The sequence below is a fragment of the Hyaena hyaena genome, unplaced genomic scaffold, assembly GCF_003009895.1.
Source record: "Hyaena hyaena isolate Hyena2069 unplaced genomic scaffold, ASM300989v1 scaffold_735, whole genome shotgun sequence".
Classification (NCBI taxonomy): domain Eukaryota; kingdom Metazoa; phylum Chordata; class Mammalia; order Carnivora; family Hyaenidae; genus Hyaena; species Hyaena hyaena.
Window position 1 is genome coordinate 611,684 of NW_024081369.1, and position 72,089 is coordinate 683,772.

At 39.4% G+C, this 72,089-nt stretch overlaps 1 protein-coding gene across 4 annotated transcripts; it reads right to left on the reverse strand.

Annotated features, from left to right (window-relative positions):
- Positions 1–12,841: 12,841 nt before the first annotated feature.
- BTBD3 (BTB domain containing 3) lies at positions 12,842–49,015 on the reverse strand. Of its 4 annotated transcripts, none has more exons than XM_039218143.1 (5): positions 48,877–49,015; positions 21,191–21,473; positions 20,604–20,694; positions 19,912–20,030; positions 12,842–16,889 (listed from the first exon to the last, which is right to left on the reverse strand). In XM_039218143.1, exons 2-5 carry the CDS (start codon positions 21,331–21,333, stop codon positions 15,857–15,859), a joined length of 1,386 nt encoding a protein of 461 aa, XP_039074074.1. In that variant the 5' UTR covers positions 21,334–21,473; positions 48,877–49,015; the 3' UTR covers positions 12,842–15,856. The 4 variants fall into 4 exon arrangements, with proteins under 4 accessions (XP_039074074.1, XP_039074072.1, XP_039074071.1 ...); XM_039218141.1 differs by lacking the exon at positions 48,877–49,015 and adding an exon at positions 21,797–21,937; XM_039218140.1 differs by lacking the exon at positions 48,877–49,015 and having other exon boundaries at positions 21,191–21,937.
- Between the last annotated feature and the right edge of the window lie 23,074 nt (positions 49,016–72,089).

The window sequence follows — 72,089 nt, forward strand, 5'->3', positions numbered from 1 at the left end:
ATGAGATTATTTCAGGTGTATTGGACCTTTAGTTTACAGGCTTATTTTAATGGAGATCTTCCCCAAGTACACACCTCTTTCCTTCTGTGTGTCTCTCTCATTGTTTAATCCTATTACAGTTACCTCTACCTGGACCTCCACTCCCACTAGTCTGAACTAGATCTCAGATGGCAGTGCAGAGCCAGTGGTGGCTTGTCTCAGCTCTTGGTCTCAAGGATGTGTCTGTGTCATCCACCTTCCAGGCCGTTACTTGGCAGGAGCTATAATCAGAGGCAGTAGTGGGGTGGTCCTTTTCCACATCATTTTATGACTCTGAAGACCATCCCCAGCCTATACTTCAAGCAGGGGTCCCCTCAGAAGAAATATCTCATGGAGCACATATGCCATTCCAGGACCTACTGCTTGCTTTGACTGCAAGTCTGGAGTTGCCATCCTATTCACTTTGTGTATGTGCATGTGGTGAGTGTGTGCTGCATTTCATTTTCTTTCCCTGGACTTGTGTATTCTGTAGTTAATCCCAGTTTTGCTGTTCAATTTTTCACATGTAATATATAATGTTCATTACTATTTATTTAGAGATTTGGGCACTGGAGAGAGGGTGATGGTTGGGGAACACTGAAGTCTTCACTCACTGCACCATCCTGGCCTGGAAATCCTGATTTATGTTTTTGAAAGAACTTCCTGGTTGCTGTTTGAGAAACATTCTAGAGTGGCTAGGTTTGGAGAAGTTGTTTCATGGGAGAGACAATGATGATTGGGGCGAGCATATAGGCAACAGAGTTGAGGGAAAATAGATGAGAGATCTAGTTTCAATGTCAAAAAAGTAGGATTTCTTAACAGATTAGATGTGGAAAATGATGGAAAAAAGAATCTAAGATGACTGTGTCTTAAGTATTTAGATCGGAGGTCATGACTTTTACTAAGATTGGGAAGATATATGAGTTTGTTTGTTTGTTGCTGGGAGGCAGTGGTGACTATCAAGACTTTCATTTTGGAAGTGGACATTTTCAAATGCTCACTTAGAAATCCCAGTGCAATTATGAGAAGGCAGATTGAACACACAAACCTGGAACTCAGGTCTGGGCTGGGGACATACATTTAGAAGTCACTGTATTGTTTTGATCCAAATCATAGAGGAGTGAACAAAAACCACTTTATTCTGCTCACAGATATTGTGGATTAATACTGGAAAATGTACAGTGAAGACAGAATCTCCCTGTTCCCTAATGTCCGGGGCCTCAGGTGGGAGTGACATAAATGACTGAGGCTGTAACAGCTGGACATGGAGGATCCATTTCCAAGGTAGCTTCCCACTCCTGTCTCGTGCCTGGGCTAAAGGACTCACTCAGCTGGGACTGTCAATCAGAATACCAACATGTGACCTCTCCAGCATGGTGGTCTATTTCTTATGTGACCATGCAGAGCTCCAGGAGTGAGCATTTCCAGTGACCAATGTCATGGCCTTGGATGACCTATCCTTGGAAGTCACACAGCATCCCTTCCATTAGGCTTTATGGACCACCCAAGTTCAAGAGATTAGACTTTGAGTCTACCCTGTATGGAATACCAAAGAATTTAGGGTCCTGGTTAAAATGGCCACATCTTCCATATCGTCAGTTTACTCATGAGAAAATGAGCTCTGTGACATAGGTTTTTGTCTTCTGTTTTGTATTCTAAAGTATCCCCACTACCTAGAAATATGAATATTTGTTGGATGAATAGATGAGGAATATAAAGCCATGGAACCAGATTATACCACTCAAGAATAAAGTATGAGAGGAAAGATTACAGAGCCAACATTTAGGACATGGTGGAGGAGAAGCAAACAAAGTTCTTTCCTATGGATTTCATTAACCCTTTGCAAATCAATCAAGGGGACATACTTACCTAAAATCCATGCCTCAATCTCTGCATCATGCAGTACCTGGGATCCTAGAATTCTCTCTCCTCATGGCCTCAAAGCCACTTCCTCATAAGGACAGATATGCCACAAGTATGTGTATCCTTAGCCCCCAGAGAGGGCTCTTTGCAATTGAATTGGGATGAGCAACATTGAATGTATGGGCTGAGAAGACATAAAGTCAAGGTTTATAAGAGAAAAGATATAAACTATGGGAAGGGACCCATAAGCTAGAGACCTCTTAATAACCACATTTCCCAGTACAGAACCCTGTGGGGCCAAGAATTTAAAATTTGAACCTGGCCTTCCAGGTGGCTATGAAGTCATATTTGTGAAGATAGAATGCTAGAACACATTTTATTTAGCATGTGTTAGCTTGATACATAACTTTTAATATTTAGACATATAATATATAGGCCGCTTTGTATCAATTGCCCTGGGCCCTATAACTGTTAGGGTCAGGCATGGCCAAATGAAGGACCTGAGGTGGAGGGGACAGTGGTGCTACTTCCAGAAGCTAGAATATCTCAGACTCTACTCCAATCAACATAAACCCTTTCTGCACTTGCAATTAAAATTTGCTAAAATTAGATTATGTTGCCACCAGGGGAACTGTAAGAATGCCCTAATTAAATCATGATCTAAACTTCCAGGCTTCTTCCAGATATGATTAACAAAGATCAAGAATTTAGAATGCCTTTCCCATTTAATTAGTAATCTTATGAAGTAGGAGTCTTCATTTAAGCAACTAAACATAACTGTCAATCCCTGCATCTAAGAAGATGCATAATTTAAGTTTTAAAATTCAGACGGCCAGCATTTGTGAAAACCTTAGTCTGTTTATATGAATCCAGAGGTGAGCTGATCACAGAGAAGCCTTTGTCCATGTGTATGTCTAAAACAAACTAAGTTGACTTTCAAACATGCTTTCAGCTATAAGTTATTGGAATGGGTCCCACTAGCATTGCAAATCTAAATGTAGGGGGAAAGGGGCCTCTCTGCCTAGGACATACATGAGTGACATGTATGAGCTCATTGATCCATTCCTACCCGAATTAAAATAATTTTTTACTGTGGGAATTTTCAAACATACACAAATGTAGACTGTACAATGAAAGCCATGTATTCCTCACCTCATTCAATGATAATCAACATTCTCTTTAATTTTTTGTTTGGTGGTTAATTCTACAATAGCCTCAAATTGAATCCTTTCCTTTGACTGAAGGCAATGGGTTTCTTCTTGGTTTGGACTTGCTTTTCATTTTACTTCTTTATTTTTCTTTCCTTATCTTACTACCTGAATGAGATTCATCCTTCTTTGTGTCATCCGGAATGATGGGATGCACAGATAAATAAATGCATTCATCCCACCAAGGGGTTTTCACAGCATTCGTGTTTGGCCACTTTTCTCCCTTGATTATTGCACAAATGTTTCTATTGTTAACCAGAAAGGAAAATGCTTCTGGGAAGAAATTGGAAAGATGACATCAATTTAACACTGCCTTTTGGGGTTAGCAAAGAATGACAGGACAGCAGGAAGCAGTTAAAAAGCTTCCCCTGACAAGAGACAGAAACTAAATGATTCTGAGAGCTGCTCCCAATCAGGCATGGTATTGACAAGAGACTCGCTCTGATAATGACCTATGAAAGACTGCATTCTGGACGCATGCAGTAATTTGTTTTTCTAACCAGGACATCTTAGTGGGAGTTTGGGAAGACCGCACAGCCCTTGTGTAAATGGCAGTCACATGGCAAAGCCTGACAACTGGCACATGTAGGCTATAAGAAGCCACTCATCTTTTCTTGTCTATGGGTCAGGGATTAGGCGTCTGGGGACATTCACCTCTTTGTTCCTACCTATCTTCATTACTGTGACAACATGGCGCCTTTGGGCTCTTCCACCTGTTTCATCCCTACCTATTCTCCTGCCTCCTGTTAAGTGGCCTTTTAGCTGTGAGGGGTGAACACAGTTCTGGGAGCAAAGAGCTCCCTTGCCTTAAACATCTTCATGGATGAATGTGAGGATAGTGGGCAGGAAATTAGATGGATTGTTCAAGTTCAAAAACTATAGGTGGAGGCCAGTGAGCAGTAGAGGAATGATGCCATTGAGGCAAGAAGGGTAGAAAAGGAAGGATGAATGCATGCAAGTCAAGAGGACCTCTGGCTCCCCATGCAGGGCAGACTGCACCCAGCCTGAGAGGTAGGCACAGCAGAGCAGTAAGGAAACTTCAACACCATCTTCTTGACTCCAGGTATGTCTGAAGTTGCCATGAACCAGACGTGGCTGTTCCTGGTGAAGGACAACGCTTGTACATCTTTTCAGCTGCTACAACGCCTACGGGCAATTCCTCTACCCTGAATGGCTGGTGAGTCTGGCCTGTACTCTGGGCTCTATTTAGAGGCCCAGAAGCTACGAAGCCTCTCAGAAACAGACCTGAGAAAGTCATCCTTGGGGCTCTCACAGAAAGCCTGGCAAACCTACAAAGCCTCCTTACAGAGTGCGGTGGCAGACCAGGGAGGTCTAACAGAGCCACCTCCTCTCCCTCTGGCCACCTCTCACTGGACATCACTTACTCACTCCATTCAAAGAACTCCTTTGCTTCTTCATCCAAAGGCTTTGCATCTCAGAGGAAATGGGGAGGCACTGGTGTACTTTCTCTCACTCATTCTGGCCCTGTACTATCCTGTTTCTAGTCTCATTCATGCTCATTTCTGAAGCTTTCTTGGAGGCCAAGGTGACTTGCATATATGGAGGATTTGGTCTTATCAACCCAATAACTGTATACCTGAAAAGGTAGGTAGGTATTTCTTTGCCATTGTAACTAAGAACTTAGTTAATTTCCCACTTGACTTCTCAACTCTGAATAAATGAAACATTAACAAATGGCAATAAAACCCTCTATGAACATCTACAAAACATCCCCAAACAGAGTGTTCTTGCACACCAAGTCAGTCCGTGCACTGTAATCTTCCTGGAAGTAGTTCAATATGCTTGACTTTACTCTCTTGGGAGGTTACGTTCTTCCTGAATGCAGTTGAGGAGGGAGGCAAGGGGGATGAGAAACTTTAACATGAAGAAGTTTGTCCCAAGAGGTGCTCACATTCAGCCAATTTTGTGAGTGGGGCAATGATGGAGTCAGTCTCTGGGAAGCCACCATGTGACATGATTTCCACTCATGCTGCTTTTATCCTGAACCCAAACTATGCCTATAGTCATGGAATTTTTATAAGGGTGAATGTGAAAATATTTAAAGCCTATCACAATTGTTCTATTTTTGCAATTCTTTCTTTAAGGCAAATAAATGTTGGAAGGCTAAACAACTGGAATGGCATGAGGTTTCTGATAAACTTATCTGACAAGTAAATCTGAAATTTGGGGAAGGAGTGGACTGACTTAGCAATTCTTTCAGCAATCAAGACTGGTGACTAGCAGTAACCAAGCATGCTGTCTCTATAGTACGGAATGAAAGATCTGGGGGCACTCCAGTAGTTAAAACTTTCTGTCCTGTAGAAGAAAAATGGATACAAAGTGGCCAGGGCTTTCCTCCAAGAGCACTGATGAGGGAGGGATTCTTCAGAGAAGAAAGGAAAGGAAGCAGGATCAAGGGCATTGTCATATTCCCCCCAAAGACCAGAGAGTAAACAGCTGATTTATGAATGTTCATGTCAGATGACAGTACACTGCTCGAAAGATTATATAAGTAACCTATTCTGTCAATGAGGCCTTGGTGATAAGGTCATAATATGCAGAGAAGGTTAAGCAAGCCCTTGGCAAACAACCTGAGAGGAGTACCAGTAATATGCCCATCTTACCAGCTGTTGGATTCACCCTAAACTGTCCTTTCTGCCAAACTTCTCCAGATCAGACACTGTGTGTGGGTAGGTCCCAGGTCAGGGACTCCCAAAGAGATCAGAAATGGGAGAGAGGCTCCAGGTAGAAAACCTGTGTGAGGTTTCCTGTTCACCTGAGACCCCATCCTTGCTCATCCCTGGCTCATCCAGCCAACCCTGTCTCTCCAGTTTCTCCTGGCCTCAAGGGATGGCTCAGCTGTTCTATCAACCTATAGCTTCTTCTTTCCTTCCTGACCCTAAGGGCCTACCCAGTCTCTCTCCATCCTCCTGGACCTGGAAGAAGCCCGTGAACCATCTTAAGTTTCCTAGGTGTGTTGCTGTTAATGACAATGAAGAAACACACAAGGGAAAGGCTCCTTCCTCTCCACCTCCACAATCTTTTCTTGCTTTACGAGGGCCTGATTTTCTGAGTTAAATCATACAGCAATGCTAGTGGGGAAGTATACAAGAAGGGAAGTGATTTAGGTGACAATAGTATATCTAACAAGGTGTTTAATAGTCCAGGTGAAGGCTCCAGTTTGAGGAGCTACAGCAAGGGGGTAAGATGTGGTCTGATGAGAAAATACAGTTTTGCCTGGACAATTGAGGCCAAGAAGCAACTCATTAGCAGAACCAACTAACTATGTAGTAAGGACACTTGCCAAATGGATAGTTGGGAAGCATATGCTATGAGTATGAGAAAGATTCCACCTCCTCTCCCCTATGAAATCTTCATGTTCCCTAATGCTTTAGGGACTTATGGATTCTCTGTGGGTAACTTCAAGTGGCACTGACTCTGGGGTCCTGGTTAGAAAGGAGCACAGGGTCTACATGAAGGTACCTCCAACATTGATGGCATAAATGGCCCAATATGACACTCATCATTTTATCCATAGCCCTTGCTACATGACTTTACAGCTCTTCTCAGTAAAGAGGGAGAGTCTAATTCACCACCCCTTGCTTCTGGGTGGCCTTGTGACATCTGGTCAGCACAACGCAGAAGTGATGGTGAAGTGATGGTACACAAGTGCTGAGCCCAAGACTTAAGAGGCCAGGCATGTTCCTTTCTGTCGCAGGTGATTCTCTTGTGCCTTGGCCAGTGGCATGAAACCATGCCCAGACTAGCTTATTTGAGGAGAAAAGACAATTGGAGCAAAGCTGTCTCAGCAAAGGCAACCAATACCCACATGTGAATGAACTCAATCAAGTATGTGTAGCTGCCAAGACAACCCACAGCTGTTCTTAGGCACCAGGGCATCAATGTATTGCTGTGTGCTACTGATGTTTTTGTGTTTATTATGCAATACTTGCGCAACACAAAGCTGCCAAAAATCTATTTTAAGTATCCATTGTGGGGGTCTGGTGGAAGGTAAGAATAAAAGAACAGAGAGTGGGGGCTACAAAAGAGGCTGGCCAGTGGGCTCCACCAGGACCAGTGGCCAGGAACATCAGCCTGGAAGAGGAGACCCTGTAGGCTGAATGCACAGGCTGGCACATGTCCAAAGGAAGTGGAATGGATACAGAGACAGGGCTCAGAAGCTGGGTCCCAAACATGGGCTGATGACAAGACTATTTAATAAGGGTGATCAGAATTTAAGCAGGCGGCAGGGTCAAGTGGACTAGAGGTGGGACCAGGACATCTCTGAAATAATTGGATCTTTGGGCTTTTGAGGTGCAGATGGAGGGCTGGGGATATAGGGAGACCCATAAGAGCAAGAATAACAAGCAGAGGTCAGGGTCAAGCAGTTAGGGAGTCAGAGGCTAGGCCTTCCTATTCTCCTGGTTTATTTCATCCACTACTGCTGGCTGACTGTGTTTTGCCTGGGGCCAGTTCCAAGGTTCATGAGTTCAGGGCATATGCATGCGACTGATTTCTGAAAGTCTGTGGTGCCAGGGACCCCAGCAAGGAGCAGGGTGCTAAAGCTAGATGTCCATGTGGGTGTAAGAAAAGTTTCCAGGAGGCTTGTCTGTGCCAGCGGTTCCCAAACGTTCATGTGCATCAGGATCCCCACACACCTGCTCTGAGTTTCATATAAAAGTGACTGACCCCCAAATGAGAATCTCTGGATAGTGAGGCTCCTAAAAGCCTATTTTGCAAAAACAGAGAATCCAGCCCTAAACAAGGGACCAGAAATTAGCTGATGTCAGGGCCCTTGTCAAATGAGGTCCCAGCACCAGCTCAGGAGGTGAGCCCACAGAACGGGGAACATTAGCAGGGAAAGCAGTAGAAAGGAGGTGAAGTGCCAGCAACAGTGGGGGGGCGCAAGCAAACTCAAAGTCGTCAGTACTTCTGGCACACCTGTGTTTACCTGAATAAAGGCAATTAGCCATTCACTGGCTCCTTGTGATGTTCACATTACTCATAAGAAAGGTAAAAACTTCTTTCAACATGCAACAAATAATTTCAATGCTAAAAATGATTTTAATCCCCAAATATTTGGAGAAGGGGTGATATCCAAAATTGTCTAAGATTATAAGCCATGAATAAAGAGCTTATTTTGACTAACAGAATCAATACAGGGGAAATATATATATAAAAAATTTTTTTACCAGTAAATAGACTCCACTTGGAAAATGCTTTCAAAGGGTTTCTCGCACACTTGTTATGTACTCAGTCAGCTTTTACACAGCAGTTTAGAGAAATCCTACCTGATGTGCTAGAATCCATCCATATCATTTGTCTCTAATTAACATGACAAAGTTGAAATACTTATTAGAAATTTGGTTAGAGTAAGAGAATTTCTCAACAATATAGCTCTTTGTAGCTCTATACACTCCTTAGCTATTGACCAGTGACTTGAAAGAACAACAAAATGATTTTTTTAAGTTTATTTATTTTGAGAGAGAGAAACAGTACAAGTGGGGGAAGGGCAGAGAGAGAGGGAGACTGAGAATCCCAAGCAGGTTCTGTTAGTGTGGAACCTGATGCAGGGCTCGAACCCATGAAACCATGAGATCATGCATGACCTGAACTGAAACTGAGTCGGATGCTTAACTGACTTGAGCCACCCAGGTGCTCCCAGAATGATGCTTTTTAATTGTCTGCACTGATAACTTGTTACGTGTGTGTAAAACGAAAGTAAACTGGGCATATTTGAGGGAAATGCATAGGGCATCAGGGCATATATGAGGAAAAGGCATAGGTTTAATTTGTGGCCTTTTAGATTTTGTTTTACTCAATCAACACTACTTATATGGCATTTCCTGTTTGCCAGTTACTATTATAAGTGCTTTAGAAATTTTAATTTACTTAATCATCATAATAACCCTCTGAGGAAGGCACTATTATTAATCACTGCCATCTTTCTTGAGCAAACTGAGGTTCTGAGAGGTTAAGTGACTGGCTTGGAGTCACATGCAGCTAGAGCCCTGGTAGTCTTGCTACAGAGTGTTATTAACCAGTATACTCTGTTGACTTTTTTCCCCTTCTTCTTTTTTTTTTTTTTATGTTTATTTTATTTTTGAGAGAGAGAGAGAGAGACAGAGTGTGAACAGGGGAGGGGCAGAGAGAGGAGACACAGAATCTGAAGCAGGCCTCAGGCTCTGAGCTGTTAGCACAGAGCCCAACACGGAGACTGAACTCACGAATTGTGAGATCATAACCTGAGCTGAAGTCAGACACTTAACTGACTGAGCCACCCAGGCGCCCCTTTTTCCCTTCTTTCTAAAGAATCTTGGAATCAAGAGTGGGTATCTATAAATCAATTATCTACATAGGATGGTAGAGTAAAAACAAAAAAACTTTCCTTTTCCTTTAGAATGAATATAAGGCAAGACATTCCATCTTCACCTAGCCCTCTTTTAACTGGATGTCACAACCACCACACCCTGGGGATCACCCTTCCACGTTTCTAGAATCTTCACCATTCTCTCCAATCCCTGGCCCCCTTTGATCTTCGTATGCGTCACTCACAACCCAGCCCTGAGTACTTCTGTCTTCATTCTGACCTAGCCCATACTTCCCAGAGCCCAGAAAGATGTTTCTAAAACACAAAATTGTGTTCTGGCCTATTTCAAATGTCTTTAATGTCACTGCTTCATTCTGTGATAAAAGTCCTGTAATTTAGCCTAGCAGATGGAAGTGCTTTGTGTTCAGGTCCAGTTCATTAGCTGGCTCCATACGTAGCACTCAGTAGGTGGCCTCTTTCTCCCACATGTCCTTTTGCTTAAGCAACGTTGAGCTGTTTACCCTTCTATCTGCTCTGCTGTTTCTCTTCTAGAATTCCCTTCACCCTTCTCTCCACCTTGCATCACAGGGAGCTTCACTAGAGAATTCTAATGCACCCTTCAAAACCCAGCTCAAGCATCACCTTCTTCCAACTGATGCAGATGCCCTTTGCAGTGCTCCTGTCGTGGCCAAGGCATTTCTCTCCTGCCCTGCACAGGCCTCTCCAAGTGTGAACTGCAGACAGCAGCAGCAGCAGCATATGGAAGACTGTTGGATGTGCAACTTCTCAGACCCCACTTAAGATCTACCAAATCAGAATTTCTGGGATAAAGCCTGACAAGTCATAAATCTTCTGCATGCGAAGGGTGGAGCAGCACTGCCCTGGACCTTTTCAGAGAACACACCATGTCTCATTGGGTCTCTTACTGACCTGAATGAAGCGAAGGGCCAATAAATGACCAATGAGTGAATGACCATTGGGTTAATCCCTTGATTAATTACATCTTATGTATTTTATCTAAGAAACACTGAATAGTTCATCGGCGCCTTCAAATATTCTTAGATTTGGAATTTGTCAATAATTTCAAAATGGTTAAGGCTCAGGTGTACTGTTTGGCACTATTATACAGGATACTGAAGTAATGTAAAATTTAGAGCTGGTTAAGACAAGCATAAAAATGCATAGAATCTTTCTCAAAAGTACATTTTTATGTATTCTACTGTACAGCAGAAGGTGGTCCCCTCTGCTTCAAGCTTTAAAAGATTATTTGCAGTTTTCCTTAAATAGTCATCTTTCTTTAGACTATTTTTTAGATGTAGTTTAGGAAGGAAAATGCAAATTGTACAGCTACAGTAAAGACTGCTACATATCAAAATATCTCAGACTCCTTTGGTTTCTCACAAGTCCTTATGCTATCTGTGCTCAGAAAGCTTTACTGCAGCACTTTATGTTAAAATTAGGAAGGCCACTAGTAGGACTTACTTTTAACCGTTTTTCAGGTATAATTTCACTCCTCTAAAACAAACTGATGTAAGAGATATTCTATTAAATATTAACTGCTCGCCAACGTCATAAGCACAAAGTACCTTAATTTTGAAACAATCTTCTGTACTGTTGTTCCACAAAGTAGAAAAGGAAAGCATACCATTCTTTAAGTCTAACACAGCCCCACCCTCCTTCACAGCCTTTTGACTGGGAAATCAGTCGGAGTAAATGAACATTGAAGTTCTGGTAGTCAAATAGATAACTATAATTGTGTCCTTTATACAGAACTGTTTGAAGCACAGATTTGGCAAAGAACAGATGTTTTATTTATCTTGAGGTTAAGGACTTTATAGATAGCAGAGTATAAAACAGCATCTGCTAGTCAAACTGCTGTCCAATGGACATTTAAGTAAACAGACAAATAGAAAAACAAGGGACATAAGGACAGGTAGGGTTGGCATAGATGGGAATTACACCTCTCCCAACACTCTCCCTCCAAAAAAGGCTCAATAGAGGCAAAAGAGGGGAGATGGCCAAGTTAGAAATGTACCCAAAGGTTCTTCAGCAACTGATCTATGCTGCTGGCTAGTGTCTTCTGCTGCTTGGTATGTGACAGGGTCAAACACGTAATTTCTTTCTTCCTCACAAATACTTCCATTTCACTAACCGGACAGCATCTTGAGGTCTGCTTACCAATGCTTATATTGGTTATAGAAATACATGAGGAATTTCTTTTGAAAACTTTCCCTATTTCTGTTTTGTTAGATGATATACTTTTAAAAGTGGAGGATAAGATGAAGTGTTGAACAAAGGGAACAGTTGGTCAATAAATGTAAATGGCTCAGAAAAAATGTTGAAATGTATTAATTAGAAATCAGAGGTGTAATCAATTTCCATTGAGGCATCTTAAGGACACCTAAAGTGCTACACCTAAAGCGCTACTCTAACAAAGACTTAGGGTAACCCCACATATTCAGGGCCATTTGCTTGTTTCAGCCTTTATGTTTCATATGATTTAGTTTCTCAAGAATGCTTTCTCCCTTCCTATGTTTTCTCTTTTGTAGGCCAGCCACAGAGTCCACTGAGATGAATGTGTAATCTTAGTGACATGTTGATCCTGGTTGTCAGCAAAGGAGATCATTTCCATTGTTTTGGAATACTGAAAACAAATTAAGTTTAAATAGCAAGAGAACACAGATGACTTTCCTGGATTAGAGACCTCTGCAATTTAGGTTGTACCTGTAATTAAATCTGATTAAAAACGAATATTTCCAGTTTTTTTATTCTCTGGAAAAATTCCAAAAATCCTTTGAGCAGGTATGCTTTAGAAACTGAACCCTGAGTAGATGAAGTGATTAAGCAAATATATAGGTTTTCATAATAAACTCTAGTACAAGAGCAACAGAAAGCTAGAGAAAAAAATATATGTACATGTGTATATAATTATGTGTGAATGTGTGTGTATATATATTACGTATATAATACAACATATATATGGGCAAATATAATGGATAAATAGTTGAGCACACAAAAATTATATTCAAAATTATCCCAGACATTATTTTTTTTCATTAAGAGACTTAAGCTATACAACTAAAGCTAGATGTGACTCAGTACCAACACCCCCTTAGTATAGCCAGATCCACATACATTTGAGCAACTACAGCATCAGAATTCCAGCAAACCAGGAATTCCATATAGGGAATATAAATGCATCCATTCGCTTCCTCTCATTAACTTAACAGTCAGGCTTTGAACAATGAGATTGATTAACATATTCATTGTTCTCCTATGCTTTTGCCTCAAATTCTTACCTCTTTAGGGATCAAAGCTATCTGAATACTTAGCAAACAAATGCTCCTGCAAAACCATCTCTGCAAAATGTAGTGGCACCAAAAGTACCAGAATGGATTTTTTACTGTTTCAAGGGACCTACAAAAATGCTAAGGAAAACAAATCTATGAACCAATTTTATTTTTATTTGCATTTAACATGATTATACACATTCATGTGTCTAACAAGATCTGCACTGTTACATTAAAAATACAGTACAATAACATTCAACATGAGGTACTTCATATTTATATATTTTTCCTTCATAAATAATGCTGTAAGCTACTAAATTCAAGCACTCTGATGCACAAGTGGCTAGTGTCTTGAATTAGCCGAGCTTATTTAAACACCTTAAAAAACAAAAAAGACAGTTCAGTGCAATAATTATGTAGAAATTAGACCATTTACTTAAATACTATATTAAGATATGCTTAAAGAATGTTACATAGAACTGCTAGCCTAGTTCCCCTTTATCCCCAGCATGAACAATGACAAAGACTGCCAGATACGTTGGGAAAAGCATCTACAGAGTATTCTGTTTATTAATAAAGTTGTGTGTATACACTTGAGTTGTCTGCCTTGTGAGAACAATAAAAGCTACAAAATTTGAGATTACCAAAGAAAATAAAGTAAGCACGTTAGCTTTCATTCCATGTTGTTGAAAATGCAAAAGGGAGAATAGGATTTGAAACATAAAATTTCTTAGTCTAAACACAATTTTCAAATTTAACCCACAGCTCTTGACACCAGCCAATCAAGGTGGCGGATCTGTCTTTTCTTTTTTGGGTAATTAATATTAAGTAACATAAAATTAAGCTCTCATACCCCCAGTGTACAGGATCTCCTTCTGCTCTCTACCAGCAGTTTCCTAGTCATGTGGAGGGCATCTTGCTAACAGGAGCACTGACTGTGAGTGTTACCAAATGAGCAATCTTCACTCTGAGGTTATCACACCCACCTCAACAATCTGAGATGATGAAATTAGTGCTAAATCAAGTTTTTTTCTCCTCTGGCTTAAAAATGAGTGCCTTTGAAACAAATACATAGTCTATCAATTTGCACGGTAGCTATGAGTTACTGAAATGTTTAACCATAATTTAAAAGCAAAATCCTGTATAGAAGTATTTTTTAAATTGAAAACATACCTTAGTTTCATAGATACTTTGCCAAAACTACTATCTGTCATCTCCCTAATAAGAAATAATTGTTAGATAATTTTGGAAAGTTGTCCTGGGAGTACTCATCTATAATCACCAGTAACAGCTTTTGATCATCTATGCTAACAGGCATAGGCAATGGCAAACATGATTAAAAAACACTTCCCATAATCCAGTGTTCTCCTCCGTCAGGGAAGCTGGCCCAAAGCAACAAGCCCACATCTACAGGGGAAAAAGTGGCCCAGAAGCACAGTGAATAAGATACGGGTAGTCACTCACTGGGGCCTTTCTCAGGCCAGCAGGGGACCATCTGTGTCTCACCTCTTACTGGCCAGGAAGGGAGGAGACAATTCCTGAGTCGGCAGACACACCTGCATGCACATGGACGCACACCGACGCCCACAACGCACACACACCCACCCACCCCAGGACTAACCCCTGGCTCAGACAAGCCAGCTTGGGGCTCACAGAGCAGGAGAAGGAGGAGGCCAGGGACCACACTCTGGGTGGTGGGGGAAGCCACCTCAGGATCACACTGAGCAGAAACGCTGCTCAGAAACACATGGATACTTTAGCTGGAAGTGAACACACTGGACACTCCCAGGGTCACAGGCACTAAAACATCACAAGCCGTCACTGAAGGAGAAGTTTTGGATGAGCTTTCCCCTCCTTTGTTTACCTTAACTATGTACAAATAAGAGGGCTCGATGGGATGCTGATGCAATGAATATTAGGTACAATCAAGTATATCGCTCCAAACCTTTTTTTTAAAACCCTGCAGGCATATATTGGCACTTTAAGATGGCCAAAGGCCAAATTCTAGCAGTCTAGGAACAGGACATAATTATAATTAACTAAGAAGATAGTATGTAGTCAAAGTAGATCAGGTAAAATATATTTCAGATTTAAAAAGAAGAAAAATCAATGAATAAATCTATCTTATTACAATAACATGTAGTGCTACAAAACTAATTGTTACTCCATACATCTGAAGAATTGTTTGGTCCTCTTTTCATGGGAAAAGGGGAATAAGATTCTATACAGTGTAATTTATAAAAACAAGCAAACGGTGAAGATCAGAAGCAAAGAGGGGAGAAGACTGGCTTTTTCAAATGGTGTAGTCTACCATGCCATCAAATAAACTATTATGTAGAATGGGACTTTTGTAGGTTTCCTTTATAAGCTATTTTAGTTTAAATTAATAGGCCTGTGATTTTTTTTCCCTACTAACAAAAAAATTTGTAATTTAGTTAGTTGTAAAAGAAGTGTCTGTACTGTAATAGTCTGTCTTCTAAACTAAAAGAATAAAAAACTGTTCGTAGAAGTCATGGCCCAAGCAAACATCCAATTTCCTGTTTTCTTATTTTACACTGATGCTTTGCAGTGTAAAATTTAATAATCTTATGAATTTAGAATTTAAGAAAAAATAATGCCCAGAGTAAATTATTTAAAATGAAATAAGAGCTCAACATGACTACTGTCTACTTTCTAAATGTTACTTAGTATGAAGCAAAACTTCTTTCAGAAATTGTACACAGATTTACCTGTAATTTTTTTTTGGGGTGGGGAGGGTGTTCTCTTAAAAATAATTCTGTTCATTGTTATTTTGGACTATTTACTTCTATCTGTCAAAATAAAGCCCTAAAGGAAATTCAAGGTGACCCAAACATTTTAAGAGGGACATGACTGGGAGGTGAGTGGGGCAGTTGGAAAAGAGCACAAATTCTCCCCAGGTGTATAGACGCAACTCTAAAAACCACAAAGTCTTAATAAGAACTTGGCTCTTTTAAGCATATAGTTAAAAGCTGAATGCTGCGTTTTTGCCTGTACATAATTAAAAGGTTGAAAGAAATTAGAAACTGCCTACAGCTTCATTCATTACGAACTACCTGCGCTGATCACGTATCTGCAGATGAGCTAAGCATCAAGCAAGAAGGAACCAGATGTGCACCTCAGAGCTCACACTGCTTCGGAAGGTGTTTTCAAGCATAGAATATAAGTTCAGGGATCTGCCCTCCCTGCACCCCAGTGCCATTGGTGCTATCCGAGGAGCACTGGAACTGGACAGTCACCTTGCCACACTGAACTTCTGTCATGCCTTCTTGTCCGAAGTAGCTGAGTTCATTGCCATCCAGTATCACGCTGGCCGTGTAGAAGGTGTCTGGCTCAATCTGCACTGGGTACTCAAACCACACAGGGAAGGTATTGCTGGAGCCGTCTGAGAAGTACTTGCTCAAGTTCTGCCCCAGAACAACGCCCTGCCGCTTGAGTTCAATCTTGGCACTGTACTCTGCAGAGCCACAGCTGGAGCCATACAGCCCAAAGCCGGCGATGAACACTCTCTTGTCAACCGCAAACTGGATGCTGTCGCAGCGGCCCCGGTAACGCCACTGGTTGCTCCGATAGGCACATGACTGGAAACGGTGACAGCGCTGGGGGACGAGGCCCTTGCGGGCTTTACTCACAAACTGCAAATCGGGCTTTTTGGCTGCAGTGTACCAGAGGAAGATGTCATTGGTCTCATTGAGAGTTAAAACTCCAGACTGGGCAGCACCATTTGCAAAATCATCCAGCGCCATCGTAGGTATGCGTATCAAGTAAAGTGCCTTTCCGAGGACCTTGCGTTTATTTTCAATGCTCAAAGCTAGATCTTGTCGCTGGCATTCCACTTCAGCCCAGTTGAGAGCTGCCTCAAAAACCACAATTTCTTTGGCATTCAGAGTTTCCCTGCGGAGGATACTTTCTAGAGTTTGGAAGTCGATATCGCAGAATCCCTCAGACTTGAGAGCTAACTCAGCCTGGGCATCGATCACCTCCCAGCAACGCTGGGTCAGGTCTGGCTCCTCAAACAGGCAGCTCTGGGAGAGGAGCACACAGGCGTTCTTGGCGCTCAGGCTGGTCTCCAGGAAATTAACGCAGGCTCTGGCGAGGTGAGGGACAATGTATTTTTTGGCAGCATAAAGAGTGGCCAGCACTGTGTCAGCAGCCAAGTCAATTTCATCACAATAGATATATCTGAAAGATAGCACATGGCATATAAATGGAATTTTCACAAAATGAGTATGTCCAGCAAGAAAAGATGCAACTACTTTCAAGTTAGTTCCAAAAAAACTGTCTTACATGATAGTTATTACAAAAATGATTAGGGATTAAAGATACCTCTGAAATATGTTCATAAATTATTAGTATCTCAACTCAGCAGTAACTTTGTATAATTAAAGACATTAACTTTGTGTGACCATTCTAGCCTCTATTTTATAACCTGCATTCAATGTCTTTTCAAAACAGAATAGAAGGTACTAGAACTGTTTGAAAAAGAATTGCATTATCAGAGTTAATATTAGCAAAAAAATAGCAAAGTTTCTATTATATAGCCATATTGTATTTAATCAAAGAATAATCTCCCTATGTTCTAGAAGATATATATATATATATAGTTTTATTTTAAAATTTTCTGTACATTCATATGGAGACAAATGCCTCTAATACTATAATGTTGACAATGACTGCATCTTAATGCTATTAATGAAGTATGACTTGAATTTTTCCTAAACACAAAATAAGATCTGAGTTTAAAAAAGATATTTTTAAGTAGTTCTAAGCTTAATAGATTGTCAAATATGGGTTTCAACATTATCTTCCAGTTGCCTTTACATAGAATCCAACATACACTTTGAATCTGGCTTTTCTTTTTTTAAACTTTATAATCTTTCCTCTCTCCCCCACACATTTCTTCTACCTTCAGAATTAAAGAATATACTGTTTCCAGATATATTTAATTAAAACACAAAAGCAAGAAAGCCCAAATATGCACTATTTTTAGGATTCTGTAAAGCATCCCTGTCAGGAGATAAAACATTTCTTGGTGACTTGGCTGTGTGTGTGTGTGTGGCAGTTTCTCTAAATGGTATGTGAAGGTAAAAAAAAAAAAAAAAATCACCTGCTTCTTTTAGATTGCTATGGTTGAGTTCAAGAATCAGTGAGAACTGCATATGGGTGAAAAATACAAACTAATAGCACATAAATTTTTAAATTTCTCTAGCTAAGATGTTTAGCTCGTTGCTATGAAGTTTTTCTTTAGTTACTATATTTTAACTTCATGAAACACATTTAACAGAAGATTAGCAATGGCTTCTGTGATCAAAGTAAAAAACGTCATAAGTAAAATGTCCACAATCACAAATGAAACCTCCATTTTTGCTCCCAGGAAGCTCTTTTTCTTCTGACAGGCTAAGCCATGTACCACTGGCAAGACTGATTCACAAAATACCGGCAGCTTAGTGACACTCTGAGAGAACCAGGACCTTGGGGAGGAATCTGGAACATGGTCAGCACTTTGTAGTTCTTACCCTGGAACAAGGAACAGTGAGCAGTGTTCCCTTTTTCTTGACAATTCCCTTTCTAGGAATACTGGCTACTCAGCCACTGGCTACACAGTGCACCCGTCTGGAAAACCCAGCCTTCCCTATCTCTGGAGACAGTGCAGTACTGATCAGCTATGGCCTGAGAGCAAACAGCACCTTACTACATTTCTTATTCTTACCACTTTTGGTGAACTGCATGTATAATTTTAAAAAGCTGTATTGAGATATATTCTAGGTAATATATCTATAAGAAAAGATGCTTAGCAATGACAGGTAAAATGTAATTGTGTTATTCTTACTCATGTTTCCTAATTATGTATACATGTGGCTGAATCAACATAGCACTACTGGACTGCAGTGCAGTCAAAATGCTCAACTTGTGTTAGCGTTCTCCTCCGCGAGAGACAATGTCAGATACACAAAGCTGACTTGACTGGAAAAAAAACAAAACAAAACAAAAACTCTTCCAGGTAAAACTGGTTTCTGTACACATCTCTCTAAAAGATTATAAAGGTCACTAACTGTTGGTTGTTTAAAAGTGGTGAATTAGTTTCACCTTTTGGTATTTCACATGCTCACTTATCTTTAATTTCCCTATTTCCCACTGTCAAAGTTTCAGTTAGAAGAAATTAGATTTCAAAACTATAATATAAAGAATTGAATACTTTAAGTTCTAGAACTAAAGTACTTATTTTTCAGTAGAAGCAGACAATAAATATATTGCAACTATTTGTAGGATTATTGTCCAACTTGCTGACACACAGAATAATTTTTTTCAACAAACGAATTTATTCCAGTGAACCAAAATCCCTACAGCAGCAGACAACCTTGATTTATCAAAAATAATAAAGTATTATTTAAAATAATCATCAGATTTTAATCACACTGTCTAGCGCCAGCACACATCAAAGAAGCGGATTCTATTTAGCTGATCACCATGTACCAGATTCTGAAAAAGACCACAAGACCTAAAACTATCTTTTAAATAAGTATGTATCTTACAGCTTCACGTTTTTATATTATCAATTAAAGTTCTCCTGTATAAATACATATAAAAGTATAGAAAACTATTCATCTGTCTCAAAAACATCTCCTCTGCTACCAAATGCAAATGCTTATCCTTGAGAAATGGTTATCTGATTTTATATAAGAGTAAGTATATGCATGTGTGTATAAAGATCAGATTATTTCAAAACAGTAAGTTCTGCATTTGTTCATAGGTCACAGTAACTCCTAGAAAACTCAGAAATCTCTTAACCGGTGGTACTTAAATGAAGGTATATAATTTCTGGAAGTGTAAAACAAAAATATAATTCATGTCTTTAAAGACTTCTTCCTACACAATGCTATCAGAGATAACATGCTCTATTAGATAATGCCTACTTGAGAAAGTTATTTTTCTTTAATTGTGAGTCATTAAAAATCAAATCAAGGTACATGCCACTTGCTCCCAAAAATCCCATGCCAAAGTGTTATTATAAATGCCTGCACCATTCCACATGCTTTCCACCAAAAGAGGCACGACAGTTTTCCACAAAAACATTTACAAGGTAAGCAGCTCCCTCTTTCTTCATCATTTTCCCTTCCTGTTACGCTAAACTCACATTTAACTGTGAAACCAGCAGAGGACAGACATAGCATAAACAAACTCTAAACAAATGAACGGTGCTTACTTCAGCATAGCGAGAAAAGCAGCAGGCTCGACATCTGGTATACGGATTTCATCTTTGTCCTCAGCAAGTTCTCCGTAGAACATTGCATGGAACACAGAGCTCCCAACAGCTAAAACATACTGTGGAAAAACGGAAATCTTATTTCAGGCACTAAACTACAAGCATTTTCAGTAAGTCAATCTAGAAAAACAACTCTAAGCAGTCAGGTTTAGTGGACATGGAGCACCTACACCTGCTCTTTTTTTAAAAGCCAAGGGACAGTGTTACTTGCTGTGAAAGCATGAGATTGGAGCTCATGCAAGCCAGTCTTTATGCTGTTAATTACCTTAAGGCTTTAAGAGATTAATGGACAAGTTCCCTCATTACAAAATAAAAAAATAAAAACATATCTAACCAATGTCTAAGGGAGGAATAATAAATATGACTTCCCTAACCTGTCGCAACAACTTTCCATGACTGGAGAGTTAAAAGGGCATGTTTTTGTGTGGGATGTAAAGCAGGGTAGAGAGAAACAAAGAAAAAAAATTAAGCGTGGCCAAGACCCTTTGGAGAGTCTGTGCCTTCTCTGTGATGGGTGAAACACACACTGCCTGCCATCGGCAAGCTGCCCACCCCAACCAAGTTTCAGACTTATGGAGAGGGTCCCTCTTTGTAAATCTCAGGACTAAACCGGTAATGCAGCTGTTGCTTACTTTGTGTCCTGGCAACCGCTGAGTCCCACCTGGTGGCCCAACCACAAAATGTACATCTGCCATCAAATCATTATTGAACATCACTGCATTTCTATAAACAGAGGCAATTCATTAATTCACAGCAGCCGGCATTTTTAAAACCCCTCCCCAACATAAAAAGCCCACAAAAGATTCACAAGCTAAGGAACAGGAACTTCAGGGTAAAACTACAAATAAAGATTCCAACTAAACAACTCTGTTTGTGATCATTACAAACACATGGGAAGTAACTGAAGTGAAAAAAAAAAGTTACACAAACTTCTCATCAGGCTAAGAACAGATAAAAGGTTTCTCTCTTCAAACCTCCTATGGCCGGTCCATAGACATGATCCTGTCACTTAAATGTTACAGCTTGCAAAAACACTTTTATCTAAGAGGAAAACAGCTGTACTGTTTTGGAAAAGATACAAGGCAGTTTTCCATTACCAGTAAAGCTTCTGGGAAAAGAGGAAACACAGATTTATGTTAAAATTCATTACAGGTTGTGCAAAAGCAGAAACTTCAACACAGGAAAACTTTGCAAGTAAATATGCTGGCCCGGAACCTACCTTTCTCGAATGGTGGGATAAAGACCCTGCCAGTTTGGGGCTGGAATAAGGTTGTTGTTACTGAGGTTCTGCTGGTGGTACTGCTGGACAGTGGTGCTGCTGGAGCTGGCTGGTTTTTTACGAGGGAATATATCAGCAGCCATCTTCTTCTTCTTTTTAGTCTTCAAGGTAATTATTTCATAACAAACTGGGGGCAACTTGCTGTTGCTGCTGCTGCTGTTGCTGCCGCTGCTGCTGGTATTTGTTTTCTTTGAGCTTTTCTTGGACCTATTCTTTACTGTCTCTGGAAGCATCAAGAAGAAGGTGAGACATTTCATGTTCTTTTCCTTGTCATCTACCATGAGTACAGTATGTCTCTCTTTACAGCTAGAGATCCCAAATTGGTGCAAACATCAAGGAAAAGAGGCTAGCATGAGCCAAGATGTTAATAGAAACCAAAAAGCTGATGTTTTGCTTCTTTTCTCAGCCGGACAAGGTGACCTTTTCACTATGTTGAATAGAAACTGGCTTTAAGTTTTATCCAGTACTAGGTCTGCTAAATACATCTCCATCATGATTCCTCTTTCTCTTATTTGCTCATAAAAATAACCCAGTTTCCCAGATCACCTGAAAATGCTACCCTGAGCGAAGATGACAGGCAGAGAGCCGCACTGCTTGTTCTCTGAATTAGGTTAGCAAGATGTGCTGGAGCCGCACGAGTCTGTTCAGCCGGCTGAAGTTGTGTGGTGAATGGATCGGAGGAGAGTAGGTATTACAGCCCTGCAGATGGAGTCAGACAGCCAGTGCTCCGAGCCAATAGCTGAAGTCACCAATCATGATTGGACCAAGCAAAACAGTGACACCTATTGTAACGTGCATAGCTCTGATGTTAAAGGAACAGCAGTTGCATTCTGTTGTCTCCTGTATTATTGTATATTTAAATAAGATAAACAACCTATGAAATCTATCTGCAAACCGGAAAGGAACAGTTTGTGCCCACAGATTTCCTTTCAGTAGATATACATTTTAACTTCCCCAGCTAAACAAGCAGGATCAATTAACAAAGGGTAGGACTGAGATCTACTCTGTATTTCTAGTAAAATCTTTATCCTGGCAACACTTAGTTTCAAATACTTCAAACAAAATCCTTCACTCTTCCAGCTAAAAGGGATTATTAATAGTAAAACCATACTAAACAACACATTTATTACAGCTTAATGGAAAAGAATGTTGTTTTTCTTTCTCCAGTCTCTTTGAATGCAAGTTAGTCTAGTGCAAAATAAGAGAGATGAGGTCATGTGTTCATTTTACCTCCCAACATTTTCTAGTTCCTGTAATGATCTCTGACAGGAGTTCCAGGTCAGAAAATATTTTTAAATTAGTCTAAGATTATACCAGTAGGTTTAGCTGCACTGAGACAAATTTTAGATATAAAAATAAGATTTAAATGAGACAAATCTGCTAATCAGTTTTTAAAGGTTGTAATTCACTAAAAATATATCAAATGGGGGCCCTGTTCAGGACCTCAAAATCCAGCCTAAATGTTGTGGCCACATTTACCTTGTCATAATTTTAAAGAATATTATCCACAACTTCTAACACAATACCAATAATAAGGCTATTTAAAATGACACACGTTCTGATGCCGCCTATTAAAATGCAAACAGGTTCTCTCTGCCTGGAATCAGAAGAATAAAAACTACTACTTATACGTTTTTCAAAGATGTGAACCCCCCAACAATTTCTAGCTTTGTTGAATAAGAAAAAACGAAACACCTGCTGTAACTTTCACATTTATTTACTTCTTTTTTTTTTTCCTAGGAGAGAGAGAGAGAGACAGCGTGAGTAGGGGAGGGTCAGAGAGAGAGGGAGTCACAGACTCTGAAACGGGCTCCAGGCTCTGAGCTGGCAGTCAGCACAGCCTGACACGGGGCTCGAACCCACGAACCGAGAGATCATGACCTAAGCAAAAGTCGGACGCTTAACCGACTAAGTCACCCAGGCGCCCCTACATTTATTTACTTCTAAAGAGGGACTAATTAGATTTAATCTCACCCCATCTATCTAGATTACTCTCATTTGTTCCAAGTGCAGCCGCCATTTGCTGCTCTCCCCCCCAACACCTAACGCAGACTTCATGGCCATGGTTCTGTTTATTGCACAGCATTCATCTGAATAATGAGTGCCTGACAGAGTGAGGGCTCAATGAATGGAGCTATGATGATTATTATAATTAATAATCTGCTGCAGATAACACACCAAAATCAAACTTTTAATCCCTCTAGATCATGAGACTGAGTCAAGGAATGTCCTCTTTATTGTCATCATTATTACTCTTAAAATTCAAAAGCCAGTGCAAGACAGACTGTGTATGTAGGACCACAGCCTTTAGCACAGGTTATTCAACCCCATTTCAGATGGACCCTGAAGTGCTGCCTAGTTATTACAATTACTGTGTTCCCAATCACAGGGCTACTGCAAGCATACAGACACACACACACACACGCACAAACACACACACACTTTCAAATCATATATTACAGAGAGAGAGATATCTAGAGATTTGTTTTTAAAGCACATGGTGAAAAGTATAAATAAAGAAGGAAAAAATGAGCTCCTACTTGAGCTATCTACCCAGACTATGGTTAAAACCAAAGGACTTCCCTCCTGATGGCCAGCTACTGAACTTCCTGACAAAATCCTAGGAAAGCCCCCATGACAGGAAGGTCTTTTTGGTCCTTCTGACCAGGATAGTCCCACACTTACCTGGCTTTCAGGTCAGACAGTAACCAATTAGAATGGAAAGGGAAACAACCTGCTATGAGATAGACTCACTAATAAATGTCAACTGGACAGACAAAATAGAAGCATAGGGGCACCTGGGTGGCTCAGCTGGCTAAGTGCTAGACTCTTGGTTTTGGCTCAGGTCATGATCTCATGGTTTGTGGGCTCCATGCTGCTAGTGTGGAGCCTGCTTAGGATTCTCTCCCTCCCTCCCTCTCTCCTCCCTCTCTCTGCCCCTCCCCCACTTGTGCATGTTCTCTCAAAATGAATAAACTAAAAAAGAAAAGGCATAAAAAGTAGATACAAGAACTTACAAGGCTTTGTGGTTTTTACTCATTTCACATGCAGTTCAATACCTTTTACCTAGAAAGCCTCAAACAAACACTGCTCTTACACCACTAAAATAAAAAGTGAGAGAAAATTATAGAATATCTTAGAAAGTGTTCTTTCTGAAATTAAAGGTTTTAGGCATTTGGACAATTAAATTTTATGGAAACATTTTGTGAATATACTAGTTACAGGAAGCAGTGCTAAATCGAGTCCCCTAAACCATGCGGCAAAGAGGGTACTGCCCCTCATGAGGTGTGGGGGCTGATGAGCATGGCTGTGTGAAAGATGTGTTCTTCACTACAAAAAAGTCACCTAATTAAAAAATAAAAATGACATTTCAATTTTTGTGGCCAATTTGAAAAGCATGAAAATGATAATAAAATCAAGACATGGAAAACTTCTTAAGAGCTTCGTTTTCCTACCAGAGTTTAAAAGACAGGTAGTATGAAGTCCTTGCTACTGACAGTGTGGGCCACAGAGCCGCCAGAGCTGCCGACGCCACAGGAGTAGCAGCAGCACCTCCCGGGAGCCCATTAGAGATCCCGAATCTCTGCCAGAGTCTGCACTTTACAAGATCCTCCAGGTAGTAAGTATAACATTTAAGTTTGTGAAAAGCTCACGTGACATTAAAATAAGGAAGGTTACAGAGTCTCCCAATGATCCAGTATCAACACCTGGTGCCACGTTTTGCAATCCATTGTCAAATAAACGGAGAACAATTCAAAATGATTTAATTTGGTTTGGTCATAAAACTTAACCTTCATGTCTTACTCTGAAAGTCTTCTGAATAGAACCAAAATGTCAAAATTCTAGGATTCAGGTGTGTACACAGCCAACTGAGAGGCCTCAAAATATTTTTCAATATTCTGGAAAAGCAGCTTATGCCCTGATTATTTTACAGGACAACAAGCGACGATTGTAGTGGGAAACATTAAGGATTAAAGAATGCCAAGTGTGAAACGGATGAACGACTTAATGTTTTGACAATAATCTACTTCACAATTCTATTTCAAAAAATTATTGTGGAACAGCAAAACTAGTAATCAAATAATGTGGTTCAGTCCTGGCACAGCCACAAAAGACTGTGTGTGTGTGTGTGTGTGTGTGTGAGAGAGAGTGTGTGTGTGTGCGGCGCGCACACGTGCACGCGTGCGTACGCTAGAGGAAGAGTACTTGAATAAATCAGTTAGCCTTGAAGGGCCTCAAGTTCCTCAGCTACAATATGAAAAGGTTCTCTAGAATAGATGACTGTTTTTCAATCTGTACCTTCAATCCACTTTAGTAAGAAATGCATTTTATATTAAGACAGTATTAGCACATGTGTAAACACACACAAAAATGGAAAGACCGTTCACAAAACAAAAACTCTTTAGCATGTTATAACAGTATAAATATTATCTATCTTATTTTTCTTTTATTTTTAATGTTGGTCTTGACTCAGTCCATTGATTTCATGACCGCAGTTTAAGTAATAATGGTCTAACTTTATTTATAATAGCTATCAAGGTTTAACATTCTAGGGTTCTTTTCTTTTTTTTTTTTTTTTAAATATTTTTATTTATTTCTAGGAGAGAGAGAGACAGCGTGAACAGGGAAGGGTCAGAGAGAGAGGGAGTCACAGACTGAAACAGGCTCCAGGCTCTGAGCTGGCAGTCAGCACAGAGCCCGACGCGGGGCTCGAACCCACGAACCGCGAGATCATGACCTAAGCGAAAGTCGGACGCTTAACCGACTAAGCCACCCAGGCGCCCCGCTAGGGTTCTTTTCTATCAAGAGTTTGGACTTGAAGAAGTCTATGGCAGCATCAACAAATAAGATGCACAACTGGGAGTGTGCATTTCTTTTTCTAGAAAGAGAAGTCATAGTTATCATCTGTCTTTCAGAGTAATCCATGACCCAGAACACAATAAAATATTATGAGAATCTAAGACTGGTTTGAATATATAAAATATTTATATCACTTTCCACTCTGATTTCTTTTCTACAGTCTAGTTCATTAAACATAAAGTATAGCTTCTTCTTCTCCCTTGAAATTAAATGTACAGAGTTGAAACTCCATCTGTTTAATATATAACCCAGAAACATCACCCACTAGGTTTAAGAGTAAAGAAATCAATGATATCAGTTTGAAATCTATTGTCATATTCCACCTCTAAAATTTCTTTTCAACTAGCATTGCATCACTTGTTCCCACACCTCCTCAATTTTAGAGTTGTTATGAGACATGATTAATGTGCCCTAATATATTGGTAAAGGAGCCACCAATATATTATGAAGTATATACATGTATCTCTCACTTTTCTGAAGTTCATATCATGGATTTCACTCTTATGAAAGACCTATGTTAATACCTGCTTTCACTAGCTGGAGAAAATACAAAGAGAAATTTTGCTTTTATTTAAAAAAAAAAAGCAAAAAGCAAAAGTAGCCTTCAGCATTTGTTTTGCAGTGAGCCATTACAGAGGTAGCACACATCCTGAGAAAAGTGGCACCACCACACTCCTTCCCCAGGGACTATACTCAGCATCAAGCTCCAGAGCATTGAACTCTATAAGCATCTGTGCTTTACACCTTGATTTATTTTGTGAATCCATTAGCAAGACATGCCCTAAAGTATCAGAAAAGCCAAAGAGAGGTTATTTTGGGGGGAATACTCAAGACTTTTTCCAAATAAACTAACAGTAATTGCTTCTTCATGCCATTCTGGCTTATGAAAGGTTTCACAGGTATACTGTGGGAATCTGTGCTCTTAAAATACAACATGCTGATCATGTAGCATGTTAGATGACTGGCATAGAACAGTGAGCAAAATTAGGAACTGAACTTAAAAAGTTAGCTAGTAATAGTGGATATTAGATGATTTTTACAATCATCAGAAGGTCTAATCATCTTTATCTCTTTTCATTCAATTCCCAATAATAACAAGATTATCAACAGAATTTAAGTTCAGTTAGATCATCATCTTCCCCACTGGAAGGTTTGCTAGACATCCCTCTTTATTTAGTAGAATCCTGTATACTCAGTTTGGGGATCTGAAGGAAGTTTGGAACATGAAGGGACACTACAAGTTATTTACTGCAACTCTGTCCACAGATAAAGATGTCTTCTGTGACTAAGTGTCCAGAAGATTAAGGGAGTTGTGAATAGTTAGGCAGGGGGCAATGCATGGACTAGAATAAAGATTTCCAGACTGCTTGCCTAATGTTGTCTGTTCCACTTGCTCTAATTTCCATCCACAGTTAATTATCGCCACATTTATACATAATGCTTTATTTTCATATTTCTGATCTACTTTAAAAGAAAAAATACATGCAAAAATTACAGATATAAAAACCATGAACATATATATACTCCATACCCTACAGGAAAAATTCTAGGGCACTTTATGGAAAGAAATGGAGAAGAACTATAACAGGAAGAAACATAAATACCTAACAGTCATGAGAAAGCTGCTCAAAAACAGAAGAGGCTCTCCAAGTAAAAGGAAAGTAGGAAAAGCCAGGCACTCATGGTCTACCCCAACCAATCCTATGTCAACAACTAATAATGCTGGCAACTCTTGTCTCACTTGCTCTAACTCCAGACTCCTTGTCTGAACATGCATTTGGTTTACCACAAGATACCTAAACAGCTAAAGAGTGAGGTTAACATGGTAGGATAATCTATGGAAATGAGGATCACTTCCAAAAATTACTGATAGACCATCACAGAGGAGAGGAATTACAATCTAACCTGATTAAGTCATGAAGAAACAGGATTTTGATTTTGATTACTTTTCAATACTGGGCAAAAATTATGCTTGTGATATAAGAGATAAAAAAGATAAGCAGCAAAATGTTGGCAGTCCCTAAAAATAGCAACAGCTGCCAGAAAACAGACTATATACTTTCTAAATTTGGAAATAAATATGGAGTCAAGCACTGGCAGCATGGTATAGTGAAAAAAGCAAAAGCCATCAAGAAGTGACCTTGTGGTTACTTAATATCCATGAGCCTCATTTTCTTCATCTGCCAAATGGGGTAATTATACCCATTCAGCCCTCTCAGGTTTGCGGAGAAGGCAAGATTACATGTTTGTGAAAGCATTTTGATAAAAGTCGAAAACACTTCCCAAAGGTAAGCTTTCACTATTAGTAACAATTGTACCCAAAGCAGGAAACGTGTGATACAATCTTCCAAAACAACAAAATCCCAAAGATTAATATGGCTTCCTGCCCTTACAATCTTCCAGGCCTCACAACTAATGAACAACCTTCCATCCGCATCTGCAGGCTTGCTCTATCTAGCTTCACTCACAGGCCAAGCAGGTCCTGGGTTGCTGAGGATCTTGTGGGGATTTTGCAGGTGAGGTTCAATAATCAAGATTTGTGTTGTACACTGTGATCGGGTTCCCACCTGATGATGCCTGAATCTGCACCTGGAACCCATATTCCAGGCTAGGTGCCCACTGCACTTCAAACCTGTGAGACCACCTGTTCGCAGATGCCCTGCTGGACCCCTTTTCTGAGAGAGCCCAAAGCTGTAAGTTGTCCATCTATGGAACCAGCAACTCAACTTGGCCTCTCTCAACAATGACCTAGTTAGAATTGTAGCACCAAGGGTAAGAATACAAGCATTTGGACAATGTATACTTCAGTGTGGCTGAAAGGATAAGGCTCATGGGCAGTTTCATTAAGTTATTTCCTTCTCACCACACAGAGCTCCAGTTAACCTTCACTTGTACTTTAAACTTGGAAAATATGTCCAAAGGTAGAATGTGACTATTCTCTGAAGGCAGGAACAATGATTTCTTTCAAAAATTTTGTATGGTATTTAACATGATATTTGATGCTTATAAGCTGTCTGTATGCACTTGTTTAGAATACTAAACACCTCACTGAAATCTCAAGTCATTCTCTATCATATGTTAAATGAGGTGATCTTGAGAAGAAACAGTATATAAAATTCATCATGGAACACTCTAATGTATCATATGAGATACCCTATTTAAAGGACTACTACTGGGGAGCTTGGGTGGCTCAGTCAGTTAAGCGTCGAACTTCGGCTCAGGTCATGATCTCACGGTTTGTGGGTCTGAGCCCCACATCAGGCTCTGTGCTGACAGCTAGCTCAGAACCTGGAGCCTGCTTCAGATTCTGTGTCTCCCTGTCTCTCTGACCCTCCCCTGCTCACGCTGTCTCTCTCTATCTCTCAGAAATAAATAAAAACATTAAAAAAAATAAAGGACTACTATTATGAATTCTGATACTTTGGTAAATACAGTAAAAAAGGTAATCAATCAACTGCTTATTTTTATATACTCAGTATGATCCAGTAAGTTTCCTCATGTGTAAAAGTGTTGACTACCTAATCTTTTATTTTTTCCCAATTCTAGATTCATAGGATTAAAGAATCTGAATGTTTAGCAGAAGTACTGATTTAATATATTTTCTTTACATTTTAATACTGTGATTATGACCAGTACCAACAAAAACTATGCACACACCTATACACCATTATTATTATTGTGACAGAGAATTCCAAGCAGGCTCTGCACTCACTGCCAGTACAGAGCTCAATGCGGGGCTTGACCTCACAAACCTTAACATCATGACCTGAGTCAGACGCCCAACTGAATGTGCTATTATTTTATTAAGATCTCTCGTGTTTTAACATCTCTGAAATTGGATTCATCTTATAACTGATGGTATCTAAGGAGTATAACTACTAGGCCTTTTTCTTCCCTTTCTTATTGGTACATAAAATAATAACATGTCTTACACCTGATGGCACCTTACAATCACAATCAGTGAAATAAGGTAAAAGATACACAATTCAATGGAAAGAAAGGATTCTCTTCTTTAGATTGGTTAATTATTTCCCTAACCCGGCAAGATGATCTCTTAGAATTCTGCCTCAACTACACCAGAATAACTGAGCTTTCATCAAGCAGTCCTTTGGTAAAGTTTATCATCACAATTCTCAATTGAGATTGCTACTTTGGACATTGGATAATATGCAGAAAGGCTAGATGGAAATTCCAAAATGAGAATTTCCATCGGTAAGAGTTCCAGCATTAATGCAATGCATTTCTCACATGTATAGCACACAACTATACATGTATACAAACTTGGTTAACAGACGCCTATTAATTCTCTGGGGAATGTTTACCAAAGACATTTTATCCATCAATCTAAGATCAACTTACAAGAACATTACACATAGTTTTTAAACCTGGAGCTAAATGACTCCTTAGAAATCCTTATTTTCAAACAAATAGAAACTACAGTAAAGTGTTAGAGGGAGGAATATTGTTACCATAATACAATGATTCTATTATATGTATTACTTTCACCTAGGCATTAAAAAATAATTTATCCAAAAGAAAAGTAAAATCAGGCCTCAAAAAGTCTCTTCTGAGAAGGCCAGTGCGGAGACTATAGTGATCCAACAGGGAACATTAATCCTACTAGAAATGCTGGATGGAACAACCTTGCTGTGGCTTTCTCTACGTTGGCTGTTGACTTCATTTCACAGGAAGAAAACTGTGTGCTAGTCAAAGAAAAACATTTTTTCATACATTTTTTTTTAATTTAGCAGGTGATATTTTTTCCTGATATTAGGAATAACCAAAAGCATTTCCACAGTCGGATCATTAAAATAAAATCCAAAGCCCTTCTTCATTAAGACCTTACCTAAATTTAACCAAAGAATGTCCATCTTGCTGTATTTGGGAAAGTCACCCTTTTCCAATAAGCACATGGAATAGGACAATTCTCTAATCATCAGATACTGTATATCAGTACTTGTTATTAACGGGGTAAATACTGCAGACAAATTTCCCTAACAACCACAATTCTACTGGTAAAAAGCTCTACAAGATTAAAAAAAAGATTACCAAATATGAGTCATCTAATATGTGTTGTGCCCTTAGTCACTAAAAGGGACTTAGAAATGAACACTGCTCTCCTATCATTCAGTTTTCCACTATCTCCTAAAACATATGAAGTAATGATATACATGATATTAGATTTAAAATTTTTATCAGTCTAAAGTGAACAGAATTAGGTTTGGTAAAGGCAGGGCAGAGGGAGGGGGGCAAAGGGTAGGGGGAGGGTGACTTTTATTTCTTATTTTAACAAAATCACATAGAACAAGACCAGTTACCAATGTGGTGATTTGGTCATCACCACACTGACATTGACAAGGGTCTCAATTAATCACTATTTAATGAAAAGGCTTCCTTCACTTTTACAATGTATGTGACTGGAATGAAATATAGTTATTTTAAGCAAACAGTGCAAGATCTAAAAATAAGAAATCTGCTCCACTGAGAGAAATTGTGCCATGGGAAAATACAAACATATGTGAAGTTATACAAGGCATCTTCACACCCAATTTCTAACCTATCTTTTCTAGAGTAGAGACCACCACATGAAAATGAAAAAGGCACATACATTCTAAACTAAGCCACAAAAATGTTTCCTAACAAAAAAATTCAAGTAGAATTAGAAGCCTGTGACAGAGGATGATTATAGAAACCAGCTTCTGGCAAAAACTCAAAGTAAAATCTGTTCTAAACCCAAATTTAAAAAATAGGTTTTATGCTACTTTTAATTAGCTGTGAAGTACACAATTCCCCACAACTGTTGTGAAGGACACTGTCCTATATAGGTTGGCAAAATCGTCACTATATCAACACCAAGTAACATTCAGAGATTGCCTCCATTTGCTGCAGAAAATAATTATTTGGCACTGATAAAGTACTCCCTTGTTGTTTCCATCCCTTATGCTGCTGCTGTAATTGGAATAAAAGTTGTGAGGGATCTGTACTTTGTTTCACTGCATGTACCAGAATTAAGAAAATACGGTATTTCAAACAAAAACTTAATTGTAATATACACTCAGTAAGCATTTCTTTTTTTAATTAAGAGCTACTATGTAAGTAGGTCAGTACTTGAACTGCCCAGAGGTACAGAATAAAAGAAGTTAATTGCTCATAAAACAATGCTCAAATGAATCTCACTTAGAAAGACAAAAGTATTCATAAAAATATGTTTTTAAATTTGGGTTTCCCGAATCTCTGCATCACAAAATAACAGGTAGACGATATTTACATGTGTACCATCACTAAAATGTGATTAAAGATTAATGAACATTCAAATCCAAATATATCCTCAACAAGTGGCAATTCAACTGTTAGATTCTGTTGCTGTTGTTTCAATAACAGAGAAACAGCCAGTTCACCATAATTCAGAGGTACATGGACCCATACATGGTCCGTGGTAATAATGAGAACTGGAACCTGACGAACAAAAAGCAAACAGTCTCTGAAAATGGTGATCAAAACTTATAGGAGTTAGGTCTGCATAAGCATTTTAGTAGCCAGCTACAGGGATGCCATAATTCACTAAGAGTTTAGACTAGATCTGGTTGATATTACTATTTAAGGTGACATTCTCTCATAAAAATTAAAATATAGCATCAAAAAGGAAACAAAAAGGAATATTTATTAGGTGGCATGTGGCCAAGTTTTAACCAACTTCTCTGTGCTGCTCTTCCTCAAGAGGGTACCACGTGAAACAAGGATGGGTCTCCCACTCTATCAGCATGTCAGGACTGTAGACCAAGCATCTCTCCAGGAAGAAATAAAGAAATTCTGTCTCACCTTTCTCAGAGTGAGGAAGTCATATGTTTTGCAATGTATTCTGAATCGCCATGACGTGGCTGTGAGCTAACTTGTCCTCTTCATGAGCTTACCTGACAGACAAGACTATTCCCACACTGCAAATGAACTAATTGTCTCCTGCCATCCTTACTGCTCTTTCTTCCCTACAAATCTACACACCAGAGCCTATCCATCCTTCAATGTAGTCCAAAGCAACCTCAACAAGGAAGATTTCCTGATGCTTAGAGACTATCCATGCAGTACTTTCTCACATTCCATTCTGCCTCATGGTGTCTGATTAGACCAAGTTCTCTGAGGGCTGCATCTCTGCATCTCCCAATGAGAGCTAAGAGCACCACACCCACACCAGGCTTTGAATCACTTTGTGACAGGAAGGATCTAGTCCAACATGTCCAAGTCCATCTAGGACCCTAGATGGCATTTGTGAAGTGTACTAGTCCTGGCCTTAAAATGGTCTGAAACTAAGATCTATGATGTTTCTAGCTGCCTGGCTGCAGGCTTATGCTAGGTACAGTGGTAAAGAACCTAGACATCTATTAAATGTGTCCCCAGGCTCTCCTGAACATGTCTAAGCATAAATGTGGTTTTGTAATATCGCATTCATCTTGCAGTGAAGCCAACCGACAATACTAAAGTTCGACTTAAAGCATGTCCCCACATGCGCTTAAAAAGTAAGGCTTTGCTTTACCAGAAGTCCAAAACTTACTGGAGTAAGGATACTCACATATTCAGAGTGTGAGTTAACCACAGCAAGACCCAGTTACTAGGACAAAGCTGCCTTTATCAACTAGTCTCAATTCATGGTCTGGCTTATTTATTTATAGCACCAGTAGAGAATTTTAGTAATTTAATGAACTAGAAAGGATAATAAATTCTCAGCAATTCACATGAAAGGAAGAAAGCAGTCATATGAATAATCTAAAAAAATAGATAATTAAAGAGAGTTTTCCTTTGAAATGTGTTTCGTCTGTACTTAACATTGAATGGATAAATTTCCACTACACTAGACACACCCAATCTTCAAACAAAGTAATAAAACAGGCTTGTGTGTACAGGGCTCTCGGTATATGAACAGCCTGGAAACTCACGCCTACATGGCAAACAAACCACAGTGCTAGGGATAGGCGATGTCACATTAAGATTACTGCAGAGCAGGAGCACAAGTAGAAAAATATACTTCTTAAACACGTGTGTGTCTCCATGCCACGCTTTACAAAAAATAACCAGTGTTAAGTAAAAAAAAAAAAAATTTGACTTTTTCCCCAAAATAAGGAATTCTCAACTTGTTTATATATTCTCTTACAATACTGGATTAAGAATAAATGGAGATAGTAATATCAGTAGTGGAATAGCTGAATATATTAACTGTGGCTGCAAAATCTCTTGCATGCTTATAAAGGAAACTTTTACCACCAGCAAGGATTTTAAAAATCATGAGTAGGGTTGACAACATTAAACAAACTGTTACAAATGAATAGTTTCAATTGTGTGTTGGCAAAAGAAAAGAAAGAAAAGAAAAGAAAAGAAAAGAAAAGAAAAGAAAAGAAAAGAAAAGAAAAGAAAAGAAAAGAAAAGGAAAGAAAAGGAAAGAAAAGGAAAGAAAAGAAAAGAAAAACAACGTGGATTTCCAAATAAGTTAAATTGGCTAAAAAATTTATTTTTGGAAGGTGAGATAAGGTAAGTATATTGTTTCGTGACTGCTGTTCAAGTATGCATGGTTTTAAAGTATTAAATAGCATTTTAACTGGTTTCAAAATGCACTGGTTAATAAAGTATTTGAAGTAGGTACAAGTGACTGAAACCCTCTGTAACCCCTTAGAAACATCTGGTAGTGGTGACGCATAATCAAGAACCCTCATGAGAGGGGGCCACTTGCTCCAATTAGAAAAGGGAAGGTTTCATCCAGAAGCTCCAAAGAACTGGCCCATAGCTTGGCTGTGTGATTCTTCACTAGTGATGCTGCTAGTTCTTAAGCCACCTGAAGAACATTCCAGTGAAACCTGAACAGCCAAATCACCCTTCTTTCCCCATTCTTCCCTGCTCAAGCCTGGGGAATTGGAGGATTTAGGAATAATGGTGAAACAGCTTGGGTGAATGCAGATTAACTACTGTGCATACCTTTGCCATAATCAATGTAAAGTTTCATGGGGAATCTCTGGGAGATGCAGCAGTAAAAACTGTTGATTTCATTAAGCCTTAACCACTGAGCACATCTTTTTAATATTCTGTGTGATGAAAAGGGAAGTATGATTAAAGAATTTCTAGTGAAACTGAAATACAATAGTTGCCTTGAGGAAAAAAATATTAATGCAATTGTTTGTGTTAAAGCTAAACCAGCCACTTTTTCCATGGAACACCAATAAACTTGAGAAAATTTGCCAAATATGCTTATTCACACTTAAATATCTAGCAGACATCTTCTCAAAAATGAAGTGAGACTGTCACTTCAAACAAAATTATTGCCAAAGATAATATTCAAATGTTCAAGCAAAAATTAAAATTTTGGAAATCTTGAGGGCACCTGGGGTGAGCACTGGGTGTTATATAGAAACCAACTTGACAATAAACTATTTTAAAAAATAAAATAAATAAATAAATAAAATTTTGGAAATCTTGATTATACCACCATGAGTTTGAGTTTGATAGCTTCCCAATACTTTCTTAAAGACTGTTTCTAATGAGACTGGCGATGATGTTAAATGAATGTAATTTTCTTATACTGTATTATGAAACATAACATTTGAAGGATTTGCGTAACACACTGAACTAATGTTTTCTAATGCTAATGCAAAGAATCATGCACAGGGGGAAAATGGTCCGTTCAAAGTAAAAGACCAATGAATTTCAGTATAACAGGAATACACTGATGGTTTTAGATTTCACATGGCAATCAACCTTTAAAAACTACCATTCAGGGGGGGCCTGGGTGGCCCAGTCTGTTAAGTATCTGACTCTTGATTTAGGCTCAGGTCATGACCTCCCAGTTTGTGAGTTTAAGCCTGGCATAGGCTCTGTGCTGACAGTGCAGAGCCTGCTTAGAATTCTCTCTCTCTCTGCCCCTTCCCCACTTATGCTCTCTCTCTCTCTCTCTCTCAAAATAAATAAACTTAAAAAAAGTTTTTTTAATAAAAAATAAAAATCTACCACTCAAATTTTGGTGAGATATCAGATATTCACAATAATCTGAAAAGGGTATTAAAATGTCTTTTCTTTTCTGGCTACCTATCTATGAGACCAGATTTTTCCCATATGATTCAAACCAAAATATTTGTTTTTATTTTTTAAATATTTATTTTTGAGAGAGAAAGAGACACACAAAGAGCACGAGTGGAGGAGGGGCTGAGAGTGAGACATAGAATCTGAAGTAGGCTCCAAGCTCCATGCTGATAGCAAGGAGCCCAACACAGGGCCTGAACCCATGAACCGTGAAATCATGACCTGAGCCAAAGTTGGATGCTTAATTGACTTAGCCACCCAGGTGCCAGAAAATATTTATTTATTTTTAAACAAGGAAGTAAATACATAAATTTTACCTTTGCTTTCATTTCTATTCGAATAAATAACAACAGCTATAACCCCCATAAATGAAGGTTCTCTAGATTTCTCAAAATAAGAGTAAAAGAATCCTGAGACCAAAAAGTATGAAAACCACAGACACCTATCTAGCCTCCTAAGGAATTTGGATTTTATTGTAAGGATACTATTTAGTCAGTCATTAGAGGTTTTTAACAGTCTTTTAAAATGGTGTTTATACATACCATCTTTTGGTTTTACTCTTATACAAAATAATAATCCTCAAAACATAATCCTCAAACACTGCAAAAAAAATTTTTTTTGTAGATAGAATAGAGGACACAAGAATAACATGACAATCTCTGCCACAAAAATTAAAAGCAGCCAAGGGACTAATATTCTATTTTTTCTATGACACTGTTTGGCACCTTAGCTTTGCCTCAACTTCACAAAATTCACAGAACATGAAGTGCATAATTTATTGATACCTTCTCGGTAGACTTTAAAAAATAGAAAAATTTAAATGGATTTTGAGAATACAACTATCCCTAGAAACTTCACATAAAGCTGTAAGAAAGATGCAGGTATGTCTCCCCAATAATCTTCTTTCTCCTATATTACAATCCTTTAGGAGAATTGGAAATAGCAACCTCTGCTGTTTCCCCAAGCTAAGCATGGCTGCCAACGTTAAGAGAATTTGCCATTCAAATTTTTTTTAATGTTTAGTTTATTTTTGAGAGAGGGAGGATAGGGGAGAAGCAGAGAGAGGGCAACAGAGGATCTGAAGCAGGCTCCGTGCTGACAGCAGCGGGCCCACAGGGGCTTGAGGTGACAAACTGAACCAGGAGATCATGACCGGAGTTGAAGTTCACCGCTCAACCTACTGAGCCACACAGGAACCCCACTGTTCATTTTTTCCCTCATTTACAGACAGACACATTATGTTAAAACCTGCCTCATCCACACTAATTTAATACCTTCCTATATACTATTTACATATAGTACAGTATTTAAGGTTACAGAATACCAAAATCTTTATATATATTTAGTAGAAAGTTGTTGGAAATAAAATTTAGGTTAGGACTTTGATAAAGTCAAAATGAAATATTTAATCTACCATCAGTAACTTTTCATTTAAAAATAGCCTTTTCTGGGGCACCTGGCTGGCTCAGCTGGTGAAGCATGCGACTCTTGATCTCAGGGTTATGAGTTCGAGCCCCACGCTGGGTCCAGACCTTACTTAAAAATAAAATCTTAAAAAATAAAGCTTTTTATTGAAGAGGTGGTATTCAAACACCTTCTTAGCTTCACTCATAAAAGGATTTTAGGGGTTGCGTATGTTGGTAGAATTGTGATCCTCATAATTACTTTATACCCAACAATTATATGGTATTACAGAAAGACAGTAAAATCAAAATGCAGGTTGTCCTTAACTTGAACATCTGATTTTCCTATAACTTAAGATGGATACCATTATATATTGACATCCCCAACCAATACTCACCTGGTAGAATATATCACTGCCTTGTGATGGCTTTGAGTGCCTGCCAGCAGCCGTATGCTAGCAAGAATTTAGAATCAAATTTGGCATTTTGAGGAGTCTTTCATGGCACTGACAAGAGGAAGTAGATAATAAAGTAATCTAGAATTTTCGGTAAGCACGGGCTGATCCTGTAGGTCCCAGAGAAATACTGTTGAATAGTATTAAATTAACTAGAAAATCTACTAATTCACATAAAGAAGTTCCACAACATTTATTGAAAGATGTGCTGAAACCATCTGGGGGGCAGGGAGGGAAGTCTGCCATGAAAAATGGCCAGCAGGGACCAGAAGTGACTGCACACTGCACACTATCCCTCCAGTGCTGACTGCCCACCCTCCAACACAGGGGTGCTAGCTTCTAGCACTTTCTTACCCTGTTTCCTAAGGCCCCAGGAAAGAAAGAGAAAAGAAATCATGGGAAGGGAGGGAGCACTCAGGGATGCACCCATGGAGAATGGGTGTCCCACGTGGGAGGTGGGGACATCATACAAGAAATAGCAACATTCAGCAATAGCTGTTTGGAGCCTGAACCTGCATCTTGAGCAGGAGGTGCTTCTGGGTAGATTCTCACCACTTTTAATGTTGACAATATGATTTTGGGAAAAGCAGCCTGCTGTAACTCTAATTTAAAATTTTACCATTTTCGGGGCGCCCGGGTGGCTTAGTCGGTTAAGCGTCCGACTTTCGCTCAGGTCATGATCTCGCGGTTTGTGGGTTCAAGCCCCGCGTCGGGCTCTGTGCTGACTGCCAGCTCGGAGCCTGGAGCCTGTTTCAGAGTCTGTCACTCCCTCTCTCTCTGACCCTCCCCTGCTCATGCTGTCTCTCTCTCTCCTAGAAAAAAAAAAAAAAAAAAGTTTAAAATTTTACCATTTTCTAGACTTTCCAGGAATGTAGATCATTCCCCAATAATATATCTAAATGTAGTTGGACTATTACACTTGACTTTTTACTACATTTTCCATGAACAAGAGTATGAAAATAGGTAGGAGTCTTGGTAATATCTTATCTGTATAATAATGGCCAAAGGCCAAAATTGGTCCCTCACTATAGAGTAGGTATGCTTGCTGGTGCTGAACAGGCAAGAGCACCACTTCCAAAAAAACCTGAATGCATGTTAAGAAAAGGTGGCAATTATGGGGCGCCTGGGTGGCTTAGTCGGTTAAGCGTCCGACTTTCGCTTGGGTCATGATCTCGCGGTTCGTGGGTTCGAGCCCCGCGTCGGGCTCTGTGCTGACTGCCAGCTCAGAGCCTGGAGCCTACTTCAGAGCCTGTATCTCCCTCTGTCTCTGACCCTCCCCTGCTCACGCTGTCTCTCTCTCTCTCTCTCTCCTAGAAATAAATAAAACATTAAAAAAAAAAAAAAAAGAAAAGGTGGCAATTAAAAAAAATCTTTACAAAGAAAACAAATGGTTACATATGTCCCCAAACCAAGTGTAATACTTCAAAATCATGGTATATTTTCCAACTGGGCTATCAACTAATAAATAGCCTAAATTAAGGGTTATTTTGTGATTCAGCAGCAGAAAGGCAGGTCAATGCTCTCCATTCAGACTTGGCCATAAGACCTAGTTTGAGGTTCAAAATAAAATAAATGAAATAAAACCCAGATGCTATTATGAGTTTCAAGGGCAAAGCAAATTTATCAGGTAGATGCATTCAGAACAGCATTACTTTGGAAATTTTATTTCTACCGTGTATGATAATCACAGCTAAAACACGTACACCCTCTAACCAAATAATGGGATTACTCTTGCTCACGTACTACTACAGAAAAATTAGGTAGATAAAATATAAGGAACTAGATACGACCAGGGAAAAAGAAAGTAGAAACTGAAGAAAAATTTCACATATTTGTATTTAGGTAACAGCTATTGGGTTTATGCATTTCTAGAGATACATTTTGGTTTACTGTCTATTATTTGGTTGCTAAAATGATCTCTAAGAAGTCATCTTTTCCCTGCACATGACATTTATTTGCACAGCAAATGCAACAGAATAAACCATACAAACATTTCCTGCTCTATCAAAAGAGAAGGGAAGGGAGTCTGAGGTTTTTGAGTTTTTGAGATACTCTGGGATTGTAAGGACACAAAAGGAGGCTCTAGAAACACCGTAAGCAAGACTCTAAAATGACTGCTATAATGATTGCTGTGGGGAGGACTGAAGCAGACTGCAGTCTGGGAAGCTGAAGGTAAAGGACTTGAGATGCTTTGATTTTGTGGATTCAATATCATGTTCAATTATGTGCTTCTCTGTGGTTCTGAGTGGTTTCAAAATCACTTTATAAAACAACTTATTTCAACCTCGAGGAAAAATGTTTAAAGGGGACATAAGAGATGGAGAAATATCCTCAACAGCAAGAAAGCACAAAAGGAGAAAAGAAAACATGGCTACATTCCATTTTAACATATTGGTTAAAAAACAAATAAAGGAATAGTTAATCACTGATATACCAGGGAGCACAGACATGTATTTTGAAAAGTTCCCAAAGTGAGGCAGTTGCCCACCCTTGGTTAATAGCTGAAATCCAAGAACAGGTTCTAAGAATATAATTCACCTCCTTCAAATGTGAATTAAGGCAATTGGCTAGACTTTTCTGACAATTAAGAGACTTGTCCCTACACATTGGCACAATTTAGCACTTAACAGGCACTACCCTACTTAATCCTCATAACCAGTCTATGTATTATTATATCCATTGTAAATTATACATGTTCTGGAACTTCTTCGTTGCTGGTAGGGTGCTAAATCATTAGTGCTGGACCCAACAATGTCAGGGCCTATGCTACTTTATAAGAAAATCATTGAAAAAGAAAAAAAAAGAAAAAAAAAAAAAACAGAAGGCAGACTGCATTCATTCATACAAAAATATTTACTAAACACCTTCTATCTACTGGACACGTGGGGCACCTTAATGAACAGACATAAAATATTTGCCCACACATAACTTACAGTCTAGCAGAAGTAGGGAAAGACAATTGGCCATCAGTCAGGTAGTATTTTAGAAGGTAATAGATGCTACAGAGAAAGAAAATGCAGAGCACTGTAAGAAAGATACAGGCCATAACTTGCAATTATATATAAGGTAGACCTCATGGCCAAGGTGATATTTTAGTGAGAACTCATAGGAGGTGAGGAAACTGGCCACGAATATATCTGGGGAGAAAATATTACTGGCACAATAAAAAAACCAACACAAAGACCTGAAGATGAGAATGTGCCTCATGTGTTTCAGGATCAGCAGGGAAGTAAAGATGATTAGAATGGAGAGCAAGTGAGGGAAGGAAGTGGGGAAAAGCTAAGAGTTAGGGGTAGTCAGATTGTATTGGGCTTTGTGAATCATTATGAGGAAATCTAACTTTTATTCTGAATAAGATGGAAAGCCATGGAATGGTTTTAAGTGTAACATGACTTCTGTTTAAAAAGATCACTCTGGGGTGCGTGCGTGGCTAAGTCGGTTAAGCACCTGACTCTTAATTTCAGCTCAGGTCATGATCTCCTGGTTTGTGAAATCGAGTCCTGTGTCTGGCTCTGCTCTGACGGCACAAATCCTGCTTGGAATTCTCTCTTCCTCTCTCCCCCAACCTCCATTCACTATCTCTCTCTGAAAAGAAAATAAACTTAAAAAAAAAAAGAAAAAAAAAGAGATCACTTTGGTTGTTATTCTGATAACTTATTAAAAGAAAGCCAGGGAAGGAGAAAAGAGGGATCACTGTAATAATCCAGTCAAGAGGTGCTGGAAATTTAGACAAAGGTGTGAACAAAAGAAGTGAGGAAAGGGACTAAAATCCTGGATTTATTTGGAAAACAGGATTCTGGATATATATATGAAGATAAAGTAGGATTTGCCGGTAGCCTTGATGTGGAAAGAAAAGAGAAGAGTCAGGATGATTCCAAAGGTTTTGGCTTGAATAACCTGAAAAATGTTATCTACCACCCACCAAAATGGAGCAGGCTGCAAGGTGAGCAGGTTTGTAGAGAAAAACCAAAAAATCAGTTTTAGTCCTATTAAAATGGGGTATCTTTTATGCACTCAAGAAGTCAAAAAAGTAGCTGATATGTGTTCCTAAAGTTTCAGAGCACTATCCCTGCTAGAGCTATTCATTGGGGAGTCTTAAGCAGCTACATGGTATTTTATTGAAGACTCCCAACTGTTTTTGTTTTTTTTTTTTTAATTTTTTAATGTTTTTATTTATTTTTGAGAGAAAGATAGAGACAGCATGCACAGGGGAGGGTCAGAGAGAGATGGAGACACAGAATCTGATGCAGGCTCCAGACTCTGAGCTGTCAGCACAGAGCCCAATGGGGGCTCGAACCCACGAACCATGAGATCATGACGTGAGCCGAAGTCAGATGCTCAACCAGCTGAGCCACCCAGACGCCCCGACTCCCAACTGTTTTTGACAAGAGTCCTACAAGAACTGAGCCCTGAAGCATTCCAAATTAATAGGCTGGTGAGGAAAACCCAGTGCAAATGGGTTTTCAGATGCATTTTAAAAATGACTAAAAAAGTGAAACTAGCAGTCTAGTAGTTTAAGGAGGAAAAGTAGCTGCAAGTGGCATCCTCAAAATCAAATGACATGTGCAAAAGAGAGGGGACGACCAATTATATCAATTCAGCCAATAGGTAAAGATGAGAACTGACTGCTGGATGTAGCAACTTGGAATAGTTTCTTTAGAAAAAGTCCTAGTGACTCTATCCTCCCTCACCCTCGAGGACAACTATGGACTGAAATATTACGGTTCAATTTGCTCATGAACTGAATTTGTTTTTCTAAAGAACTATCCAAAGAAGGGGGGCCTGGATGACTCAGGTGGTTGAGCGTCCAACTTCGGCTCAGGTCATGATCTTGCGAATGGGTTCGATTCCCAAGTCAGGCTCTGTGCTGAAGGCTCAGAGCCTGGAGCCTGCTCCAGATTCTGTGTCTCCCTTTACTCCAATTTAATATTTGGGACTCAAAATCGGTTGATCAAGAAATACCAGTAACGGGGCACCTGGATAGCTCAATTGATTAAGCCTCTACCTCTTAATTTTGCCTAAGGCCAAGATCTCAAGGTTTGTGAATTCAAGCCCACATCTGGTTCTGTGCTAGGGATTTTCTCTCTCTGCCCCTCCCCTGCTCACAGTCTCTCTCAAAAACAAACAAACATTAAAAACAAAAAGAAATACCAGTGATAATCTTTAACTACTAACAGCAATTTGTTAATATATAATTCCTATCCCTTCACAAAACAAAACAAAGGAAAACAACCTCTAGGTAAGCTGGAAATAAAATATATATTGCATTTCTCCTGATGAAGAATTATGATAAACCAAAAACCAATATTTTACTATTGTTTTTCCTATTAAAATAAAGAACACAAGTTTGCACATTACCACCATTACTATTGACAACAAATGCTCCAGAAGGATTTTTACAATGTTCCAGAATGTTAACATTAGTGCAGCATGCCATAAAACCAAAATAAAAAGTATAATTATTAGAAAGAAATAGACTCAAGTGTCATTATCGGAAACTGATTATATAACTAGGAAACCCAAGAGAATAAACTGCTCTTCGAGTAAAAGCTCTTAGAATAAAAGCCAGCTATAAAACAAATACACAAAAATTAACAACCATCTTATACTAACAATAGCCAACTTGAAGAATCCATCACAATAGCAACAAAAACATAAATACCAAAGAACGCTAACAAGAAATATTAAGACTCCATGAAAAACAAACAAACAAAACCTCTGCTAGGAGAACAAAAGGTCTGAATAACAACAGAGACGCGTACTACTCCACATGTAGAGGACAGTCCTGACCAAAGAACAAAAATGCCCTGCAACAAAATCATGAAAGTGGAAAGTAGCAACTTAGCTGACCTAAAAGAGTGACAGAAGGTTGCAAGCTAAAATTAGGTTAATAACAGCTGTTTAGGTAACTCTACATTCCTGGACACCCTTCCAACTTAACTTGGGGCAAAAGTCTGGCTGACTGTCCCAGAACCCAGCAAGAATGGAGACAATTCCTGACAAAGTAGATGAAACAGTTAAGTCTGGGTTGTAAATGCACGGGAACAAAGTGACTCTATACAAAGAGGTACTGAGACCCCTGCCAGATGCCTCCCAGAACACTGGCAGCTAGTTTTTTTCCTCAGCTCAGGATGCTGGAAGAGAACCCTCTGGCCAGCCCAAGAGGAAAAACCCTACAGAAGGTACAATTAACAACTAAGAAGAAACAGTAAACAGGCTGCCACTGGAGCGGGAGACTCAGGGGTTTGGGGGCAGTAGGGGAGAGAGGGGCAAGGGACCATTTATTTTACAATAAGCCTTTTGGACTTAAACTATGTGCCTGTATTAGTTTAAAGATAGAAACAGGATAATCTTTATCTGAAAGGAAAGATGAATATACTTCTGATTTTTAAAAGAATATTGTGACTTGCTCTACCAGGTATTTTTATGTACTCTAAATCCACAACATAAAACATTTGTCATCAATTTAGAGATTAGTGCATCAATGAGTAAGACCTAAAACAGAAGCAAAGCCAAGATTAAGTCAAGATCTTAATAAAGGAAAGACCATAAGTAATGAGGAAAAGGATGGACTTTTAAAAAATGGTGTTGGGGGATGCTTGAGTGTCTCAGTCAGTTAAGCATCTGACCTCGGCTCAGGTCATTATCTTGCAGTTCTAGTTCCTAAGTTCCAGCCCAGCATGGGGCTCTGTGCTGACATTTCAGAGCCTGGAGCCTGCTTCAGAATCTGTGACTCCCTCTCTCTCTGTCCCTCCCCCACTCATGCTCTGTTTCTCAAAAATTAAATATTTTTTTAAATATTTAAAAAATTAAAAAAAAAAAGAAATGTGTTGGTAGAACTGACTAGTTGGTAAGGAAGAGGTGGTATGAGACAATTCATATACATACATTAATACAGAATTAACTGTAAAGATCTAATATATTTTCAAAATTTCAGTTACATTTACCTCACCTCTAGGCTTTTCAAACATAAATGTGTAAAAGGAAAAAATCATAAAAGACAAGACAAAGTTTGACTATTTTAAAGTAAAACTATTTTGCTGTTTGAAAAACACCATTAAGTAAATTAAAAAAAAAAAATGGGCGGTAGGAGGTAAATCACTGCAAATATGATAAAGGCAGAACACTCTTTATATAAAACAGGTATTCAAAATCTTTTTTTTTAATCATCAATTAAGAGTAAAGGGGCAGAGTACCTGAACAGACAGCTTTCAAAAGGTAAAACAAGAAGCAATTCACTAAGTTCACTACGTACCAAATAATGTAAGTTAAAATAAGATCACATTTTTATAGAAAATTAGGAAAGATTAAGCACTGGAATGCTGACACAGTGGGGAGATCATTAGGTGCTTAAGGGAATCAATGTGTCTTAGCACAAGCAGTTTGGCACCATGCCTCAAGAGTCATAAAGAGTTCACCTCTGCCCCAGCAATTCTGCTATAAATCTAGCCCAAGCAAGTCAGAGACACCAAGACTTCCAGGCATAGGCATTTATCCCAGCTCTGCCTCCAAGTCTGTTCTTACTTTCTGAGCCTACCTCATTTGCCACACTGACTCTGTTGAGGCCCTTCCTCTATTTGATTCATTCCATCTCTCCAAATCTCTATGCTGTAGGTACCATTTTTGGGTAGCATTGGGTAATTAATAAAGCTCATTCCAATCCTCAGTGGCCAACTTCGGATTTACACCAAATTCTCAACCAGTAAAAATGAAAATATGTCAAACAACAGTAAACTTGTTAAATAAACTTTCGCATATCCATCATCAAAAATCTTATGTTCAGGAGCACCTGGGTGGCTCAGTTCATTGAGCGTTAGACTTTGGATCAGGCCACGGTCTCGTGGTTCCTGAGTTTGAGCACCTCGTGGCTCAGAGCCACCTTCCAATCTTCTGTCCCCCTCTCTCTCTGCCCCTCCCCCACTGGTGCCCTCTCTCCCAAAAATAAGTAAACATTGAAAAAAAATTTTTAACCTTATGTTCAAAGATTTAAAGGCACAGAAAAGTCTATGTTAAGCGGAAAAGCAGTATTTAAAACTACAGATGAAACTGAAATGCCAATTTTGTTTTTTAAAGTATGCAAAGAAAAAGACAAATGGAAGCATATCATCACATGAACAGTTGTTTATTTCTGGATGATGTGATTGTGAGTTTCATTTTCTTAGGGTTTTTTTTTTGTAATTCTCTAAATGCCTACAGCAAGAATAATTTATTTTAAAATGTTTAAAAGCCATAGAAACAACAGATCTTCTCAAATGAAGTTGCTTAGAAGTCAATTTTAAAGCACGTGGTAAAAAATGGAAAGATTAGGTAAGAAGTTACTAACTTAGCAAGAGCATTACTGTTGAACTACAAGGTCCATCAAATGAAAGAGATTTCCATCATTATTTTCTCAGAGTAAAATATCAGCCTTTCAGAATCTGCTTTGAGAGTCTAGTTAACAGAAATTTAATTAGCATATAGAACAGGGGATAGTTGCAAGACAAAACCTCCTCAACTCCCAATGCATCCTTAGAATCACTGGCCTATTAAAAGCATCTCGGAATTGAAGGATTGAATTCTGATTATTATTTACACAGTAAAGTTTGAAAGGTTTCAAAAAGCAAAAAGCCAAAGACATGTAAATGACACATTTCCATACAATTTTGTTCAGAACTGTCTTAACAGTTCCTTCCAAGGCGAACTGGAATTAGATGGCTATCAAATACTTGCTTTGAGCATAAAATTATCTTTGTTTGGATGTGTTTGTGTGTTGGGGAGGGGAACGAGTGGGCGAGTTTGTAAAAGACAATCTTTCCTTTTTTAAAGTGTAACACTACAGGTGGTTGAACTTCATGTAAAGAATCTAGGCAAAGCACTTTCTAGGAACAAAACTGTTTAAAGGCTGATAATGACCTTTTCTTCTGCCACAAATTATGAGAGATTTTCTGCATGACTGTAGAATTATATTTCACTTTTAAAATTTCTTAAATATAAGATGTCTTAGGACTTTGGAGAAATGATGTATACAATTCTTAGGTTTGTGCGCCCCAGAGGAGGAAAATGTGTAAAAAGGCATCGTTTTCACCTCATTTTGGAACCTTCTTAAGTTCTCAGCGCAAAAACAGGTTAAAATGAATATTACTCCTAGCTGCTAGCAGTATCACCCCAAACAACAGCATTATTATGTAATTACTTAGAAAGAAAAACTTGAACTGTAAGAGCTCGCCCTTACCTGCGCAAGGGACCAAGAACTGAAAAGGGTGATTCAAATTCTTCAGAAAACGAGGAGTCCTGTTCTGAAATCCAAAGGTAGGAGGACCCGCCCACTTCCCCTGGAGGACTCGTTGCTATAGGAACCGGCAGTACCCCTTCAGAGCCTGAACAGTCCGGGGGAGGGGATCCTGCCCAGGGATTGGGGGTGGGTTAAAAGAAGGGAACTGGGAAAGGGTAAAGATGGGGGGGGGGCGGGTTGAGAGGTTAAAAGACAATGAAACCTCTTGGCTGTGACAGAGTCCGAGGAGGGCTGAGTGGCCCCAAAGGAAACTCAAAACATTAGTTAGAACAATGTCTGGACGCTACAGCCACATTATAGTTAAGTTTAAGTTTGAACGATTAGAGACAATTCCCTCCCTCCCCGCTGGCAAACAAACCACCCTTTGTCGGCTCCGGTCTTTGGAAAATGAAGCTAGACTTTTATCTCCTCAATTACAAACTGAACGCTACTTCGTCAAATTGAAATCTTGACTTTCTTCTATTAAACCAGCGGTTCCCAAACTGTGCTTGCACATTGGAATCACCTAGAGATCTTTAAAATACACGTTGTTTTAACTGGTCTGGGGTGTGCTACTTGAGCATAGTTTTAAAACTCTCCAGTGGTTCTCTTCTGCAGCCAATTTTGGGAACTACTTTACTCCGTGATTTGCCGAGGTGTAAAGAGTATTTTTTAAAGAGGAAAAAGAAAAAGAACGCACAATTATCTCCCTTTGTGTTTTTAGGGCTAATAATAGAGTTACTGGCTTTCTCCAAGCACACACAGGACAATAGGTTTCATGATAAACAGGCATCCCCTGCATGCTCTGGCAATACTTTCTTCGGGATAAAAAGACTAGGCAGCATACTCTTTTTCTTCCCAAGACAGCAAACACCGTTCTTACCCAAACACCAAACTTATGCACCTATTTTAAGAGCGAATGGCCACGAATACCGCTCACAACTTAGAACGAGCACCAGTACCAGAAGGAAACAGAACCCCAGTGGCCCACCATCATTCTCCGGGGTTCTGCAGCGACCAGGACAGGGCAAGGGCCGGGTGTGGGTCCCTGAAGCCCCCAATCCGCGCCCCGCTGGCAGCGCCTCAATAAAGTTACTCAGGGAAGTTTGTTCGCGTTTCCAAGCAGGCGCCTCCCCGGGCCAGGGGCGCGGCCCCCGCCACCTGCTCGGCGCCAAAGCTCCCCCGGCCGCGCCCCCTCCCTGGACCTCCGCCACCTCCGCGGGTCGCGCACACTGCGGGTGCCCGTTTGGCCGGCCTGGGGCCGGGGTGGTCTCGCTTCGCCCCCGGCACCCCCTCCCCGCTTCCCTTGGCTGCAGCTGGCCCTGCCCCTCGGGCCACGGCGCCAGGACCCCTTCGCGGGCCCGGCACCATCCCGCCTGGAAACCCTCGGGAAGCCTTCGCGCGCGGCCAGCATTTTCGAGCCAAGGAGGGGTACCCGGGCACCCCCGTATCCCGGGGCTAGACGCCGGACCGCGGACCCGTCCCAGCCCCGCCGCGCACGGCCCCTGCGGCCCGGGGCCGGGAGCGCGCCCCTGGCCGGGCGGTCCGGTGCTGCGCACGCGCGCACGCGCCCGCCCGCTCGCCCGCGGCGCCCTCACTCACCGTCAGCGCTCTTCGTCACCTCTGGCGTCGCCGCCGCCTGCGGTGCTCCCTGCTCGCCGCTCGCCACCCCGGCCCGGTGCCCACTCCTCAGGCCCCGGCCCGGGCACTCGGGGATCCAGCGCCCGGCGGGCTTGGCGGGCACCCGCACGCAGGGCACGCTCCGCGGGGCCGCGCGCGCGCGCGCCCGGGGGCCGCGAGGGGGTGGGGCCAAGCTGGCCACGCGCCTGAAGGCCGCCCTGGATAAGGGGCATGCGCACTGTTGTCCATTCTTGGGGTCAGGTTTCGGGGAGGGCGACGACCCTGGAGCGGGGAAAGGGAAGAAAGGCGGAGAGGTCCGGGAGAGCTCCTCACTGTGAGGCGCATTCGCTCTTGTCCCACGGACTGCAGCTTTTTTCTCTGTTTCCTTTAACTAATGTGTTAAACATTTATTGAGCATTTACTTTGGCAGAGCCTTTGGGCAGGATCAGGGAGGTTTCCAGTATGGGGAACCATTGGCTTGAGATTGCTTTTCCTGTAGTGATTGCATCCTTCTCTTTTTAACAGATAAGGGAAGTGCATTACACTCTTAAGCAGTTGGGGGAAGGAGAGTTGCTGCTAGATTGAGGTGATGATGAAAACTTCACGGAGAAACCTAGAAGAATAAGAGCTGGAGTCAGAAATTCACCTGGAGAGAAAGGTGAATGAATACAAAGGAATAAGGGGCAAAAATAAATAAATAAATACACACACACACACACACACACACACACACACACACACACACACATACACAACCCCTGGTGGGGACAAGTTTAACCTGAATGTATCCATTCATAGTGAGGAGCAAAAACAATGGCTGGAAGGGTAGTTGAAGCTCCTTCGGAAATTATTTTTAACGCTTAACCTCAAATGTTTTTTCTTTTCTCATCTGTGCTTGAAAAATGGTAAAGAGGGGAGGCGGTGGTTTGATTAACTTAGAAATACAAAGGTGAGAGACATACAATGTAGTGTAAATTCTGGTATGAAGTGGTAGGGTCTTAAATTCTAGTGTTGGCACCAGGAATGGAAAGCATGGAAAAGTTTTCAGAGATTGTGAAGGACAGGATTCCCTAGCTTTGTCACTGCCTTTTTGGGGATACGGAGCTGTTTACAATGAGAGATACCTATTTCATTTGATTAGGTCATCATCATTGGTAGGTATTTATTAGTGGATAAATTAGACCTCTAAGACACACAGCTACAGTTACTAAATGTTTCTTTTAACATGAGTTGGGCCCTGGAAAAACTTAGCTCTAGTCGGTTGAAAACTTATATATAGGCTTTGGAAAACAAAAACCCCTTTTCCTAAAGCCCAAATGTTCCATAACAAACTGTCTGATACTGTGCCAATTACTAGTATCTCTGAATCTTACTATGCTCATCTGTAAAATGGAATCATGAAGGTTAATTTTAATGTGGTACTTGGGCTCTGCCACAGCACTCAGATACTTGGCCAAGCATATTCTACATGTTTCTGTGAAGGTATTTTTCCACGATAAGATGAACATTTAAATCAGTGGACTTTGAGTGAAGGAGATTGCTCTCCGTAATGTGCATGTAGGCCTCATACAGTCGGTTGAAGGACCTAATAGAAAAAGACAGACATCCCCTGAATACGAAGGAATGAAGGAATTCAGCCAGCAGAGTGTCTGTGAGTGAGCTGCAATTCTTCCCTAGGGTGTCCAGCCTGGCAGCCCACCCTCCGGGCTGTGGACTTGCCAGCCTCCACAATCATGTGAGTTCCTTAAAATCAGTCTCTCTCTCTTTTGATAGATAGGTAGGTAGGTAGATACATAGACAAACAGATGTTAGTTCTGTTCTTCTGGAGAAACCTGACTAATATACCTTGCAATTCTATGAAGATTACATAAGTTAATTACCCTCTCAATCTGAAAAACAGAGATTATGATCTTCAACTTGTGAGGTTATGAAAAAAGAATGAAAATAGGTAAAGTGTGCAGCATATGTTAGGGTGTGAATTACTCATGAACAAATTGCAAAGGCAAAACCAAAAGAGGAGAAAAGGTGGATATTGGCACTGTAATAGCATTTCCTCGGTTCACTGAGTAATAATTTTAAATTTAATAAACAGATTTAAGAGATGACAGAAAATTTTGGTCTTCGTAACTCTGACCTGCTAAAAAGATGATACATATGAATATTTTAATTATTTGTAAGTAAATGCCAAATGAGCTATTAAGATAGATTTTGGCTATACTTTTAAAATACCAAACATGCAAAGCAGAGATATGAATTCACATCTGAATATTTTATTCCAATTTAAGTGTCAGTTCAATTCACTCTACATGCTACTTTGGAAGGAGAAATCTAAGAAGAGTTTACTTTTGAAATAATTCCCAGTCTCAGAGTAGTGCATGTGTATTTATTGAATTCTTTTTTGGGCAGGCCCATAGTTACTGGGAGCTTGCAAAAATTGATAAAATATTCCATTTAATCTACAAATATTGCCACTTATTATGTACTAGGCAACATCCCTACCCTCAGGGAATTTATCAAAGAGCCTAGAAGAAAATGAATAATCATAACTATAAGGTGGAATGTGGCAAGTGGTTTAGCAGGAACATAAATGATTAGGTCAATCTTGTTCAGGAGATTGATGCTGGGGGCTCTCTCTCCAAAGCCTGCCTCCATTGTGGCCCTCAGCTTTGAGCTGTTCCATGTGGTACAGCCAGAGGGGCAGAGCAGCAATCATCTTTTAAAATCATTTTGAGCAAAGTTGATAAATATTGACTAAAATAACCTTCCACATTCCACTGACTCACTTGCTTCTGAACTGTCAGAGGTAGTAGAGTTGAAGAGACATTATCACTCATTCAGGTGTAAGAGCTCCTTTTCCCTTTTTTTTCTCTTTATTGTTGTGGCTGTTATTTTGTTTAAAGGAGAATTTAACTTTGGAGTTAAGGAAAAAAAGCGGATAAGTTCCCCCTCACCTAATGGAGATTTATGAAGAAACAAAAACAAAAACAACCTAAAATGAAAATAATGAATGTGGGGTTTGGGGTTTGGGTTTATAAAAGAATAAGGAATGGTTGAGTTGGAAACTATTAGACAGGTGGAAAAGATGACCATGCTGATGTCCTATAACCAGCTCTGTCATAATGTGATGACCTTTTACCTTTTGGCTGTAAGTGAAATTTTCCACCATGGGTGAGAGTAAACTAACTCCAGGATTTACAAAACCTAGTGATTCTGGAGAAACTACCTAGCGTTTTAGTAATCATTAAATACTCAGGATAGGGCGCCTGGGTGGCTCAGTCAGTAAGTGTCAGGTCATGGTCTTGCAGTTCCTGGGTTGGAGCCCCATGTCTGGCACTGTGCTGACATCAGGAGCCTGGAGCCTGTTTTGGATTTTGTGTCTCCCTCCCTCTCTGCCTCTCCCCTGCTTGCGCTCTGTCTCTCAAAAATGAATAAATGTTAAAAAAGAAAAAATTTAAATACTCAGGATATTTTATTTTGAGAATTTGTGAATATATTCATTTCAGAAGCTTTGCCATGGTGAATGCGAAATAAATTAATCTGGGATTAAAGAAAACCCTATACTAGAAAAGGAAGAGTTTTAATAAAATCGAAAGGGATGGCCTCCAGCCATGGATGTTAATTATCATATGATGAATAATAATGATGATAATAGGAGATGTGAAATAAGTTAAAATACAACCTGGGCCAGATTTTTTTCTTTTTTTTTAATTACAAACCCTGGAATGTTGCCTTTTAAATTTAACCAGTGTGCTTGCATTAAATGGTTTAAAATTAGACTTAAAACACAATTAGCTCTACTCTATTCCTACGTAGTACTCGCCATAAGTTTTCTTAGTAACACTATTCAAATGTTCAAATGAATTCAATTTGATCAGTATCACAAGTAGAATGTTGATCACCCAGTAGAGAGAATGGCAATATAAGTGTTTCTTCCTATAAGCATATTTGATCATGAGAAATCAGAATTTAATAACATGGCACAATTCTGGTTATTCCTTACAGGCTTCACCTCCCTTTTTAATATTTTATCCCACTGATAAAATGTGATTGGTTGACACAGCTTTTCAACATGCTGACTTTTGCACATTTTAATTATATGTTTGTTTTTAAATATCAAATAAACTTTAAATCAGTATGACCTTTAAAATATTAAATTGAGTATAATCATAAAAATTAAATACATATAAGTTATTTTGCATAAGCAATGATAAAAAACAGTGTAACAAATGCAGTATTGGGTTACAGAGGGTCTTTTCTTTAAAAACAAAACTCCTACAGAATATTATATCCAGTTTTGTGGAATGTAAGCACATACTTCATTAAGCAAGGTTTTGTAAAGTCATAATGAATATTAATATAATTGTTTCCATACTTTATATTCTAGTTTAGTTAGACAGTCTAGGTCAGTGCTATCTAATAGAAAAAACAAACAAACAAACAGCCACAAATGCAAATACATATGTAATATTAAGTTTCCAGGTAGTCACATTTTATTTTTTTTTTTAATGTTTTTATTTATTTCTAGGAGAGAGAGAGAGACAGCGTGAGCAGGGGAGGGTCAGAGAGAGAGGGAGTCACAGACTGAAGTAGGCTCCAGCCTCTGAGCTGGCAGTCAGCACAGAGCCCGACGCAGGGCTCGAACCTATGAACTGCGAGATCATGACCTAAGCGAAAGTCGGACGCTTAACCGACTAAGCCACCCAGGCACCCTCTGGTAGTCACATTTTAAAAAGTAAAACCAAACAAGTGAAATTAACTTTAATAATATATTTTATTTAATCCAAATGTTCAAAATATTATCATTTCAATATGTAATAACTATAAAAATTGTTTATGACATATTTTACATTTGTTTTAAAACTACTTCTTTGAAAGCTGGTGTGTATTTTTCACTTACAGCTTGACTCAATTTAAACTCGTCAAATTTCAAATAATTAGTAGCCACATGTGACTAGTGGTTGTCACATTGGACAGCATGGATCCAGGACTAAGGTCATTGGTTCTCAAACTTGGCTACACATGGAAATCACCTGAGAAACCTGAAAAAACTTTTGATGCCTGGGTCACAGTCCCATGATTCTAGTGTATTTTCTCTGGGGTGTCACTTCAGCAGTGAGATTTAAAAAAAAAAAAAAAAAAAAACTCTTCAGGTAATTCTAATATGCAGCAAATCTCTAATTTGCATATTAGAGATTTACTAGTCTTACTTATTTACTTTTTTTAAAGCATTACCAAAATAATTATTATGAAAACAATTGCAATTGTACTTTACTTGAAATCAGTAGCATTTAAAAATCATGCTGAAACATACTAACGTTGTAGCATATATAGCATAGATGGCATATGTCCATTACCATATTTCTAAATACAATTAATAATTTCTAGTAAAATTCCAAAGCTTTGATTAATTTGGCCAGGAGTTCAAATGTAACATGAAGATTCGATGTGAGAATTTAATCTCAGTACTGAGTGATATTTGTTGAACAGTGGCACTTCTGTATCTCCTCTCTGTATTTTTTACTTTGTATTTGTTAAGCAAATGTCCTAATAGAGAAATCACCTTTGACAATGGAGTCATAAAAACTTTCTGTGATGCCTACATCTGTTTGATACGTTTAACTCTTGTGTCTGGTATCCTATTGTTAGTATAAGAACTAACCCACACTCATGACAAACATTTCCCATATTGTTTTCTTTTCTGGTGATCTTTGACCATCTATGCTAATATACTAGTACATCTAACATTTCTCAGTGACAAACCACTCTAAGATTTAGTGGCTTTGAAACAACAACCTTTAGGGTTGCCTGGGTGGCTCAGTTGGTTAAGTGGCCAACTTTGGCTCAGGTCATGATCTTGCAGTCTTTGGGTTCAAGCCCCCACATCAGGCTCTGTGCTGACAGCTCACTCTTCTCTCTGCCCCTCCCCAACTTGTGCTGTCTCTCTGTGTCTCTCTCTCAAAAATAAATAAACATTAAAAATTAATAAAAAAATAAAACACAAATTTTGTTACTTCCATTAAGTCTGTGGGTCTGCTGTGCCGTTCTGTGTCTGGGCCAAGTATGGCTAACTTGTCTGAGCTCTCAAGCATCCACATTTAGCTGGTGCAGTGCCTGGAGGCTGTTTGATCTAGGATGGTCTCAACTAGAGCAGCTCAGCTCTGCTTTTTGTGGTCTCTTATCCTCTGGCAGGCTAGTACAGGTTTGTTCTCAGAGGAGTGGTGGCCCTGCAGAGATGGCATAAAAATACACAAGCATAGTTTCAAGCCTTTGATTGTACCAAGTTGACACTGTCTTACTGACCAAAGCAAGCCACATGGGCAAACCAAGTCCGTGCAGGAGGGTACTGCCAAAGGACGTGGGTACAGACATTAGTGCATTCAGTCTGTGTCTGGTGTTTCATTTGGTTAGTCCTGTCATGTTTTATTCTGTTCATTTCCAATTGTCCTTACTCTGCAGTGTTGTTGTTTTTTGTTTAACTATCTTAGCTGCAGTGTTGAATATTTCTACCTGTTGTAAATGAAATCTTTCTTTCTCAAAGTTTTATTAGTTTCTGTCTTTCATAACTTTCCTTTGTGGTTTGGTCATTTATATGCTTTTAAAGCCTCATTTTAAATGTGATTGTGTGGATAAATAATGAAAATAAATAGGATCTTTGATCAAGTAGACAATCAGTAAACAGATACAGTGTGTTTAAAAGACTTCATGCATTGTCTTGAGTTCAAAAAAGTTTTTAAATGCTATATATTTTGTCAAAATTCTAAACCTGATTTCAGAACAATTAAATAAATGAAGAAATGTTCATATGCATAAAATATTGATGCTCACTTCCAGCTTGTTCAATGTACACTTAACACTTGTAGTTCAATGTGCATTTTTCTTTTTTTAAATTTTTTTAATGTTTTTATTTATTTTTGGGAGAGAGAGAGACAGACAGACAGAACATGAGCAGGGGAGGGGAAGAGAGAGAGGGGGACACAGAATCTGAAACAGGCTCCAGGCTCCGTGCTGTCATCACAGAGCACAATGTCAGGCGCGATCCCACAAACCGTGAGGTCATTACCTGAGCCAAAGTCAGACACTTAACCAACTGAGGCACCCAGGCACCCCAATGTGCATTTTTCACTACATTTCTTTACAATAGATGGTTTAAGTCATCATGTAAGACCATTCCTGGTTGAATTTTAAGGAAAATATACTGAAGGGTTATATATGGAAAGCTTCATAAACCCAGACATTAAATAAAAGCCGTTGCATTTTCTCAATGGGGGATGGGACTAAGCTATGTTTTAAGAAACAAAAGTACATTTCTGTCTCTGGGGTTACTTGTTTGGTGGAGGTTCAGAGTCCTGTAGAAATCTTTTTCCCCCTATAAACAGGCATTATAAATTGTTTGTTACTAGATTATAACCTTGTAAGAGTAAATTACAGTTCATAGAGCTTTGAATTACCATGCAACATTTTGTGCCTACATGAGTAAATGACAAAAAATAGACTAAGAAAACACCACATACAGATGTTGTGCTGTTTGCCCTTTTAAAAAGGGTGATTACTGTGTAACTCCTCATAAAGCTGAAGAATGTATTCTTTCTTGGACCAGGGGAAGCCTTATGGATTCTAATTCTCCTAAGATTAGCTTTGTGAGTTTGGAATATTCTGAAACCTAATGTGACAACATTAAGCTGTACCTTACCAGACTCTCTTGCACTGATTTTCCTTAGAACCAAACTTCCAAATAGGATTCAGTACGAGTACTTGGAGGTGATCCAAGGAAATACTGGTTGTGAAGTAGGAAAGGAAACAATGAAGGAGAGGTAGCCAAGTTACAGGCTGGAGTTCAGTCATGCAGGGAAAACTATGGGAGTCCACACCGAACACATGGCTCAGGGATATTCCAGTCAAGGGACCAGGGAGCTGGGATCATTATCTACGAACTCTCATTTATCAAGGAACAAGAGAGCCAGAATCATGATTTACCCATCGAGTATATCAGAGACTGAGGGCTGCTCCCAAGAAAACTCCTCTCTGCACTTTGATTTAGCCCTTGCTCATAAGCTGAAGGTGCTTCTGTGGCCAGAAAAAAAAAAGGCAAAGAATGTCAATTGCTAGCAATTGCGAGGCATCTTGCACCAGTATGTGTAAGGCAATATGAGCAGAGCAGCACCAGTATGCACCAGGTACAGAGGGACACAAAGCGGCATCATGCGTTCCCTTCTCCAGCAAACCTGAACTTCCTCTCCATCCCCTTCAATGATTGCCTCTTCTTCCATGTTTTGTTTTCCTGTCCTCTCTGATCCCCTCAGAATTCAGTATCTTCAATAATGGTATGCTCTAAAAAACGCATACCACACAGTGACCCACTGTGCCCACAGGACAACAGGGTTTGTCAACCTCCCAGGCTATTTGCACATCCTTGGTGCACCTTACATCCAAACTATCTAGAAAGTTTGGAAGAACTTGTATGAAGGCATAGACATCTTTAAGAAGACCTGAAGACTGAAGGCTTAGCAGCTATTCATCTGAAGCACAATTCTCAACTGGAGGAAAATTTACCCCACCCACCCGCCCCCCCAGCCTCGTTTGGCAGTGGCTGGAGACATTTTTGCTTGTCACCACTTGGGGGGAGGGTACTGTTGGCCTTGTGTGGTTAGAGGTCAACCATGCTGCTAGAGGTCCAGCCCACAAGAAATTAGCTATCCTAAGAGTTCTGTTGAGATGCTGTTGAGACACTCTGATCTAGAGAAACATCAGTGGGAAAGGAAGACACAATAGGACACGCTTTCCAATTTCCTTTCCTCCCAATTTTTACTCTGACAGTTTCCATTGATTTGTAAAGGTGTTGCTAAGCATGTTGGGAGGCACAGAAAGGAAGCTCATTAGGTTTCGTGAAACTTTGCTAAATTGAATAAGGGAGTAGTAATCTGACCTTTTAAAATGTTTCCAGATGCTGAGCTACAAGATTGAAATGCTAAACCCAGAGATCCAACTAACACTGATTAGTAGTGCTATGGCAAAAAGGGCAGTTTTCTTTTGACAAACCAAGTCATGAAGGATGGAAAGATACTGACACTCAGTGATTAATTTCTGGAAATGTGTTGAACGAATCAAATTATGTATCATTTGACGCCATTAAATTTGAGTTCCTGCATTATATGTGGACCTTTCGCTTTTCAAACATTCTCAGTGTGTGAAATTGAATGTGCCGTTTACAAGCTATCATGTAATTTTCTGTTTTCTGAAACAAAAGCAACAATCTGGGTACATTAAAGACCATTATATAATTGACAAACCTGCTTTTTAAAACTTGACCCAAAACACTTAAAATTACTATCATTTGTCAAAGGGAGTTATTCTTTAACAGTGCAAAATCATTTAAAAATTAGAATTAAAACCTCTTTTTGCTTTGTTCCAAAAAGAATAACTTCTATATGTATATATTTTCACAGTTTACAAAGTTACTTTTCATGCCCACTAACTCACTAGATTTTCAAATCAACTCTATGAACAAATACCATTTTCCCCAGTTTTAAAATGAGGAAGCTAAAACTCAGAGATCATAATTTACTGATTCAGTTATGAAGACAGAGTATCCACTATTTGTGATATATATATACACACATATATATATCACTTATATGTAAATATATATATATCTGTGATATATATATTTATCACTTCATAGTGCTTTGATTTGATGTTTAATATCAAGATTTAAATTTTTTATCAAAGTAAAACATGCACATAAGAAAGCATGCAAATTATTAGTATGCAACTCAGGGTATTTTCCCAACTTAAAAATATCCAGGTAACCAGCACTCAGACCCTTCCTCATCCCAAAAATCTACTTCATGCCCCTTGTGAACACTGCTGCCCATTTCACCCAGGATCACACGATCCTTTACTCTGACATCATTCATTTATTTTTGCCTGTTTTGAATTTAGATAAGTGGAATTATATGGTATGTATATTTTTTGTCTTCTTTTGCTCAATATTAAGTTCATGAGCTCCATCCAGATTTTTCAGTGTGGTTGTAGTTTGTTCCTTCTCATCATTGTGTAGTATCCTGCCTGTAACTATTTCAAAGTTTAATCATCCATACGATCATTGATGGGCATTTTGGTCCTTTCTAGTTTTTTTCCTATTACAAATAGTGGTGCTCTGAACTTCCTTATACATGTCTTTTGATGGACGTAGGTACATATTTCTGTTGGACTTAAACCTACATGTAGGATTATTGGGTCAGAGGATTCACATATACTCTGGTCTGGTACACGTCTCCCAACAGTGGTTGCACACGTCTACAGTCCCACCAGCATCATGTGAGATCTAGTCATTTCTCATCCTCACCAAAACTTCACACTGTCTTTTTCATCTTATTCATTCTTTTAGGTGTGGTATTACATCATTGAGATACTAGATTTCAATTTAATTTTATTTGTTAAAGTTTATTTATTTTGAGAGAGAGAGGACAAGCTGGCAAGGGGCAGAGAGAAAGGGGGACAGAGGATCGGAAGCGGGTTCTGTGCTGACAACACAGAGCCCGATGCGAGGTTTGTTCTCATGAATCGTGGGATCATGACCTGATCCAAAGTCGGATGAGCCTCTTGGTATCACTAGCCTGTAAGTTAAACACCGTTTTTAACACTGAAATTTGCTTTGTTTTCCCTTGTCCTCAACTACATAAATGCAGGGCTTTAACACCCATTTCAGAACAACCCAATTATTTCCAATTGTGCATTTATCCAAGAGGGACTTTCTTCTGGATTTTGTCTCTGATCACTCATTAGTGTTTGGTGCCCACAAGGTGTTTGACAAGTGGTTTAATCAGTACCATGGATACCAAGCTCTTTAAGTAAGTACTGTGTCTCTACCAAGAGGGATTTTGCCCAGCATTTCAGATGCTACCCAAGTTCAGGGCAACTGAAGAGCATATGCTATGTTCCATTCTGTTTTCCCTACATGGGAGTCCTATTCCATGTTCCACTATAAAAGTCTTTGTTATTTGGGCTTCACAGCATTGTCTCTGCCTCTGCCCTATCACCTTACCTTGATCCAGCTGGCCAAACCTCATCCCAGTCCCACATTCCAGCTCATGTCTCATTACTTCTCTCTCTCTCTCTCTCTCTCTCTCTCTTTCTCTCTTGGGCCATTATACTTGATTGCTTGGAAAAAAACATCCCCTCATAGACCTCTCTACCCATCTCTTCATATTTCCCATTTCTGACCCAGGAACTCACATAAACAACTTCCATCTAATATATCCGTGCCTCCCATGAATGGGTGCCCTCATGACCAAGTCACAACTGGTCTCCACATCACACTTTTGCTTAGCCTGGGATAATGTGCTACAAAAACATCTTTCTTTCATAAGAAATATACTTTGAAGTCAGAAAATCATAAGTTGTTCATGACATAAAGAAGTATCTATATTCTCTCCCTAAGAAGTCACAGAACTACTCAGGGTGGATAGTCACTGAATCATTTTTAGTCTCAGGTCTGTTCTCAGTAAATTAGAGATAATCATAACCCAGAACCTTCCTCTCAAATATTTGTAATGATTTAAAATGTGACAAATAAATACAAACACCTAAGTGTTTCACAAATTCTTCGGTGATGTATGCATGTAAATGTCATAATTATTGTGTACTTTATTCTCTTTGTTATGTTTACTTACTGGCCCTAATAATTGGCATATGTTGGCCCTTAGCAGAATTCTGACTTGGTTTTCAATGCCTATGACCCTGATGAATGGATAGCCTCATTTTATTTATTTATTATTTTTTAGTTATTTTTAATGTTTATTATTTATTTTTGAGGGAGAGACATAGCACGAGTGAGAGAGGGTTAGAGAGAGAGGGAGACACAGACTCTGAAGCAGGCTCTAGGCTCCAAGCTGTCAGCACAGAGCTCAAGCTCGACTCATGAACCTTGAGATGGTGACCTGAGCCAAATTCGGATGTTTAATTGACTGAGCCACCCAGGTGCCCCTGGCCTCATTTTTTATTAAGCCTTCCAGAGGATTTCATTACAATAGTCTGTCCGTTAGCACCTAATGAATGAATGAATGAAGTTTTCAAGGTAATGACTAGTCAGTCAACCTTGTCCTTTCTTGCATTTAATCAAAATGAATTGAGTGTCTTCTTTGTGTACACCTCCTATAACTAGTCAGTAACTAGTACCAGGATGCAAATAAGAATAGAGACAGCTGCCTCCCTTAGAAGAATTCACAGATAAAGGGTAAGAAACACTTCCAAATAAGTTTTATTACAATGTAGGGAATACTGTATTGAGGGTTATGTGCCAGATGAGCTGAGGTCTTTTTGGAGAAGGGAGGGCCAGTTTCAGAGAAGGCTCTTGGATCTGAGAGGAATGAGTGGGAGTTGCCCAGGCCCACAGGCAAAAGGCATACATTCCAAGCCAAGGAAACAGTCTGTATAAAGAAAGGGTCTGAAAGAGATGGCATGTTTGGACATTGTCTAGTAATACTGGAATTTATAATAGGATCATAGGTGTAGTGGGAAATGAAGTTAGACAGATGGGCAGGTGTTAGAGCATTTCTGAAGGGCCTTTTCTATTATCCCACGTATTTTCATTTTGTAGGGAGTAGAGGGCACTGACGAGTTTAAAGGGGAATGATATTTTAGGAATTTAGCATTAGAAAGACCACAGTGGCAGGGAGGGCAATAAGGATGATATTGCAAGAGTCCAGGTAAGAGATGACCAGTCCCTGATCCTGGGCCATAGAGGAAGGAATGAAGAGAAGGATGGATATGACAGAAAATCACTAATGTGAATGGGATATTATGATTGACTTGATGAATGAAAGGAATAGACCCACCTACAAGTAGGAGCATGAAGAGTGTTTAGTCAGGCACTTTGTGAGTAAGTCAACAGATTGACATTTACTGACCACTTACTTTGGGCAGAGGAAGGAGCTAATCACTATGGTGCATCTATAAAGAGGAAGATAGAGACCTCTGACAATTAATGAAAAAGTAGCTGTAGTAAGTCACAGAATTAAAAGTTTTTTTTTTTTTTTTTTAATTTCTAGGAGAGAGAGAGAGAGACAGCGTGAGCAGGGGAGAGTCAGAGAGAGAGGGAGTCACAGACTGAAACAGGCTCCAGGCTCTGAGCTGGCAGTCAGCACATAGCCCGACGCGGGCTCGAACCCACGAACCGGGAGATCATGACCTAAGCGAAAGTCGGACGCTTAACCGACTAAGCCACCCAGGCGCCCCTCAGCTTTTTTTTTTATTGAGGTATAACTGACATAAAACCATATTCAAGTTTCAGGTGTGAAGCATAATGATTCAGTATTGATATATATTGTGAAATGATCATGACCTAAGCGAAAGTCGGACGCTTAACCGACTAAGCCACCCAGGTGCCCCATAAGTCACAGAATTAAAAGAAAAAAGCTTCTCTCAAGGAAAGGTCAATGTGCTATGATACCCTCAACATAAGGATGAATGACCCTGATTCGTCAGCTTTTATTTTAGGGAGCTGATAATTATCATTCTACGAATGGATTGTTCATATCTCTATTCTTTACCATAATAGATACTATTCCTTTAATGGGACACCAGCTAAATGTCTTTCATTTTCTCTTTCTAATGTTTGAAAATGAATAAGACTCAAAAAAAAGTCCTTTCAGAATCTTTACAGAAGTGGCTGAGCCAGCACAGTACCCATCTTTGCTAGGTAAGGGCTGTTTTGAAGGACATGTAAGTAAGTAAATTCACTTGCTTATCTAAAACATATGTTTTGAGAATTTTGTTGTTAGCCAAGTCAGTTCTGAAGCAAACCATTTACAGTTAGAGTAGAAGAATATAACCCTTCTCAGAGGACATTGAAATGTGCCCACAAAATACAGACAGTGACTTCAGACAGATTATATACTTTTCTTAGAGAAAAGTGGCCTGGAATTAGTGGGGATGATAAATGAAAGAACTAGATTTCTCAGCTACAAAAGTAGATCACACTGGCACCAGGTCTGATAAGTGCTTCCATTAGGACCGTGGAAAATTCAGTGGAAATCTATGTAACCCCTAAATGGTGCATTAACTCACACAGTGTTTCAGCATTAGGTTATCTGTTTGGACAGGTAGTCCAAAAGAACTTAACAGAATAATGTTAAGGAAAAAATAATTTCCTGGAATAAAATGTCTGAAAAGATTGATAAAATTATTTGCTGTCCCTTTCAAGTAAAATGGATATGCTAATCAGAATCCATAATAAGTTTTCATTTCTTTTCCTCCAGTAATATAAATTTATAAGGAAATTCAAGATTGATTTACTTTCTTGAGCAAAAGAAGTAGGCAGGCAGTATGAATGAATAAAGAAGGTGAGCTAGGGACTATGAAATTTGCCCCTTTGTAAAGGAACCTGCTACTTTTCAGCCCTTTTCTATAGTTGCCATGTGGGAATGAGAGGTCTCATGTTATCAGGCCTTCCGAGGATTCAGAAAAAATTGGAAATATGAACACTTCTAGTATTAAAGTTTTGTCAATTATTAAAAAACTACTGTGCTAACCAAACTTCATAGATAGCAAGGACATCATCTCACAACAGAATAAACTATGAACTTGCTGCTTAACTTTGCAGTTATCATTATATTAAAGTTTATAATTTAATGTTTTATTTTTAAATATTTTTATTTTATTTCTAGGAGAGAGAGAGAGACAGCGTGAGCAGGGGAGGGTCAGAGAGAGAGGGAGACACAGACTCTGAAACAGGCTCCAGGCTCTGAGCTGGCAGTCAGCACAGAGCCCGAAGCGGGGCTCAAACCCATGAACCGCGAGATCATGACCTAAGAGAAAACCGGACGCTTAACTGACTAAGCCACCCAGGCGCCCCTATAATTTAATGTTTTGATATTGAAATAAGTTTGAGGGGCATACCTGGCTGGCTCAGTCGGCGGAACATGCGACTTGAGGGTTGTGAGTTCAAGCCCCCTGTTGGGTGAGCAGATTACTTAAAAATAAAACCTTAAAAAAAAAGTTTGATTTCTTACTTAGTTTTAACTTAATACTGATTTTTTTTCTCACATCTGTTCATTTTCAGTGTCATGTTTATATTTTTGATACAAAACCAATCCCTTAACCAGTATTTGTTAATCTCTGCTCCATCTTCTGAGGATTCTAATGTTAAAAGCATCTCTAGCATGCAAGGATGTCCATACAAAGACCACTATGAATATCTAAACATCTGTAGCCAAAAGACCAATGAAAAGAGCAATAAAACAGACTCTGAAATGTTAATTTTATCTGTGCAACCTCTGTTTTCTAGTCTTTGAAGATGGAAGTAACATTGATTGTTATATAACAGTTAAAGCCTTTGGAGAACTACAAAAACGAATCTTTGAATATGGCTATCTCTAAATTATCTGACCTAAAAAATGTATACTTCCTAATGTAAAATAGAAATTTGTCATGATCTCTTATTTTGCTCCAATACAAATTCAATTCAGTAAAAAAATAAAAAATTGCAAAGGAACATTTTACTTTTTCATTAGCAAAGATTAGAAAGATTAAAAATACCCACTTTTGATGTGGATTCTGAGTATGGGTTCTCTGTCAGTGCAAGAGGAAGTATAAACTGGCGTAACTTTCAGAAACTCAGTTCAATAATGTTATCAAATTAAAAAATATAGACACCTACCCTTAGTTAGATTTAGCAATTCTACCTTGAGGAAGTGCAGTGTGGACTGTTCATACTCATAAAGCAGAAGCTACAGTTTAAATGTTCTTTAGTAGGAGAATGATTGTACAAATGTTGAAAAGCCAGTTAGTGGAATATTTTGCACTCACTAAATGTGAAGTGGTGTACATTTCTGTTTGTTGACATAAAATAGTGTATGTGAAGCAAAAAGGTAGGATTCAAAATGTTTCTATTATGGTGCTACTTTTGTTAAAGTACATGTGCTGATATGAAACAGAGAGGGAAAGAAAGAGGGAATGAATAAATGAGAAAAAGATAGGCAGCCCTTGTCTTGCATGGTGGTGTGGAACGGTACTATTGTTCAAGCTGTTACTATCTGCTACATGTGTCTATAAAAATAAAAAAAATAGCCAGAGTAATATTTATCTAATACACTAATAAAAATAGAAACATTCAAGTTAAGCAGTTTTATTTTTTTTTAATTTTTTTAATGTTTTATTTATTTCTAGGAGAGAGAGAGAGAGACCACGTGAGCAGGGGAGGGTCAGAGAGAGAGGGAGTCACAGACTGAAACAGGCTCCAGGCTCTGAGCTGGCAGTCAGCACAGAGCCCGACGCGGGGCTCCAACCCACGAACCGCGAGATCATGACCTGAGCGAAAGTCGGACGCTTAACCGACTAAACCACCCGGGCGCCCCTAAGCAGTTTTATTTTTAATAAAAAATTATCAAGAGTGGTTTCAATAGTGCTTGTCTTCTCCTGTCATATAACTTATGAGCAAACATCTTTTCTATGCCTTGGTGAATTGTCATATTCCTTTTTAAGTTTGGGTCGTCTTCCAGCACTTTCTCATTTGCACTGATAAAGTCATGAAATCTCTCTGAAAGGTCCTTTAATGGAATGATTTCTGCTGACATTCCTTCCCTGAAACATCTTCATCCTTACTCAGAACTACTTTCCTCATTCATGTCTTTCACTTGCATTCACTTAATTCCTCTCCAGTGGCAGCAAGCGTGAGTATACTGAATATCAGTGATTTCTTTTATAACTGCATTTACATTTTGTTCAGATTTCACCTTTAACATTAAGACTTTGGGGATTTTTTTTTTTCTGAACTTTCATTTTGTTGGACAATTTCCTCTTTTAGTTATTCATTTTTCTAAAATGTCACATGGGTTGATTCCTGGGAAACAAGGATGCAACACAGCTACAAGTTTTGCTGTCTGTGTATGAACAGAATAACAATGTGCAATAACCAATCACTGGCAGACTGAGAAAGAAATAATGCCATTGGTCATCACGATCAGCAATCGTGATGTTTTGGGAACCAATCTATTATTTGGGAAATGACGAGTGGACCAAAGAACTAGAAGCAAAGCTTGCACTTTATACAATTACTAACAGCTAATATGATATAAAAACTGAAGTTTGAACCATTTTGTTGGGGCATTGAGTTATAAATAAACCATGGTAACTATGGTACCAGAGCATTACCTGTCAACACCATGCAAATCAAGGACTGCATTGAAAACTCTTGGAAGGTCATGCAACAAAAAGTTAAGAATGAGTGGTGATCCCCAGTCTTACATTTGCAGACGATTTTATTTTACTCAAAAATATGTGCTTAGATGTATTCTAAATTTTCCTGCAATAAATAAAGAGTATTTGGAAATACAAAAAAAAATTATTGAAAAAAGTAATAATTTTACTCCTATAAAGTCCAATTAGGTTTTGATGCAAACCAAAATTAATTTTGTTCAGATATCCTGAGGATAATTCAGTTAATAAAAAGTTTAAAAATTATTCTTTTAAATTTTTTCCCTCTGAAAAAGGAAGATGGTTTTCATTTGACTGAATACACTGGATTGAATTAATTTGAGGATAAAATATTACAGCATTTAGTGTTTCTTTCAAAGAATGGTGATTGAAATGTCTCTCCATTTATCCTTGTCTGCTTTTATACCATTTAGTAACATTTTATAGGGGTTTTCATAAAAATCCTTCCTATATTCTGTCCAGATGTATTTTTCCAATTTTAGATTGGAAATAGAAGTTTTCCTTCCTCACTACATTTTTGAAATAGGGCAGCTATTGATTTTGTGTATTTAATCTTTTAAGTTACCATTATACTGAACTCTGTGCTCAATAAAATTTAGAACTAGGACAGATATATATTTATTATGTAAATCAACAGTCATGATCTCTCATATGATGGGTAAACTTCCCATGTTGTGTTATAAGGCTTATATTTCAGTTGTGTGCAGAATCTTGTTCTTTTCCACTTAAGTATCCTTTCTCTCTTGCTCCATCACATTTTCTCTCCTCACTGGAACTTTATTATTCAAACATTCTATAATTGCACCTATTAAAAATAAGATAAAATAAAAATCCTTTTACATCTTATATTCCCTCCAACTGCCATCTGGTTTCTCTTATCTTCTTTAAATCAAAAGTCATAAAAGGAGTAGTCTCTGTTTGCTGAACCTCTCCCTGTGCAGAAAAGAATTAATGTAGCAGGTCTGCTTTTAAAAGGCCTGCTTACAAGGGAACTTGAATTTTGTACCACTAATTTTAAGAATGGCTGACTCAAGAACCATAAAGACAGAATGTAGTATCAGACCTGGAGATCATATTTTAAGTTAAGAGATATATTAACAAGAAAAAAGCTGACATAATTCCTTTATAATTTTAAAATCTAGGTGGTGATACATAGATTGATTAATGATTAAATTTAATTTTACTGAGGAAAAAAAGAGTGGCTGACTGTGCCTCAACTGTTCACATAAATAGTATGGCTTATGTCGAACAGCCACTCTGGAAGTCTGGAATTTTGGTACATGCCAGACAGAGGCTGCCTCCATGACTAGCCTCCAATAAAACTTTGGGGTTTGAGTCTCTCATGAGTTCCTCAGGTTGGCACAGCTTCACTCATGTTGTCACAGCTTGTTGGTGGGGGAATTAAATGCATTCTGTGTTATTCCACTGGGAGAGTACCCTTGGAAGCCTATGCCTGATTTCTCCCAGACTTCACCCCTTGCACCTTTTCCTTTTACTGATTGTGTTTTCTGTCACTACTGCAATAAATCTCAGATGTGAGTCCGACTCTGTGCTGAGTTCTGTGTGTTCTCCCAGCAAATTATCAAACCTAGTGGTCTTAGGTACACTATGCCCAGTTCCCATTCTCTTTTGAACCCCCTCCTTGAAAGTCCTCCTTCAGGATTTTCATTCCAGTGTCTCCAGGAGAGCCACTGGTTGCAAAGTCTAAAGGTCACTTCTATCTCTGAGAAGCTTTTGAATCAAGTCACTGTTTTCTTCCTTTTGATGTTTTAATTTTTTTAATGATTATTTTTGAGAGAGGGAGAGGGAGAAAGGGTACAAGCTAGAGACGGGCAGAAGAGGGAGACACAGGATCCAAAGCAGGCTTTTTGCTGTCAACACAGAGCACAATGTGGGGTTCGAATCCATGAACCGTGAGATCATGACCTGAGCCGATGTCAGGACACTTAACCGACTGAGCCACTCAGTCACCCCTATTTTCTTCCTTTTGAATTACTTTCTTTTCTTGGTTTCAGGGACAGCACATAGTCCTCGTTTTCCTCCGACTTCATTGGCATGTCTTTCTCATTCTCCTTTTCTGGCGGTTGCTCTAGTGTCTAAACTTTACATTAGAAGTGACTATTAAATACCAGTAGTGCTGGCATGCTAGGAGTGAATATCTAACTCTGATGGTTCAAGGGAAAAAGGAGAAATTGAAGGCAGTGTAAAGGAAAAATAGACAATTTTTCCACAAAGTTTTACTCTGAAAGGGAACAAAATGGAAGTGCTTCCTAGAGGAGAAAAATGGCCAAGAAAGTGTTTCTAAATTGGAAGAAATTACATATTTGAATGAAGAGAATGAATTCAATAGAGAGAGGAGAGAAAGATAGGATCCATGGGAAAGAGTGACAATTATAGGCACCCAGTGAACAAGCAGAGGTTTTACCTTAGATAGGAGGGGGAGAAACATCATTAGTAATTAACAGAAAGGAATGCAGGCTACATGGGCTCCTTTGCTTCTAGATAAGGTAGGAACTCAAAAGAGTACTTCAGGATCCTTCAACTTTGTCACTCAAAGAAGTGAGTTTATATGCTGGAGATTTGAGGAGCAAGGAGCCAGGGATGTAGAACAAGCTCTAGAACTTGGTGATGGCTAAAACATGAGGAATGAGAGGGAGAAAGAGAGTCCCAAGCAGACTCCACACTGCTAGCACAGAGCCCAAGGCAGGGCTCCATCTCACAACTAAGAAATTATGACTGAGATGAAATAAAAAGTCAGAGGCTTAACTGACAAAGCCACTCAGGTACTGTGATACCTCTGTCTTTTAATGAGCCTGTGCCCTGAGCTGTGAACTTCACAAGTACCTCTCAGTTTTACTCCCCACCTAGATGGGACAAGATGGCCAGAGTGGATTGGAGATGTGTATTTCACTTCCTCCAGGTCAGTTAGGCTCTGAAGAAACTCCAAAAAATTAGGCTGTAGTTAAATAGTTTCTCCTGAGGGCAGAATAGGATGATTTGGTGTATTTCAAAATGGCTACTCCTCCAACCCACCCCTGCCCCCATGGAAGCCCCAGGGGATTTTTCTCCAGTCTTCACTGTGAGAACCTACTACTCCAGGAAGTAAAGCTCACAAAAATGTGGACAGATATATGTTTATTATGTCATAATAACCCACCACCCCCTCCCAAAAAACTGTATCTCTGGAGTTCTTAACTCTCAGTTTTACCCACCTGAGCCTCTAACAACTCTTCAATTACAATTGAGGTTTTCCTGGTCCTGAACTGGGTAGAGGTTTCTGCTCCTGAATGTTGTAGTTCTTTCTACCTGCCTATCTGTGTCTTCAGTATTGAAAGCAACAGTTTGCCCTGTGACCTCAATTCTCTGATGGATCTAGGAAGAGTTGTTGATTTTCAGTTTGTTCAACTTTTTACTTATAGTTAGGGCAAAGCAATGACTTCCAAGCTCCTATCATGCCAGACAGAAAACTAGACTCTCTTAATTTGTCAGTGTAGAGAAATAAGTAAGTAAATAAATAAATAAAATTTTAAGCTAACCTCACATTTGTAACATAAATCCAACTTGGTCATGATGTATTATCTTTCTATACTCTGCTTGATGCAGCTTGCTAAAATTTTCTTTCAGATTTTTATACATATTTTCATGAGTGAACATGTGCTGTAAATTTCTATTTCTTCAACTTCTTGAGTTTTTGTGTCATGATTATACTCACCTCATGAAATGTTAGGGAATATTCTTCCTTTTGCTGTTTTTTAGAAGAGTATGAATAATGTTTAAATTATCATTTCTTTAAATGCTTTTTAGAACTTGCCCGCTAATGTGTCAGGGTTTGAGAATTTCTTTGTGGAGAAGCTTTTTAAAAAGATTTTTTTGAATGTTTATTTATTTTTGAGAGACAGAGACAGCGACAGAGCGCTAGTGGGGAGAGGCAGAGAAAGAGAGAGGGAGTCACAGAATTGGAAGCAAGCTTCAGGCTCTGAACTATCAGGACAGGGCCCCAAGTGGGCTTGAACTCACAGACTGTGAGATCATGACTGGAGCCGAAGTCAGATGCCTAACCAACTGAGCCGGCTGGGTGCCCCTGAGGAGAAGCTTTTAAGTGTGGTTCCTTATCTTTATTGGTCATAGGGCCACTCAGATTTCCTATTGCTCTTCAGTCAGTGTTGATGCATCATTATTTGGGGGAATTGTTTCACTTTAAAATGTTGGGGCATAACGTTCTCTAATGTTCTTATTAAAAAACTGAATAGCCAGAGTTATATCTCCTTTTTTTTTGTTTTTGGGCATATTTCGAACTTTGAAGTCTAAAGTAAAGGTAAATTCCTTCCTTTAGATACTATCTGTTTCTGCCTATGCTAAGTGCTTGGGAACTATGGAACAGGAACAATTTCTGTGGTAGAAACAAGCTAGTTGTCCACCAAAATATTTTCCCTCTCATCCTAGGTATGTAGCTAGATTCTATTTCCCAGCTGTCCTTGGAGTTGGGTATGACCTTGAGCCTCAGTTCTTCCAGTGGAATGTGAATGGAGTCAGGCATCTGTTTCCAAATCTGGCCAATAAACACCTTGCCAATGAATAAACACCCATTTCAATTACCTATTGCAGTGTTACAAATAATCCCCAAGATCTACTGCTTTAAAGCAACAACCATCTTGGGGCAGCTGGGTGGCTCATTCAATTTAGCATCCAACTTCAGCTCAGGTCATGATCTCATGGTTCCTGAGTTCAAGCCTTGTGTCAGGTTCTATGCTAACCGCTCAGAGCCTGGAGCCTGCTTCAGATTCTGTGTCTCCTTCTCTCTCTGCCCCTCCCCTGCTCACGCTCTGTCTCTCTATGTCTCTCAAAACTAAATAAACATGAAGAAAATTTTTTAAAAACCTTAAAAAATTAACCATCTTACTACTTTTCATGAGCTCGTCTGGTGACTGTGCAGTATTTTGCTGGTCTTGGATCGGCTCAGTTATGTGGCTACATTAAGCCGTGCACTTGCTTGGGCTGGAAAGCTCAAGATGGTCTCTATCACACATCAGAGGCCTCATCACTCAATGTCAGCTGGGGTGCCATGATTTTGCCCTCTGTGGCCTCTCTCCGTGTGATGTCCAATGTTTTATGACCTTTATGTGGCCTCTCTTTCCAGCAGGATTGCCGGGACATCCTTTTAACATGGCAGTTGGGCTACCAAGAGAGAAAATGTGGATGCTCCTAGCCCTCTTAAGGTTTGGCCTCAAAAGTCTTAGACTGTTGCTTTCACTACATTTTGTTGGCCAACACATGTCTTAAGTCCAGCTCAGACTCAAGAGTGGAAAAGTATACCACCTCACGCCAGTCAGAGTGGCTAAAATGAGCAAATCAGAGAACTCTAGATGCTGGCGAGGATGTGGAGAAACGGGCACCCTCCTACACTGTTGGTGGGAATGTAAACTGGTAAAGCCCCTCTGGAAAACAGTGTGGAGGTTCCTCAGGAAACTAACAACAGAACTCCCCTAGGACCCAGCAATAGCACTGCTAGGAATTTACCCAAGGGATACAGAAATGCTGAGGCATAGGAGCACATGGACCCCAATGTTCATAGCAGCACTCTCCACAATAGCTAAAACATGGAAAGAGCCTAAGTGTCCATGAACAGATGAATGGATCAAGAAGATGTGGTTTATCTATACCATGGAATACTACATGGCAATGAGAAACAATGAAATCTGGCCATGTGTAGCAACATGGATGGACCTTGAGGGTGTTATGCTGAGCGAAATAAGTCAGGCAGAGAAGGACAAATATCATATGTTTGCACGTATAGGAGGATTAGGAGGAACTTGACGGAGGAACAAGGGGGAGAAGAAGGGGGGAAATGGTGGGGGAAAGGGAGAGAGGCAAACCATGAGAGACTCTTGAATGCTGACAAAAACTGAGGACTGACGGATGTGGGGGGGAGGGGGGGATGGGCATGGAGGAGGACACTTGTGGGGATGAGCACTGAGTGTTAT

Excerpts from the sequence above, each read along its gene's own strand:
- BTBD3 (XM_039218140.1), bottom strand. The coding sequence starts at position 21,531 with ATGGTAGATGACAAGGAAAAGAACATGAAATGTCTCACCTTCTTCTTG. Across the intron at positions 20,695-21,190 it reads TATCCCACCATTCGAGAAAG|AAATGCAGTGATGTTCAATA; the intron begins GTAGGTTCCGGG and ends CTCTGTTTATAG. Across the intron at positions 16,890-19,911 it reads GCTTTTCTCGCTATGCTGAA|ATATATCTATTGTGATGAAA; the intron begins GTAAGCACCGTT and ends GCTATCTTTCAG.